At 41.7% G+C, this 72,089-nt stretch overlaps 1 protein-coding gene across 1 annotated transcript; it reads left to right on the plus strand.

Moving 5' to 3' along the window:
* Positions 1 to 17,887: 17,887 nt before the first annotated feature.
* Positions 17,888 to 53,448, plus strand: LOC112232157 (protein phosphatase 1 regulatory subunit 1C-like). Its single transcript, XM_042325000.1, has 6 exons — positions 17,888 to 17,976; positions 18,755 to 18,843; positions 38,282 to 38,288; positions 43,170 to 43,236; positions 51,299 to 51,526; positions 53,396 to 53,448. Exons 1-6 carry the CDS (start codon positions 17,896 to 17,898, stop codon positions 53,446 to 53,448), a joined length of 525 nt encoding a protein of 174 aa, XP_042180934.1. The 5' UTR covers positions 17,888 to 17,895.
* Positions 53,449 to 72,089: the final 18,641 nt, after the last annotated feature.

Consider the following 72,089-nt stretch of genomic DNA (forward strand, 5'->3'; position numbering starts at 1 on the left):
TATCTATGTAAAGACAGCCGAGACTCTCACAAACGTGAACATGGGTTGGTCTATTTCTTCTGCATCGGTAGATACCAACTATCAATCCATGTTTTGCTCTGTGATGCTCACAAGAGTTGTAGAAGGTAAGGGGTTCTTCTACATAGAAGATCATAGCATATCCAAGGACAAGTGTATATAGTACTGTAATAAGCTCCACACAGTTGTCACTGACTAGTTGGATATTATTTTCCCACTGAGCAAACAATTTATGTACTTGCAGCATTCATATAAAGTTACTTTTTATCAGATTTTTGCTTTGACAGACCTTTTTTTAATTGACATTTGTCTGTTTATGTCAAATTGTTTTGTGCTTGTTCTTGTAGCCCTGGTTCTCCTGAAAATAAAATGGTGAAACCTTTCATTGTAAGGCTAAATTTAAGGGCTGGACATCTGGGGTCTCGGGAATGATAGGGTTAACCCTGTGCTGCTGGTAAACGTTTGAGTAGCCAATAGCCTACTAAATAAAAGGGCGCTATTTTTGCAGCCTATAGCCTATTAAAATTGTGGAAATAGTTTATTTAAGTTTCAATGTAACTATTTCAATATCTAAACAATATTGCATGTAAAGGTATTGTTTTGCTATATCGGCTATAGTCTTTCATTAATAAAGCTAATAAAGATTTGTTCGCAATTGCAGTTTGAATCTGTTCTTTTCCTTGCAGTCTGACAAGCCCAAAAAGCACATGGAATTGGATATTTCAAGACACATTTCAAACCACATTCATATGTGATTTGAAATCAGAAACAGATCCTTGCCATGTAACTTGTATTTGAATGGTCAAATCTGATACATTTGTCCTCAAGTGTTTTTAAAAATGTTATCTGGCATATCTTGTTGTTTGCTACTGTTTTGACAGTTTGACAAGAACATGTGGTAGCTAACTAATTTGTTAATTGTTTACAAAGAAATTAGTGAATGTGCTAGAAAGCTAAACGGCTAACCAGCTAGATAGTTGACTGCCTTGGCTAGCCAACAATGACTAGTTTTGAAAGTTGGATCATTATCCTTTGAGGCTTTAAAAGTGTTCTTACACTATGATTTTGAACATTCAAAGCAACTGGGAAACATCCATGGCAGGCATTGTTGTCACCTTAGCTTGCTACATAACTTCTGAGTGCACTAGCACCACCACCAATCAGCCTACACCACTGCACACACACCTGCCATTACTATGACAACTAGCGTAGACATGTCAGCAAATGACTGCTGTCTGAACACACACACAAGTCTGATTTGGTCACTTGTAACTTGCTGTTTGGACAGTCAGTATTCCAAAACTGATTTGAGCATTCAGGCCTGCATTGTGAGCAAGGCTTAGATAGCTCTTTTTTAAAGGATTCAAATTGTCTATGTGCTGCATCGCATTGTGAAAATAAGAAGATAGGCCAATTGTTCTTAATTCATGGTATGGTTACGTTTCATCCAAATGTTGAATAAACATACACACAAATTAATTCTGACAGACTAATAGCCTTATAGCTTACTACTCTGGAGTCATAAAAACAATGAAATACATTGATGTTAGTTGGTGTGTCATGGATGGCTCTTGGAATGATTCTATGTCTGTGCGGTCAGGTTGCGGAGAAAAATCTGTCCTGATGTCAGATATCGGGGTGACTCGTGGGGTGGGTGCAGCTCAAAAAAACTCACCCGGGCAGGACCTCACAAACCGGTACTTCCTCCTCTGATCTGATATGAGACCAATGTGAGGAGTGAAGAGGAGTGGTTCCAGACCCCCCCATCACAATTAAACATTTTGTAACAACTTGAACGCCCCTTGATTGCAGTGGCAGTCAGTGCCGTGTAAAATGAGGGAGGACTATTTTTTTTAATGAGCATGGCCTCATTTCTATTACAGCATATTGGATGACTGTCATTCATATTCCATTCACCCAGCTCATTGTTACATCACTAGATTTAGGCTACTACATTATACTTTAATTTTCGCTATACCCATCAAGAGTTGGCTACAACCTACCCTACGAATAAAAGTTTACAAAGTTGGTGCACAGGTTGAGAGAATAATTTGAGTAATCAAGGTGACAGATCTGTGCACCAACTTTGTAAACTTTTATTCGTAGGGTAGGTTGTAGCAACCTAGTGATGGGTATAGTGTCTGTCAGACAGTGGCACATTCTATGCTGACTTGCACACTTTAGCCTGCATCTAGCTGATTTCCAAACAGTAGCAAAAGAGTTTCTATTTGACAAATTCAGGTCTGTTTATCCCCACTTCATTCCGTTTACATCCATTTAAGAAATATTTTAACAGAATTGGCGGAATGAATACAGCCCTGATCACCCCAAAACACAGTTCACTTTATGGCTGCCACATACAAACAGCGTGATCTCTTTGCTCGCTGTATAATTCCTTCTCGCATCTACACGCTATTCTGTGACCAGAAGCCAAACCGTCATAACATTACTGCTAATCGCTCCACACAGCCTACATCATTGTTGCCATATTAGCTAACCTCATTGTCAACATAGCTACTAGAACTAACACTCGTTACTAAACTCGCTACAATCATGTAGTGTGGTGTACAACAAGCAGTTTAGCAGTTACGTCGGTAGGCACCAGTGGGAATAAACTCCTATCCAGAGCATACTTTTTTCTTCTCATACTGGTCCCCCATGAGAATCGAACCCACAACCCTGGTGTTGTAAGCTGAGCCACATGTGACCATCTGTCTTATGTAACCACACTAAATTCAAGTTCTTTTTTTTGAGTGTTGGATTTATGTTTACTATGTTATGTCTAGTCTATGAGACCAGTGTGTTTGATTGGGTGGACAACATGTCAGTTCATCCTACAAGAGCTCTGGTAGGTTGGAGGACGTCCTCCGGAAGTTGCCATAATTACTGTGTAAGTATGGAAGGGGGTGAGAACCATGAGCCTCATAAGTCAATGTGCCCAGAGGAGGACAGAAACTAGCTGTCCTCTAGCTACACCGTGGTGCTACCCCAGAGAGAACTGATGGGGCTACTGTAGATCTTCATTGCAAAATAGTGTTTTAATCAATTATTTGGTGAAGTAAATATATTTAGTATTGTTTTATCTAAAAAGGATAACTTTTTAATGTTTCACAATTAGTATTTTTATGAAATTCACTGAGGAGGATGGTCCTCGCCTTCCTCCTCTGAGCTTCCACTGCTTGACTTATATTTATATCAGCTCTGCTTGTTGTAATGTACATATTCTATGCTGTACATATTAATATAATTTGTATAACAGTGTGAAAATTGAATGTTTTCTTTTCTTTATTGACTATAGGTTTTTCTTTGCAACAAGCTCTGTCTGATGGCAGAATTAGACGTTCATCCACATTCTACAAACATTGAAGTTGAGGGTTAAATTTAGGCACTCATTCTGAATGGTTACGGTAAGGGTTAAGGTTTGGGATAGAGTTAAAACAAATAAATAAAACCAGTGTCTTCGAATGGGATCGAACACAAAACCTTCTTATCCAGAGCCATGGGTTTTCATCCATCCACAATGCTTTAGCATAACTCAAGCCTACTTGATGGTAATAGTGCTCACTTTTGCCCCTAGTGGTCAGTTCTGAAAGCATTTCCCAATGTCCTCAGGACATGGATAGACGTCCAATTTCGACCTCAATCCTGAACGATCTCCCTGTCCGCTTTAGGACTTTAAGAGTGGAGCCAAGAGCAGCTCCCCTCAACAATCCTGATGTAATTCTCTCCAGATGGACTCGTTCTGTCTGCATGGGGACGCCACATTTCCAGAGCTACCGCCAACTGGAGCTCAACTCGCATTGTCCACTCTCGTCAGATCCATCGCTCTAGCGCTGATAATTTCCCTCTCAGAATTGATGTGTGTGTTTTGTGCTGCTTTTAATGATGTCACACTCACAGCCAGTAAAAGAGTATTGTTGCCAATAAAATGGAGTTGGCTACGGTGGAGTGGGCCAGTGCGTGATTCAGCAATTTGAGGATGGTAATGGTCAAAACATATTTATGAAACTGTAGCTAAGATGGGGTTAGGTCTGTCCTTAATAAAGTGCTGCTTTGCTTTCTTAACGTTATTAACAAGGCAGGTCCTACAGGCCCTAATTTTGTCGCACCTGGACTACTGTCCAGTTGTGTTGGTCTGGTGCCACAAAGAGGGACTTAGTAAAGTTACAATTGGCCCAGAACAGGGCAGCACATCTGGCCCTTGAATGTACCCGAAGAACTAACATTAATCATATGCATGTCAATCTCTCCTGGCTCAAAGTAGAGGAGAGATTGATTTCATCAGTACTTGTTTTTGTGAGAAGTATTGACATGTTGAATGCACTAAGCTGTCTGTTTAAACTACTAGAGCATAACTCAGGCACCCACGAATACCACAAAAGACATGCCACCAGAGGTCTCCTCACAGTCTCCAAGTCCAGAACAGACTATGGGAGGTGCACAGTATTACATAGAGCCATGACTACATGGAACTCTATTCCACATCAAGTAACTCATGCAAGCAGTAGAATCAGGGAAAAAAACAGATAAAAATACACCTTATGGAACAGCGGGGACTGTGAAGAGACACACCCACAGGAACAGAAATGCATACACACATACATGATAACATATGTACTATACACACACGTACACATATTTTGTGTTGTAGATATGTGGTAGTAGACTAGTGGCCCGAGGACACACTTAATGTGTTGTGAAATCTGTTACATTTATTGTAAGTTTTATATAACTGTCTTAATATATATATATTTTTTTTTACATATATATTTTCTTTAAAACAACAATACAATACAATACACAGACAATACAAATAGCCTCTCCCATCAATGGGTGCTCTGGTCAGTGGGTGCGCTCGCCCCTCCTGCCCGAGGTGCCGACAAGGCCCCGCCCCTGGCTCAAGGGGATTTTCCAAGGGCGGGAAGAACCAAGCCCTGCCTGACGCCCGGGTGGGCATGGAGGCGAGTGCACCCATAACTACTAGGACCAGCACACACAATGCTCACAGCATGAAGCAAAACCACAGAACATAAATAGCTAAATGCAAAATACACAATTATTTCATCCCCGCCCTCAGCCCTGATTGGAGGACCTCAAACATTTATACTGTACATTTGTGTATATAATTATTCCAAAACTCATCAATTTTACCCTTCAGACAGTCACAAATCAACCCATCTTTCCCCCAAAAAAATCATCATTATACAATTTCCTCTCACAATTCATCCCTCCATTTTCCGATGGTGTCTCACTAGCAACTTCTGCCAAAATTGCCCTAGAATAACTATTTTACCCAAGTGCACAATGATATTTCATATTGACTGACTGTGGTCCTTCAAATCCCAGAGCAATACAGTTTGCAGGTCCAACCGCACCCTGATATTATAGCATAACGACCATTCCTAGACCTGACTCCAAAAACAGGCCACTGATGGACAGCACCCAAATAAATGCTCTATTGATTCTATTTCCACATGGCAGAGTATGCACTATTCTGACTGTTGAATATAACATATACTGAAACTTCTTTTTTTGCAGAAAGAATTGTATATAAATTGCAAAGAACGAATTGATACATCAACTGCCTTAATTTGGCTGGACCTCAGGAAGAGTAGTTGGTGCTTTGGCAGCAACTAATGTGAATCCTTAATAAATACAAATACAAATCTGACAAGATCAACATTAAGACCCCCTAGAGTCAATTGTTGTACTGATGCGTCAATCTAAGTAACATAATAAAAAAATCACCATCAAAATCCATCAGTTTATAGATAGTTTCAGATATCTACCTATAGCGTTTATGGCGGAATTCCGCATCTGCAGTGGAAGATGGCTGAGCTACAGACGTGTCAGACCATGAGACATCTCGCAAATCTGTAATCTCAAGAAAACATCTGCACGGTTTGGACTACAAACTAATGTGACCCCACTGTATAAAGGGGAGATTCTCACAAACACAATTGTAACGGCTGTCGTGGGTTGAATAAGGTGAAGAGGACCAAAGTGCAGCGTACGTGTTCATGATGTATATTTATTTTAACTCAGAACACTATGACCAAAATAACAAAAATAGACCAACATGAAACAGTTCTGTCTGGTGCAGACACAGAGACAGAAAACAACTACCCACAACTCAAGGGCGAAACCAGGCTGCCTAAGTATGGTTCTTTATTAGAGACAATGATTGACAGCTGCCTCTGATTGGGAACCATACCAGGCCAAACACATAGAAATACAGACAAAGAACAAAACATAGAATACCCACCCACATCACACCCTGACCAAACTAAAAATAGAAACATACAAAGCAATCTATGGTCAGGGCACGACAACCATGATCATTTTGCTTTACTACCCCCACAAATGTCAGGGGACTCGACTGAAGGTAACTGGTGTCAGTTAAAACAATTAAGAGAAGTTTGGAGGTAGATTTGTGCATTCCCAAAAAGCGTTGAATATGTGTAAAAAATATATATATATATATCCTGAGCTTTTCTTATATCTCCTATATATAGGACAGACACTTCAAAACCGTATTCCTTACGATTCATTTTTTGACTGTCTTTTTTGCCATTTATGAATGTGTTATTCAATGCATTTCTATGGGCTATAGTAGTAAAAGCCAAATTCAATATTTTATGCCCCAACATTTTTTTATACCTAAAATAAAAATCTAATAGCTAAATGATCCATGGTATGACAGTCTTATTACATTACATTGGTCTGCTTAGAACCGCCAGCCCCCTCCCCACTAACGGCTTAGACTTAGTGGTTAAATCTAACGAAATCGACATACATGGCATATTTCGACATGCTCTTCAGTTTACTTGTGTCAAACTTTTGTTTAGATTTTTTTGCAGTTTACTAAGCCGAGGAGCACAGACAAAATCCTAGAGGAAATCCTGATTCAGTCTGCTTTCCACCAGACACTGCGAGATGAATTCACAATTTAACAGGACAATAACCTTAAACAACTAGGCCAAATCTACACTGCAGATAACATGGTTTTGTGTAAGGGAAAGGGTTCTACCTATGAACCTTTAACATCCTAAGAACCGCTTTTGGAGGAAAGGATTCTTTCATAATTCTTTGGAAGGCAATAAGGATTCTTTGGAAGACACAACAGGTTCTACATAGAACCATATATCCTATATCCCAGCATTCTCTATTGCAGGGTGATTTTCAGAACGATTTGTTTTAATATCTTTGCTTTTGCATATACATTGATTGGTTGATACATTTTATGCTACATAAAGATATACATCTTACATTTTTCTAAACTAATCCAATCTGTTAGTAGATGGATTTATTGCACCCGGTACTGAGATGGTTGTTCCAGTTTAGATGATTGAGGTAGTCTCAGTACATCATTTTCCCTACCCTGGCAGTCATTCTGAAGGCAGCTTGCAGGTAATTATCATTTCTACTGTACTTATTGGATATCCTAACTGGCTGGATTACAATAGGAATTACGCAATGCCATTGGTGGAAAAAGTACCCATTTGTCATACTTGAGTAAAAGTAAAGATACCTTAATAGAAAATGACTCAAGTGAAAGTCAAATCAAATTTTATTTGTCACATACACATGATTTGTAGATGTTGATGTGAGTGTAGTGAAATGGTTGTAGTCACCCAGTAAACTACTACTTGAGTAAAAGTATAAAAGTATTTGGTTTTAAATATACTTAAGTATCAAAACTCAATGTAATTGCTAGAATATACTTACGTGTCAAAAGTTTAAATCATTTCAAATCCTTATATTAATTAAGCATAGCAGATGGCGACATATTATTGTTATGTACTGAGAGCCAGGGGCACACTCCAACATAATTTACAAATGAACCATGTGTGTTTAGTTAGTCCGCCAGATCAGAGGCAGTAGGGATGTTGTCTTGATAAGCGTATGAGTTGGATTGTTTTTCTGTCCTGCTAAGCATTCAAAATGTAACAAGTACTTTTGGTTGTCTTATTTGTATTATGTGTATTATTTTCTTTAGGAATGTAGTGAAGTAAAAGTAAAAGTTGTCAAAAATATAAATTGTAAAGTACAGATACCGCAAAAAAATGAAGTAGTACTTTAAAGTATTTCTAGGGTTCAATAAAGAACCGTACATACAGTGGGGAGAACAAGTATTTGATACACTGCCGATTTTACAGGTTTTCCTACTTACAAACCATGTAGAGGTCTGTCATTTTTATCATACGTACACTTCAACTGTGAGAGACGGAATCTAAAACAAAAATCCAGACTATGACATTGTAGCTTTTTGGTCTAAACTCCACTCGCCGTGTTTGGAGGAAGAAGAAGGATGAGTACAACCCCAATAACACCATCCCAACCGTGAAGCATGGAGGTGGAAACATCATTCTTTGGGGATGCTTTTCTGCAAAGGGGACAGGACGACTGCACCGTATTGAGGGGAGGACGGATGGGGCCATGTATCGCGAGATCTTGGCCAACAATCTCATTCCCCCATTGAAGATGGGTCGTGGCTGGGTCTTCCAGCATGACAACGACCCGAAACACACAGCCAGGGCAACTAAGGAGTGGCTCCGTAAGAAGCATCTCAAGGTCCTGGAGTGGCCTAGCCAGTCTCCAGACCTGAACCCAATAGAAAATCTTTGGAGGGAGCTGAAAGTCCGTATTGCCCAGCGATAGCCCCGAAACCTGAAGGATCTGGGGAAGGTCTGTATGGAGGAGCGGGCCAAAATCCTTGCTGCAGTGTGTGCAAACCTGGTCAAGAACTACAGGAAACATATGATCTCTGTAATTGCAAACATGCTTTGTAGGTAGGAAAACCTGCAAAATTGGCAGTGTATCAAATACTTGTTCTCCCCACTGTAGCACCTAAAAGGGTTCCCATATGGGGACAATCAATCAAATGCATTTCTAAAGTTATTTTACATCAGCAGATGTCACAAAGTGCTTTACAGAAACCCAGCCTAAAACCCCAAACAGCAAGCATTTCAGATGTAGAAGCACAGTGGCTAGGAAAAACTCCCTTGAAAGTCAGGAACCTAGCAAGAAACCAGGCTCTGAGCGGGTGGACAGTCCTCTTTTGGTTGTACCAGGTGGAGATTATAAGCGTACATGACCAGTAAGGACAGATTGTTCTTCAAGATGTTTAAACATTCATAGATGACCAGCAGGGTCAAATAATAATTACAGTAGTTGTAGCGGGTGCAACAGGGCAGTACCTCAGGAATAAATGTCTGTGGTAACATAATTGCAAAAGGGTTTTCTAATGATCAATTTTAAAATGATAAACTTAGCTAACACTACGTGCCATTGCGAAACAGGAGTGATGGTTACTGATATTTGGCCTCTGTACGCCTATGCAGATATTCCATTAACATGTTGGTAACGGTAGCGTCCCACCTGGCCAACATCCGGTGAAATTGCAGAGCGCGAAATTCAAACTACAGAATTATAAATATTTAACTTTCATAAAATCACAATGTAATACATCAAAATAAAGTTTCACTTCTTGTTAATCCAGCCACTGTGTCAGACTTCAAAAAGGCTTTACGGCGAAAGCACACCATGTGTTTATCTGAGGAGAGCACCCAGCATACAAAACCATGAAAAACATATTTCAACCAGGCAGGTGTGACACGAAAGTCAGAAATAGCGATATAAGAAATGCCTTACCTTTGATCTTCTTCTGTTGGCATTTCTTCTGTTACATCACAAATGGTCCTTTTGTTCGATAATGTCCTTCTTTATATCCATAAAAACTCAGTTTAGCTGGCACGCTTCAGTCAATAATCCACCCAATTTCACTCCATCAAAATGCATACAAAATGAATCCCAAACATTACTAATAAACTTTTCAAAACAAGTCAAACATTGTTTATAATCAAACCTTAGGTACCCTAATATGTAAATAAATGATACAATTTAAGACGGAGAATCGTTATTGTCTTTACCGGAGAAAAATACCAAAGAACGCGCTCTCATTCACTAGCTTGGAAAAAATACAGCCAAAATGGGAGCCACCTAGAAAAACTACAATTGCTGAGTAATTTTTCCAGAAACCAGCTTGAAACTCTTTCTAAAGACTGTTGACATCTAATGGAAGCCCTAGGAACTGCAATCTGGGAGGACTTCCCCTGTAACGGTTTTCGTCCTCCTCTTCTGAGGAGGAGTAGGAAGGATCGGACCAATGCGCAGCGTGGTATGTCCATAATATATTTTAATTAAATATAAATGAACACAGAAAACAAAAGAATAACAGAATAAATGAAAACCGACACAGTCCCGTATGGAGCAAACACTGACACGGAAAATAATCACCCACAACCAAAATGGGGAAAACAGGCTACCTAAGTATGATTCTCAATCAGAGACAACGATTGACAGCTGCCTCTGATTGAGAACCATACCAGGCCAAACACAGAAATACAACATAGAAAAAGGAACATAGACTACCCACCCCAACTCACGCCCTGACCAAACTAACACAAAGACATAATAAAGGAACTAAGGTCAGAACATGACATCGCCTTATAATAAAAGTGACGGCCATTGAAAATAGTGGTTGGCTGAAATATTTTTTTGGGGGGGAATTGTTTGTCCTCAGGGTTTCGTCTGCCATATCAGTTCTCTTATACTCACAGACATTATTTCAATAACAGTTTTAGAAACTTTAGTGTTAGAGTGTTTTCTATCCAAATCTTCCAATTATATGCATATCCTGGCTTCTGGGCCTGAGTAACAGGCAGTTTACTTTGGGTACGCTTTTCATCCGGGCGTGAAAATAATGCCCCCCTACCCAAGAGAGGATAAAAGAATCAGCCGCTTCCAGATGCAATAGTGATTTACAACATTAACAATGTCTACACTGTATTTCTGAGCAAATGTATATTATTTAACTGGACAGGAAATGTGCTTTTCTTTAAAAAAACAAGGACATTTCTTAGTATCCCCAAACGGTAGTGTATGTTTCCCTTACGGATACCCTATAACACATCCAATAGTCAGGAGCTGTGCTGATGTTCTTTACCAGTGTTAACCCTTTGGAGCTGTGAATGACCCAGGGTAGCATTGTGTGAGTGTTCAGAGAGTGCCGACCTGCTCCCCATCACTGAATGCACACAAAATGCACTCCACTCTATATAGCACTAGTGGAAATAACTGCCTGTAATGATTCAATAGAGCACTTCCAGCTCCCTCTCCTGCGAGGTACTAATTACATTAGCAGCTCTCACAGAGATGAGTGCAAATGGCTATATTCACACACACACACGAGCGCACACGGACAGACGCACGCACACATACACACGGAAGCACACACACACACACGACAAGCCTGTTAGTTCTCTTTACTGCACCTTACGTTTAAATGCCAAATTCTTCGACCGACCATTAGTGGAATTAAAAATGGAAGGTTTCTGAATGTTGTTTGGCTTTTTCATATTTGTCTGAGGGTCATCTGGTAGATGTTTCAGGATAATGGAATGAGGCACATAAATATCTCCCATCTCTATACCGTAGGCTTTTGTGTGTTTTTACGTAGGTCATAAGTTTTGTTAATATTCTTGTTTTTTTGCACATTAAATTCAGCTCAGACTATCAAACTACTTGTAAAAATAGAACAGTACCACTTTTTTAAAACCCTACGTAGCACATTGTTTATAGGCTGTTATAATGCATTGTAAGACTTATCATACGTGTGTATGACCCCCTTGCAATGTGCTATTACCAATGCTTAATAACCCTTACTAAATAAAAGCCATTTTGAGTCTGTTGAAAATATTTATATAGAGACATAGCATAGCCTTATAGAGATTATGAAGGTTCACAGTTAGTAAAGTGTTACCGAAATAGCACATTGGATTTGGAGGGAGAAACAGTAAGGTAGATCTGGAGAGGGGACCTACAGACTAAAACATTTGGATTCCTCAAGGGTTCTTTGGGAATTGTGCTGGTTCTACGTGGAACCATACTTACCCAAATAACCCTTTGAGCCCTTCAATGGTTCTTTGCAGTTCAAAAAAGGGTTATTTCCTCTTTTAGTTATAATTAAAATGTAGGGGCACTGGATCATTAGAATATGTTGGGGCGTAGTTTATGCACAGCCCTTTTTGTTTAACCGTGAGTGAGTGTCATTCCAGTTTATTCAACTTTTGTGTTTTCATTTACATATTAAATACAGTATTACCATAGTTGTTAATGGTGTCTTGTGAAAGACTTACTAAGTTAGTAGTTCTCAATTCTCTCCTCTGTGGTCCCCAGCTGTTCCAGAGCAAGCACAATTGATTTAACTTGTTAATAACACATTAATAAACTTCTTAGGGATGGGCCCCTTTTTTCTCCATTTCCCCCTGAATGACGTGCCCAAAGTAAACTGCCTGTAGCTCAGGCCCTGAAGCCAGGATATGCATATAATTGGTACCATTGGAAAGACAACACTTTGATGTTTGTACAAATGTTAAAATAATGTAGGAGAATATAACACAATAGATATGGTAGGAGAAAATACAAAGAAAACCAACCTGAATTCCTTTTTGAGAGACCATGCTCTTATAAATGCAAGAGAAAGGTCATATTGTAAAATAACTCCCTGGATGCAATTCCTATGGCTCCACAGGGTGGCAGCAGTCTATGTTCAAAGTTTCAGCCTTGTAACTTCAAAAAAGAATAAGAAATAACAGTTTATATAAGGACACAGTATTGGAAATCCGTGTCTTGGAAATCGGTTTCCTATTGAACATACTAATTTCTGAAATAAATATTATAGTTTGATTGCATTTTAGGGTATCTGAGGAGTAAATAGAAATGTATTTTGACTTGTTGAAACAAGGTTTAGTGGTAGATTTTCAGATTCCTTTCTCTGCAAGTTGAATCGCCAGCCATCGATTTGGATTTCTCAAATCGATGGCTGGCGCCAACTAAACAGACTTTTGGGGATATAAAGAAGGATTTTATCTAACAAAATGACACTGCATGTTATAGCTGGGACCCTTTGGATGACAAATCAGAGGAAGATTTTCAAAAAGTAAGTGATTGGGAATGTATGAAACCTGTGCTGCTTGAAAAATATTTTGATGTGGGGCGTCGTCCTTAAACAATCGCATGTTTTCGCTGTAATAGCTACTGTAAATCAGACAATGCATTTCGATTAAGAAGAATGTAAGCTTTCAGCCGATTTAAGACACTTATACAGTGGGAGAACAAGTATTTGACACTGCCGATTTGACAGGTTTTCCTACTTACTAAGCATGTAGAGGTCTGTAATTTTTATCATAGGTACACTTCAACTGTGAGAGATGGAATCTAAAACAAAATTCCAGAAAATCACATTGTATGATTTTTAAGTAATTAATTTGCATTTTATTGCATTGACATAAGTATTTGATCACCTACCAACCAGAAAGAATTCTGGCTCTCACAGATCTGTTAGTTTTTCTTTAAGAAGCCCTCCTGTTCTCCACTCATTACCTGTATTAACTGCACTTGTTTGAACTCATTACCTGTATAAAAGACACCTGTCCACCCACTCAATCAAAAAGACTCCAACCTCTCCACAATGGCCAAGAGCAGAGAACTGTGTAAGGACATCAGGGTTAAATTGTAAACCTGCACAAGGCTGGGATGGGCTACAGGACAATAGGCAAGCAGCTTGGTGAGAAGGCAACAACTGTTGGCGCAATTATTAGAAAATGGAAGAAGTTCAAGATGACGGTCAATCACCTCGGTCTGAGGCTCCATGCAAGATCTCACCTCGTGGGGCATCAATGATCATGAGTAAGGTGAGGGATCAGCCCAGAACTACACTGCAGGACCTGGTCAATGACCTGAAGAGAGCTGGGACCACAGTCTCAAAGAAAGCCATTAGTAACACACTACGCCGTCATGGATTAAAGTCCTGCAGCACACGCAAGGTCCCCCTGCTCAAGCCAGCGCATGTACAGGCCTGTCTGAAGTTTGGCAATGACCATCTGGATGATCCAGAGGAGGAATGGTCATGGTCATGAGATGGTCATGTGGTCTGATGAGACAAAAATAGAGCTTTTTGGTCTAAACTCCACTTGCCGTGTTTGGAGGAAGAAGAAGGATGAGTACAACCCCAAGAACACCATCCCAACTGTGAAGCATGGAGGTGGAAACATCATTCTTTGGGGATGCTTTTCTGCAAAGGGGACAGGACGACTGCGCCGTATTGAGGGGAGGATGGATGGGGCCATGTATTGCAAGATCTTGGCCAAAAATCTCCTTCCCTCAGCAAGAGCATTGAAGATGGGTCGTGGCTGGGTCTTCCAGCATGAAAAACGACCCAAAACACACAGCCAGGGCAACTAAGGAGTGTCTCCGTAAGAAGCATCTCAAGGTCCTGGAGTGGCCTAGCCAGTCTCCAGACCTGAACCCAATAGAAAATCTTTGGAGGGAGCTGAAAGTCCGTATTGCCCAGCGACAGCCCCGAAACCTGAAGGATCTGGAGGATCTGTATGTGGGAGTGGGCCAAAATCCCTGCTGCAGTATGTGCAAACCTGGTCAAGACCTACAGGAAACGTATGATCTCTGTAATTGCAAACAAAGGTTTCTGTACCAAATATTAAGTTCTGCTTTTCTGATTATCAAATACTTATGTCATGCAATAAAATGCAAATTAATTACTTAAATATCATCATACAATGTGATTTTCTGGATTTTTGTTTTAGATTCCGTCTCTCACAGTTGAAGTGTACCTATGATAAAAAATTACAGACATCTACGTGCTTTGTAAGTAGGAAAACCTGCAAAATCGGCAGTGTATAAAATACTTGTTCTCCCCACAGTATATTCCTACATTTTTAAAATCCATAATATTGATTAGAATTTATTTGAATTACGAGCCCTCAAGTTCCACCGGAAGTTGTCCTGCTCGCGGGACACCGATCCTTATTAATAAAACCTAAGGAATTTTAACTATAAAATATGGCTTATCCAGAATTTAAAAAACTGCATAGTTTTACAAAGAACCTTTGAGATTGAGAAAGGTTAGTTATTATAGAACCATTCTCCAAAAAGGTTATTTAAAGAACTAGAAAAAGGATTGTAACCATAGCGGTACCCTTTTTGGTGCTATATAGAACCTTTTTTTAATGGTTCTTTATAGAACCTTAGGAAAGCATTCCTTATAGCACCATACAGTATTTAATTTTTTTTTAATTATTTCTTACATTGTTAGCCCAGAAAACCTTAAGTTTTATTACATACAGCCGGGAAGAACTATTGGATATCAGAGCGACATCATCTTACCAGCACTATGACCAGGAATACGACTTTCCCGAAGTGGATCCTTTGTCCACACCACCCAGGGTATTTGAACTGATTCCAGAGGCTGACCCAAAATAACGCTGCCAGAGAAGAGGGAGATGGAGCTGTCTTCGGAGGCACGCACACCACCCAACACTTCTGAGTATATTACTCGCTAATGTCCAGTCCATAGATAACAAGGTTAATGAAATCAGGGCAAGGGTTGTTTCCAGAGACAAATCAGGGATTGTCACATACTATGTTTCGTAGAAACATGGCTCTCTTGGGATATGCTGTCGGAGTCGGTACAGCCACCTGGAATCTCAGTGCGTCGCGCCGACAGGAATAAACATCTCTCTGGGAAGAAGAAGGGAGGGGGGTGTATGTTTCATGATTAACGACTCATGGTGTAATTGTAACAACATATAGTAACTCAAGTCCTTTTGTTCATCTGACCTAGGATTCCTCACAATCAAATGTTGACCATATTATCTCCCAAGAGAATTCTCTATAAGAGCTGTATAAGGCCATAAGCAAAAAATAAAACGGTCATCCAGAAGTGGTGCTCCTAGTGGCCGGGACATTTATGCAGATCATTTTCCTCTCTCATGATGCCATCTATTTTGTGAAGTGCACCAGTCCCTCCTGCAGCAAAGCACCAGCACAACATGATGCTGCCATCCCCGTGGAATGATGTTCTTTGGCTTGCAAGCATCCCATTTTCCCTCCGAACATAACGATGGTCATTATTGCCAAACAGTTCTATTTTTGTTTCATCAGAATAGAGGACATTTTCTCCAAAAAGTATGATCTTTGTCCCCTTGTGCAGTTGCAAACCATAGTCTGGCTTTTTATGGCAGTTTTGGAGCAGTGGCCTCTTCCTTGCTGAGTGGCCTTTCAGGTTATGTCAATATAGGACTCGTTTTTCAGTGGATATAGATACTTTTGTACCTGGTTTCCTCCAGCATCTTCACAAGGTCCTTTGCTGTTGTTCTGGGATTGATTTGCACTTTCGCACCAAAGTACGTTCATCTCTAGGAGACAGAATGTGTCTCCTTCCTGAGCGGTATGATGGCTGCGTGGTCCCATGGTGTTTATACTTGCGTACTATTGTTTGTACAGATGAACGTGGTACCTTCTGGCGTTTGGAAATTGCTCCCAATGATGAACCAGACTTGTGGCGGTCTACAATTTATTTTCTGAGGTCTTGGCTGATTTCATTAGATTTTCCGATGATGTCAAGCAAAGAGACACTGAGTTTGAAGGTAGGCCTTGAAATACATCCACAAGTTCACCTCCAATTGACTCAAATTATGACAATTAGCTTATCAGAAGCTTTTTAAGCCATGACAACATTTTCTGGAATTTTCCAAGCTGTTTAAAGCACAGTCAACTTAGTGTATGTAAACTTTTGACCCACTGGAATTGTGATACAGTGAATGATAAGTGAAATAATCTGTCTGTAAACAATTGTTGGAAAAATGACTTGTGTCATGCACAAAGTAGATGTCCTAACCGACTTGCCAAAACTATAGTTTGTTAACAAGAATTGTGTGGAGTGGTTGAAAAACAAGTTTTAGAGACTCCAACCAACCTTATGTAAACTTCCGACTTAAGCTGTACATGTACAAATTACCTTGACTAATCTGTTCCCCGGCACATTGTCTTGGTACCAGTACCCACTATAGACAGCCTCGTTATTGATATTTTATTGTTACCTTTTTTTAAACTTTAGCTTATTTGTAAATATTTTCTTAACTCTATTTTCTTAAAACTGCTTTGTTGGTTAAGGGTTTGTAAAGTAAGCATTTCACAGTAATGTTGTATTCAGCACAAGTGACAAATAAAATTATATTTTATTTTATTGGCTCATTCATCCTCTCTCCTCTCCCCTGTAATTATTCCCCAGGTCGTTGCTGTAAATGAGAATGTGTTCTCAGTCTGGTAAAAACAGGGTTAAATATAATTAAATATAAGGCTGCCAGTCATACTCAGAGCCCTGTGAACTGGGCCACCCACACATATTCTGTAGGGTGGCTCAGATGCAGCCCTAAAGAGATTTAGAGGCCGTATTTTTTAAAGGAGGGTGGAGATTCACTCTGCTTGCATGTTGTTGTTTTTTACAGAAATATCAGAAACAGAGGTGGCAGGTTAAGAGGAATCAAAGTGTGAGAGGTGGCATCAGGTATTGGATCCCAGTCTCATGCGGGGAATTGTACATGTGCGTAAAGCCGGGAGTGTTATTAACCACTACCATGGCTTATAGGCAGTCCTAAAATATCGGAGGCATACTGCATCATGTACATAGGACACACATGTACAAAGGAGCTCAGCTACATTAGACAGCTACATTCCCCACAGATATCAAATACTGATCACAGCACAGAAGTTCTCTTTCAATCTCTCCCCTTCTCCCGTGTGATGCAACCTTAACTATTTGACTGGAGAAGAGGAGGGAGGGCTATCCACTCCGGGGTAGTTGGAGGGATGGGGAGGAGGAGGAGGAGAGTGACTGCTGCTGTGTGCCTGTCTACACAGCCCCCCTCCCTCTCTCACTCTGTCAGCAATCCCCTCCTCTCTTTCTCCCTCTCCATCTCCCTTGCGCTCTCTCTGTCTGTCTGGTGTGTTAGCAGTATGGAGCCCAACAGTCCTAAGAAGATCCAGTTTGATGTGCCTCCCTTTCAGAGCCAGTTGGACCCTCAGGCAGCTGAACATGTGAGTTCATCCCACTGCACCATTGGCTTGTGGGGGGTGGGTGTGTGGCGGGTAATGTACATGGGTGACAGGGATATTTGATCATTTGGACTTCACTAGAGAGTAGATGGCTAGTTGGGTTTGTTGCTAATTGACAAGCTGGGGACGTATCAAGTGTCTCAGCGCAACAGTGCTGATTTAGGATCAGTCTAACCATTTACATCACAAAAAATAACATTACATGGACAGGGGGAGCTGATCCTAGATCAGCACTCCTGCTCTGAAACACTTGATACATAATTGCCCTAGTCTTTATGAAATAGCTTTTGGTTTTATTCATGGTCATCTTTATAGCTGATTTCAATATTTGTGTGTTAAACTATCTAACAAATATTCTAAAGATGATTTACGAACATCATGCTTGAAGTTGATTGCATTTACACAGTCAGCATTGGATGAACAATATCATATTACTTTAATGGTTGAAGCAAGACCTTCTTCATGCCCCTAAATCCATTACTGCAACCAATATCAGCCTGATGCAACTCTTTTGGCTAGTAATGGCTGGAACACACAGAATTAGAGGATTAGATGCAGTTGAGGATTAGATGTTTCTGTGCATTATACTGTAGGGTGGTTACCCCTAGACTATGATCGTGGGTCAGTTTTTGATTTCCCCCACTAATGGTTATGGTTGGGATTGGGAAAGGGGAAGCTGATCGTAAATCTTTACCGAGGGGAAACTTCACCCCAGAGCTGTATCATAGGCTATACCTAACCCCTTCCTCCCCCATCACAGATTCGTAGGAGAAGACCCACCCCTGCGACGCTGGTCATCTACCAAGAGCCATCTGGGGCAGGTAAGACAGGGGAAACTCTATCCCATCAGTGTGTGTGTGTGTGTGTGTGTGTGTGTCTGTGTGTGTCTGTGTGTGTGTGTGTGTGTGTGTGTGTGTGTGTGTGTGTGTGTGTGTGTGTGTGTGTGTGTGTGTGTGTGTGTGTGTGTGTGTGTGTGTGTGTGTGTGCGCACATCTCTCCCTGTGTGTACTGCAAAACTAAGGTTTACAATGGAGTGGCATACACCACACATCTTGTTCTTAATTGCCTAGTTAAATAAGGTTAAATACATGTATTCACTCTCACACTAGAGACTATATACTTTATCTGCCTTAACATTATTAGCATAACATTTACTGTGACTTTATAGAAGTCAGGAAATTCAGTTATGCTCGCTCATATACTATTGAGAGCCAATTAACTCTTCTGCTATCTTGATCAGGACTCTCTTGAAAAATTTATTTTTATCTTAATGAGACAAAGATGGATAAATAAACATCAAATAAAAGGAGTCAGCTGATAGTTTGTTAGTCATAATAATGTAAGAACCTTTCAGCACTGGCCCAAATACAAAGGTGTCTGTATATAGCGTAGCACAGAGCAGTACACAGTTTACATATACTGTACATATACAGTGTGCGTATACATATTATACAGTATAACAATAAGATTGTTTAGGCAGTGATTGGGTTGACTCCTACTGGAAGGGCCACATTTGCAGAAACATACATTGTCAAACATACTGTGTCATCCAGTAAAATGACAAACATCCCACTGGGCATACACTAGTTGAATCAATGTTGTTTCCATGTCATTTAACCAATGTGGAATAGACTTTGAATTGTCGTCTGTGTCTAGTGGGATTTATCTCATGAAAAGATATTATATAAAATTAACATCTTAAGTAGTGTTTTAACAGGGGTAGTAAAAAAATGTCTCTCCAAAAAGTAAACTATCCCTTTAAAGGCCACTAAAAAGAGGCAAGAAGCAGGAGCCAAGTAATATTTCTCTATTTTGACATTGGACTATGTTGTGCTGATTATCATGTGGTTGTGCACTTCTTAGCGGGACAACTTCCGGTGAAACTGGAGGGCGCACAATTCAAATAAATAATCATTAAAATAATGGATATTAAACATTTAGGTATATACAAGTGCCTTATATCGGTTCAATGGTTAAATTATTGTTAATCTAACTGCATTGTCCGATGTACAATAGGCTTTACAGCGAAAGCATGCCATACAATTGTTTGAGGACGGCGCCCCACATCAAACTATTTTTCCACTGGCACAGGTTTCATATATTAACAAATAACGATTAAATATTCACATACTTTTTGAATATCTTCCTTTGATTTGTCATCCAAAGGGTCCAAGCCTAAATGTGTAGTGTCATTTTGTTAGATAAAATCCTTCTTTATATCCCAAAAAGTCAGTTTAGTTGGAGCCATCAATTTGAGTAATCCCCTTGTTCAACTTGCAGAGAAAGGAATCCAAGTCAAAATACGTTTCTATATAATCCTCAGATACCCTAAAATGTAATTAAACTATAATATTTAATAAGGAAAGAAGTATGTTCAATAGAAAAACAACATCAGCAGGTGCGTGTTCTCCTCGTTGCGTACACACAAATTTCTAAGTCTATGTCCCTGTATCAAAACTCATTATTCTTCCTCATTTTGGAAGAAACGAGCCTGAAACATTGAACGAAGACTACTGACACCCAGTGGAAGCCATAGGAATTGCATACTGGGAGCTAGATAAAAAACATCCCTGTATGTATAATTGGAAGATTATGGGCTCTCAAAAAAATATTGATTTCTTTGGATTTTCTCCTACCATGTCTATTGTGTTATAGGCTCCTACATTATTTTAACATTTCTACAAACTTCAGAGTGTTTTCTTTCCAATGGCATCACATATATTCATATCCTGGCTTCAGGGCCTGAGCAACAGGCAGTTTGCTTTGGGAACCTCAGTCAGGCGGAAATGGAGAAAAATAGACCCTAGAATAAGTTAATAATCCCAAAGGGACAGGCAAATAGACAGGTCAAGGCAGGCAGGGGTCAATAGTCCAGAGAAGTGGGGGAGAGGTACAGGACGGCAGACAGGCTCAGGGTCAGGTCAGGCAGAGTAATACATAGGTAGGGCAAAGGAACAGGACGGCAGGCAGGCTCAGGCAGTGTGGTCAGGCAAGCGGGCTCAGAGACAGGACAGGCAAGGGTCAAAACCAGGAAAACCATCTCCTTTGTCTTGATTATGTTGAGGGAGAGGTTGTTGTCCTGGCACCACACGGCCAGGTCTCTGACCTCCTCCCTATAGACTGTCTCGTCGTTGTTGGTGATCAGGCCTACCACTGTTGTGTCATCGGCAAACTTAATGATGGTGTTGGGGTCGTGCCTGGCCTTGCAGTCATGAGTGAACAGGGAGTACCCCTGAGGGTCCCCCGCGTTGAGGATCAGCGTGGCGGATGTGTTGTTACCGACACTTACCACCTGGGTGCGGCCCGTCAGGAAGTCCAGGATCTAGTTGCAGAGGGAGGTTTTTATTCCCAGGGTCCTTAGCTTAGTGAAGAGCTTTTAGGGCACTATGGTGTTGAACACTGAGCTGTAGTCAATGAATAGCATTCTCACATAGGTGTTCCCTTGTCCAGGTGTGAAAGGGCCGTGTGGAGTCATCTTTGGATCTGTTGGGGCGGTATGCAAATTGGAGTGGGTATAGGGTTTCTGGGATAATGGTGTTGATGTGAGCAGTAACCAGTCTTCCAAAGCACTTCATGGCTACAGACGTGAGTGCTACGGGTCGGTAGTCATTTAGACAGGGTACCTTAGTGTTCTGGGGCACAGGGACTATGGTGATCTGCTTGAAACATGTTGGTATTACAGACTTATACAGGGAGAGGTTGAAAATGTCAGTGAAGAGACTTGCCAGTTGGGCAGCGCATGCTCGGAGTACACGTCCTGGTAATCCGTCTGGCCCTGCGGCCTTATGAATGTTGACCAGTTTAAAGGTCTTAAACACATCGGCTGCAGAGAGCGTGATCACACAGTCATCCAGAACAGCCGATGCTCTCATGCATGTTTCAGTGTTACTTGCCTTGAAACGAGCAGGGAAGTAATTTAGCTCGTCTGGTAGGCTCGTGTCACTGGGCAGCTCTCGGCTGTGCTTTCCTTTGTATTTTGCAAGCCCTGCCACATCTGACAAATGTCGGAGTCGGTGTAGTACGATCCGATCTTAGTCCTGTATTGATGCTTTGTTTGATTGTTCGTCGGAGGGCATAACAGGATTTCTTATAAGCTTCTTGGTTAGAGTCCCGCTCCTTGAAAGCGGTAGGTCTACCGTTCAGCTCAATATGAATGTTGTCTGTAATCCATGACTTCTGGTTGTCTGTAATCCATGACTTCCATGACTTCTGGTACGTACAGTCAATTTGGGGACAATGTCATCAATGCACTTATTGATGAAGCCAGTGATTGATGTGGTGTACTCCTCAGTGCCATCGGAAGAATCCGGGAACATATTCCAGTCTGTGCGAACAAAACTGTCCTGTAGCTTAGCATCTGCTTCATCTTATTATGAAAGCAGAAATCAGGAGGATAGAATTATGGTCAGAATTATGGTCAGCCAAAAAACGTGAACCCGAACCCAGCAAGATCCCTCCACAGTTCCCCAATAGCTGTCCCTCAACCATTCGAGACCCCTCCCAAATCCCCTCCAAGAAGAAAAATTTGGAAAAAAAATACAGTTCATTCCATTCCCCACTCCCAAGAACACCCCAATGCACCACAAACCAAGACAATGAACTAAAGAGAAAAAATGAAAAGACAGAAGAAAACAGCAAACAATGCAAAAATATATATACGTAATAATACATTTAAAACAAAGGATATCAAGGACAACTAAAATCATAACAACAATGCCAACAGTATATGTTTGTGTGCGTGTCTGGCACTTTTACATGTATGTCTGTGTTCTTGTATGCGTTTATTTGAATGAGAGTGTGTGTATATGCATGTGTACAAACACCTGCACTGCATCAGCCTCAGGCAAAGCAGCATTCGTTTTAAAAACACTGCCCCTCAGTGTCATTCAAACCATACCATTTTATTATTTTATTATGCTTTATTATTTAGTTCTTTAAAAACTTTTATCTGACCATCATTTGATCTCCCGCACAGCAACTACACTCCCACTTTCTTCAATTCCACATCCCAACCCTCAGCTTCCCTCAGCCCATCCCATCTATCTCTGCTGGCCACCCACGTCGGGTTTCTACGCAACACATATCTTTCAACTATGCTGTGCTGTTTAACGTACAATTTCAATCTATATAATTGAATAGTATCCACAGATAGTGAGTTGAAGATAAATACTGTTACTAAGAGTATTAGCATATTAGTAATTGACTGACCCGGTCTCTCCAGATCTGCTAACAGTACTATTTCTAGGGTCAATTTTAGATCAATGCTATGCATTTTCAGCCAATCTTGAACCTGAGACCAAAAACAGGCTACCTGAGGGCAATACCAAAATAAATAGTCTATTGATTCTGTATCCTCACAAGCAAATCTGCAGAGCTTCGATGATTTTATGCCCCAAATATTAAAACTTTTGTTGGTGGTGTCAGAGTCGTGTGTATAGGTGGCAGGGAAGTCAGGCGCAGGAGAGTCAAACGGAGTGTAAATGGAGTCTTTTAATAAATGCCCACTTAACATGCTCCAAACACTAATATGTACATACATAAATAAACATGGGTACGAGGACCCGTCGCGCACCTATACAACCAATAAAACAACACTGACATAAAACAATCTCTGACAAAGACATGAAGGGAAACAGAGGGTTAAATACACAACAGGTAATGATTGGGATTGAAACCAGGTGTGTGGGAAGACAAGACAAAACCAATGGAAAATGAAAAATGGATCAATGATGGCTAGAAGACCGGTGACGTCGACCGCCGAGCACCGCCCGAACAAGGAGAGGCAACGACTTCTGGCAGAAGTCGTGACAGGTGGCACAAATTCTATATAATAATTTTAGCTGAAAAGCACAGTCTTGAAACTTGCGTTGTTTTATATATCAACACATACACCCTGCACCATGGAATCGGTACATCAAAAATCTTTTCCCATGTAACGGTTCTCCTCGTCATCTAAGGAAGAGTAGATCGAGATCGGACCAATGCGCAGCGTGGTATGTGTCCATGTTAATATTTAGTAAATCAACTGAACACTGAATAACAAAACAACAAAGAGAGTGAACGAAACAGTCCTGAAAGGTGCAAACACACAAAACAGAAAACAACTACCCACAAATCAAGTGGGAAAAACAGGCTATCTAAGTATGGTTCTCAATCAGAGACAACGATTGACAGCTGCCTCTGATTGAGAACCATACCAGGCCAAACACATAGAAAACCAAAACTAGAACAACACATAGAATGCCCACCCCAACTCACGCCCTGACCAACCTAAACAAGAAACATAACAAAGGAACTAAGGTCAGGACGTGACAGTACCCCCCCAAAGGTGCGGACTCCGGCCGCAAAACCTAAACCCATAGGGGAGGGTCTGGGTTGGCATCTGTCCACGGTGGCGGCTCTGGCACGGGACGTGGACCCCACTCCGCCATAGTCTTGGCCCCCTTTACATGTAGCCTTAGGAGCGGCGACCCTCACCGCCGACCTCGGACTGGGGACCTTTGCAGCGGGCCCCGAATAGAAGGACGGCTCTGGCACCGCCGGAGTGAAGGGCGGCTCTGGCAGCACCGGACAAGCGAGATGCTCTGGAAGCGCTGGACAGGCGAGAGGCTCTGGCAGCGCTTGACAGGCGGGAGGCTCTGGCCTCGCCGGACAGGCGGGAGGCTCTGGCAGCACCGAACTGGCGGGAGACTCTGGAGGGAGGAGACGGAGAGACAGCTTGGTCCTTGGAGGAGGCACAGGATAGACAGGGCCGTGGAGGCGCACTGGAGGTCTCGAACTAAGGGTCTGCACAACTCGTCCTGGCTGGATGGTGATTTTACCCCGGCACGTGTGGGGCGCAGGCACAGGACGCACTGGGCTGTGCAGACGCACTGGAGACACAGTGCGCAGGACTGGCGCAGGATATCCTGGCCCGAGGAGACGCACTGGAGGTCTGGAGAGCAGGGCTGGCACCATCCGTCCTGGCTGGATCCTCACCCTAGTCCGGCAGATGTGGGGAGCTGGGATGTAGCGCACCGGGCTAAGAATGCGTACTGGAGACACCATGCGCTCCACCGCATAACATGGTGCCTGACCAGTACGATGCCCTACATGGTAAGCACGTCTTGGAGAGCTGTAGCGCCGAGCTGGCACAGGACGTGCAGGGCTAGGGAGTTGGACAGGGGGCCTGGTGCGTGGGGCTGGCACAGTCTTCACCAGACGGCTAGGACGCACCTCAGGACGAGTATGGAGAGCTGACTCAGGTGACATCAAATCCCAGACACGCTCCGGCAGATGTCGTGCCTCATGCACCAACACAGCAACTCCCTCATTACTCTCTCCTCCAATCTCCCCATTAACTCCTTCACTGTCTCTGCTTCGCTGCCTTCGCTCACCTCCAATTCCGCCCTGACCGGCTCTGGTTCCATCCTTGGCTCCTTACGGTAAGCACGGGGAGTTGGCTCAGGTCTGACTCCTGACTCTGCCACACTCCCTGTGTTCCCCCCCCAATACATTTTTGGGGCTGCTTCTCGGGCTTCCTTGCCAGCCGTGCCAAGCCCTCGTATTGTCTCCGCTCAGCCTTAGCTGCCTCCAATTCCTCCTGTGGATGGCGATACTCCCCAGCCTGTGCCCAGGGTCCCTTACCGTCCAGTATCTCCTCCCATGTCCATTTCACCAGATAGCTCTGCTGCTCCTGGTTTCCACGCTGCTTGGTCCTTTTGTGGTGGGTAGTTCTGTAATGATTGACCTCCTCCTCTTCTTACAAAGAGTAGTACGAAGGATCGGAGGACCAATGAGCAGCGTGGTATGTGTCCATGTTAATATTTAATAAATCAACCGAACACTGAATAACAAAACAACAAAGAGAGTGAACGAAACAGTCCTGTAAGGTGCTAACACACAAAATAGACAACAATTACCCACAAATCAAGTGGGAAAACAGGCTACAGCTGCCTCTGATTGAGAACCATACCAGGCCAAACACATAGAAAACCAAAACTAGAACAGCACATAGAATGCCCACCCCAACTCACACCCTGACCAACCTAAACAATAAACATAACAAAGGAACTAAGGTCAGGCCCATCTCCTTATTGGTTTATAGAAGCAGGTACAAACGCGCCATCTCCTCATTGGTTATACCCACGTGGGTGACTGAAAGTCGAACGAGGTCAGTGGCAGTAATGCACCTAATTTATGAAAGTTCCAATCGCAATATAAAGTCAAGCGAAGAAAATGCCTCGAAGGAGGAGAGATGACTAGAAACTAATCGGTTGACTGTTATTTGTGTGGATTAATTATCAGAGTAGAGGACCTTGTGCATTTCAGGTAAAATAACAACTCAATGTTTATATCCCAGGACAAATTAGCTAGCAACAGCAAGGTGCCAGCAGCATACCAGCCTGCATACCACTGCTGGGTTGCTTCTGAAGCTAAACAGGGTTGGTCCTGGTCAGTCCCTGGATGAGAGACCAGATGCTGCTGGAAGTTGTGTTGGAGGGCCAATATGAGGCACTCTTTCCTCTGGTCTAAAAAATATCCCAATGCCCCAGGACAGTGATTGGAGACACTGCCCTGTGTAGGCTGCTGTCTTTCGGATGGGACGTTAAACGGGTGTCCTGACTCTCTGAGGTCATTAAAGATCCCACGGCACTTATTGTAAGAGTAGGGGTGTTAACCCCGGTGTCCTGGCTAAACTCCCAATCTGGCCCTCAAACCATCACAGTCACCTAATAATCCCCAGTTTTACAATTGGCTCATTCATCCCCCTCCTCTCCCCTGTAACTATTCACCCAGGTCGTTGCTGTAAATGAGAATGTGTTCTCAGTCAACATACCCGGTAAAATGAATGATAAATGAAAAATTTTAAAATAGGACAAATTATATTTGACAACAGCCAGTGAAATTGCAGGGCGCCAAATTCAAAACAACAGAAATCCTATAACTAAAACTCCTCCAAAATACAAGTATTATCCACCATTTTAAAGATAAACTTCTTGTAAATCCAACCACAATGTCTGATTTCAAAAGGGCTTTACTTCGAAAGCACACCATGCGATTATGTTAGGTCAGCACCTAGTCACAGAAAACCATACAGCCATTTTTCCAGCCAAAGAGAGGAGTCACAAAAAGCAGAAATAGAGATACAATTAATCACTAAGCTTTGATGATCTTCATCAGATGGCACTCATAGGACTTCATGTTACACAATACATGTATGTTTTGTTTGATAAAGTTCATATTTATATCCAAAAATCTCAGTTTACATTGACGCGTTATGGTCAGAAATCCATTGTCTCAAACAAACATCCGGTGAAAGTGCAGAGAGCCACATCAAATTACAGAAATACTCATCATAAACATTGATAAACGATACAAGTGTTAAACATACGAAAAAAGATAAACTTCTCCTTAATGCAACCGCTGTGTCAGATTTCAAAAAGGCTTTACAGAGAAAGCACACTTTGCAATTATGTTAGGTCTTCACCTAGCCACAGAAACACATACAGCCATTTTCCAGCCAAGGAGAGTGTCACAAAAGTCAGAAATAGCATTAAAATTAATCACTTACCTTTGATCTTCATCTGGTGGCACTCCTAGGTTTCCATGTTAGAAAACAAAAGTTTGTTTTGTTCGATAATGTCCCTCTTTATGACCAAATACCTAATTTTTGTTCGCACGTTTTGTCCAGTAATCCAAATGCTTAAGGCGCGTGCACTAAGTTCAGATGAAAAGTTTTAAAAAGTACAATAAAAGTTAATAAAAACATGCCAAACAATGTTTAAAATCAATCCTCCGGTTGTTTGTGTGATAAATAATCAATCATATTTCAACCGGATAAAAGCTTCGTCAATAGGAAAGGAGAAACAAGAAAGGTGCGTTCCCGATCAGGCGCATGGCTGATGAATGGAAATTTCCACTGGCCACTAATTGAAAGTGCTATATCTCCCTCATTTTTCAGAGTAAAAGCCTGAAACAATGCCTAAAGACTGGCCACATGTAGAGGAAGCAATATAGACCATGAACTGGGTCCTACGTCTTTGTATGGTGGATAGGCTTTCAATGGAAAAACAGCCATTCAAAATAATAGCACTTCCTGGTTGGATTTTCCTCAGGTTTTCGCCTGCCATATCAGTTCTGTTATACTCACAGACATTGTGTTAACAGTTTTGGAAACGTTAAAGTGTTTTTATCCAAATCTACTAATTATATGCATATCCTATCTTCTGGGCCTGAGTAGCAGGCAGTTTAATTTGAGCACGCTTTTCATCTAACATTCTAAATGCTGCCCTCTACCCTAGTGAAGTTAATGCTTTTTGACCTGTCCCCAAAATAATGTAATTGGTTCAGAGTTTGTTTTGATATTTTAAACTTTGTGTCGTGATCGCGTTTGGTGTGGGGGGACAAAATACATTTATGCACGATGGCATACGCACGCAGCCAGTTTGGGTTCCGTGTAACAATGTAGGTTTTAATATATCAAAAAAGTCTTGATATACCTATGCCATCAAGCCCTGGGGTTTTTCCAGATTGAAAGGATTTAATAGCCTGAAAAAGTTATTCCTCTGTAATTTGGCCTTCACACTGATCTTTCTGTACATTTGCTAATTTTCCATTTTTTATATTATATTCGAAAGAATTCCTTACCGTAATCTTCATTCAGCGGGAGAGGATGAGACGGAAAAGAGAACAACTGCTAAAATTATTAGCTTCCTCTTAAAATGTAATTCGGAGAATCATTCGGAGAATCCGTCTTCAGTAACAAGTTTCTGCAAATTATTTTTGTTAGCGTTCCTGTATTGGAGAATTTTGTGCATTTTTCTAAAAATATTCCATTCAGTTTGCTTTATTTTTGTAATATATTACATTAGATTGTTCTTGAATAAGTTCCTCAAGTTCATTTTGTTTTTACTAACTTATTTTGTATCTCTGTGGTATCGTTTTTATTGCTATCTACCTGTACTATTTGTTCATGGATTTCCCTTGTTAGTCTTGTCTTTTTACCAGAAACTATTGATGAATATTGAATTTAATGACCCCTGAAGGTACATTTAAAGGTATCCCAAACAATTAGGGGATTTGCTGAACCTATATTATACTGGAAAAAATTGGTTGTAAATAATATTGTCTTAGTTAAAAATAAATTGTCCTCCAGTAAACTTTGAATACATTTCCAATATTCCCGTCCACTTGGAAAATCTATAAGTGTTATGTGAATGCCAATTAGATGATGATCCGATCACATTCTGTCTTCTATTAAAACTTTTTTAACCTTTTTGATGCAAGAGAAAAAGACACAAGAAAGTGGTCAAGACTTCTAGCTTGATTAAGTCTCCTCCATGTATATCTCACTAGGTCAGGGTTTTTTAGTTTCCAAATATCCACTATTTTTAATGTGTCCATAATATTTGTGATTTCCTTAAGGGCACGGTGATGATAGTTTGTAGAGTGAATACCTTTACGGTCCGTTGAGGTAATTAACGCTGTGTTATAGTATAGTAATGATCATTTGTTGCCTGTAAGTTCAATACATTTGAATAAATGTTTTCGAAGAAGCATGGATCATCCTGATTTTGACCATATAGATTAATGAGCCAAATCTCTTTTTCGTCCACTTTAATATTCAAAAGGATCCATCTTCCTTGCGAATTATTCCCGACTGTTTGCATATTCAGATCGAAATTTTTGTTAATTAATATCATCACACCTTTTGAGTTCCTTTGTCCATGACAGAAAATTATTTCACTACCCCCTTCCTTTTTTCCATGCAACTTCATCTAAGGATGTGGAGTGAGTTTCCTGTAAACTGTATATGTTATATTCCTTTTCTTTTAGCCATGTAAAGACTGATATTATGTTTTGTAATCTGCTAAACAGTTACAATTATAACTGGCTATACTTATTTCACCCCTTAACATAACTAGATACTATACTCAGTCTAAATTGTCCATACTTAGTGTTTGTAAAGTTACTTCCCTCAGAGGTATTATGACGGTCAAAACTAGAGCTTTCAAATGTCTGATATTTAGAATTCAAGAAATAGGTTCTGGCAATAATTGTTTTATTCCCTTGCCTGTTTGCCTGTGAGCCAATGCCACAGATGTTAGCAAATTGAGACAAGATATTATGTGTTTTGTAAATCTGAGTAGGTTGATGTGTATGATATTGGATGTGTGAGTGTGTGTACGATGCCTGTATAAGAGTAAGACTATAATGTGTGATGTCCAAATAAATAATAACTATGCCAATTTGCATGGTTGAGTGTCTGTGTGTAATATGTAGTGGGTATAGCCTTAAAACTTTATTGGGATTGATGTCCTTTCCATGGGATGGTTGAGCTAACGTAGGCTAATGCGATTAGCATGAGGCTGTAAGTAACAAGACAATTTCCCAGTACATAGACTTATCTGATTTTGGCTATTGTTTGATTTTGGCTATTGTTTGAGGAAAGTGCACAATTTTTAACATGAAAAGTTATTAACAAAGAAATTAGGCACATTTGTCTTGATTAAAAAATTTGACCAGAAATGCAATGGTTAGTTGGATCAGTCAAAAACTTTGCACAACTTTGCACATACACTACAACATCTAAATTGCACCTGGGCTAGAATAATACATTTTGGGCTTTCTCTTGCATTTAGCTGGCTAGTCAGTTCAAATAATGACCATATCATATTATCTTCACTTTAGCTCATTTGTCTTCATTATTAAAGGAAAATAAACTCACATCAAGATCATTATTTTAAAGTTAATGGTGAGCCAATTACAGAAATTATCTTATGGTTGTGAGTCTGACAAAATAAAAACATGGCATTCTACCGGAGAATTTTAGAACGTGGACACTTTCTCAGTGGCCCAATGTTATATCCTAATTTCACTTTGGTGCAGATAATGTTCTTCACATTACCGTCTCTGGTAAACACATATTATAACAAATAATATCAAAGTGTATTTGTCACATGCACAAGATACAGAAGGTGTAGTGAAATCTTCACTTGCAAAGACAAGTATTTTGTTTAGGCATGTAGCTAGCTAGGTAAACAATAACCATAATCCCAACTCATAACGTTACTACTTTGCATGAATCTGCAGGTAGCTAACCAACCAGGTTCAATGTTAGTTAGTTAGCTAAGATTAGGTTATAACTAGCAATGCAAATGGCTCTGAGATACAAATAATATTACTATACAGATCATACAAGTAAAGTTAGCTAGTTAGCTAACAGTACACTTTAACATGAAATGAAAATTACTTTCTGACAAAATTAGAAATGCATAATATTTGAAAATGTAGCCGTATACATGGATGAACGCTTCTCTCTCTCTGTCACAGATGCCTGGTTGCCCTTAGTTTGAAGATGTAATCCGGAGGCAGGTGTTTTAGGCAACAGCCTTTTGCATGTTCTCTTTTCGACTCTGTCTGCATATTTGCAATCAAACGCCAGAATTATCTCCATCTCCTTAGCTATCATACTCTAATTCCGCCGGCATTCCACTGATTTCAAAACTCAGTGCTCCAGAAAGTGGAGAACAACACTTTTGCAATTCTAATACATGATTAATTTAAAAAAAGACATGTTGGAAAGGATTACCTACACATACTGAACATCTCATGTTATTGACAGAAGTGTGCTACATGGCAGACCAATCCGAACTCATCTCTCGACATTGATCCATTAAATCAAATCAAAATGTATTTGTCATGTGCGCCGAATACAACACCTTACTGTGAAAAAGGTATCAGGTTTCATTATCTCAGTCAATCATAGCTAGCGGGAAGGTTCCTGTCTTTTCCCGTGGCTAAACCAACTAGGCTCGTAATTTAAAAATGTAACTCGTATTTACAGATGGCATGCAAGTTATTAAGGTACATGAATGTTCACATGTTCCAGAATTAATTTCTCCCACATTTTCCCAGTTCAGTTTCTGTTACTTAGTTTCTTTTTCCAGAACTGGTTCCAACCCCCTGTCTTATTTATTTTACAATTTAACTAAGAACAAATTCTTATTTTCAATGATGGCCTAGGAACAGTGGGCTAACTGCCTGTTCAGGGGCAGAACAACAGATTTGTACCTTGTCAGCTCGGGGGTTTGAACTTGCAACCTTCCGTTTACTAGCCCAACCACTAGGCTACCCTGCCGCCCGTCTTATCCAAAGCTGTTTTCAAATAGAGTAGCTCTTTGTCAGGTTGCTGATTCTCTTCTGCCAGATGACGTCACTGTTAATTCCAGAAATACCAGGGTGGATTCTTAACCGTCATGTGTTTCCTGGACTTACAGTAGTAGACCTGTATCCCTTTCGAGATGGTAAAGATCATTGTGCCCTAGCATGAATTTGTTAATGACAAATCTTGCATGAAAATTTCAGGTTTTTAGTCAAATGTTTGCAAATGTATTACACCAAAAAGCAATTTCCAGCCCACTGCAAAAAGATCAATCACAGTTGGTTTAACGTAATTTAGTTGAAATTCAGTCCCTTTACTCAGTACTTAAAAATAAAATTAAGGGGTGGATCAGTTTAATATTGCGAAAAGAATATTGGTTCCATCAATGTAATTGTCTGCATCATTTCCAATCCCCCATATATTTTTTGGGTAAATATATATATCCATACACACATGCATACATATACACATATATACATACACATACCTATATAGAAATACATACTTTTTTAAAGAATATACCTTTATTATTATTCCCCCTCAAACCCTACCACCGATCCCCCAAATGGACTAAACTAATAAACACTTCGGCTTTTACCTTCAATTTATACATCTTATACACATTTTACATACACAGTCTATTTTACAATAGTTATTTTTTGTTTGTTTTTAGTCCTCCCTCTATTTCTGATGTCCATCTAGTTTGATTTCTATTTGGAACTGTGCTATTTCACAAAAGTTCTGAACATATATACATTTTACAGACCCCGTATGTTTTCCATGTTTTATCTTGCTATTAGTCCCACCCTTCAGCTCCATTCAACCTCTCCCATCTATCTCTCAACATCATCCATTTTGGATTTCTATTTGCCATATATTTTTCAACTGTGCTGTGATGCTTCACAAACGAATTGAACCTTTCTATTCTCATAGCTTCTTCAGATTGTAAATTTTCTGCAGAGCTGGGAAGATTGTATCCCCCATATATATAACATTCTATTAGTTGCAAGAATTTTGTATAGTAATTTAAGTTGAAAAATTAGACGTTTTGCATCCGGCGCTGTATTGCGTATCAATTAATAAACCATGTGCCATGGAATGGGTACATCAAAAATCTCTTCCCAGCTATTTTGCAATTTATATGGCACAGCTGTCAGTTTTTGGTCCTTAAATGAAATTGGTGTATGTTTTTATTTATCACACTTTTCTTTAACCATTTATGTTCTTTAATACAGGGCCGACATACAAGTTCCTTACTTTTTCCCTTTCTACTTGCCTCTTCCATTTTTGTGGTAATGCTGCAATTAATTGTTTGTAATTTTGGGTAGAGCAGACATTTCCATATGTCTGTGTTAGCTGCATGTGTGACATAACTCAACCAGTCCAATTTATGATATCATTCACAAAAGTTATACCGTTTTTTAAAATGTATTTGAAAAAAAACAGTTTTTTCTTATCAATTAGTATATTTGAATTTAACCACAATATTTGTTGTATAATTCATTCTGTCTTTTCAGGTGGATTAAACTGAAATTGCAACCAACTTTCTAAGGCTTATTTAAAAAATAAAGATATTTTGGAGATTATTTCCTTTTCAAACAATTGAAAGTGGGCCGGTGTAATTTGAATAAAGGGAAAAAGGCCCTTCTTGAACATAGGATGAGACATTCTTACCAATTTACTAGAGAACCAGTTTGGATTTAAGTTTAACTTTTGTATGACTGATGCCTTTAGTGAGAGGTCTAATGCTTTAATATTTAATCATTTCTGCCCTCCGAATTCATATTCGTTATATAAATAGGCCCTTTTAATTTTATCTGGCTTGCCATTCCAAATCAAATTGAACATTTTATGTTCATATAATTTAAAAAGCAGGCCACTAGGTGTAGGCAAAACCATAAGCAAATAGGTAAACTGTGATATGACTAAAGAGTTAATCAGGGTGATTTTTCCACAAATAGACTGGTATTTTCCTTTCCATGGTAGCAAGATTTTATCTATTTTTGATAACTTTCTATAAATATTTATTGGAGTGAGATCATTTCTTTCTTTTGGAATTTGTATACCGAGTATGTCCACATCTCCATCAGACCATTTTATTGGTAAACTACATGTTAATGTAAAATTTGCGTTTTTGTGATCCAATACATTATCATAATTTGGTTTTAATCCAGAGAGAATAGAAAAAGTATCTAGATCACATATGAGGCCGTGGAGAGACTCTAATTGTGGTTTTAAAAGAAAACATTAATCATCTGCGTACAATGACACCTTAGTTTTTAAACGACGGATTTCTAATCCCTTAATATTATTGTTTGATCTAATCTTAACAGCTAACATTTCGATGGCAATAATAAATAGATTTGCCGTTAGTGGACAACCTTGTTTTACTCCTCTAGAGAGTTTAAAACTTTCTGAGATGTAGCCATTATTTACTATTTTACACCTAGGGTTACTATACATAACTTTAACCCATGTTATAAGAGATTCCCCAAATTTGAAATATTCTAGGCATTTATATATAAACTCCAGTCGTACTTTATCAAAAGCCTTTTCAAAATCAGCAATGAAAACCAGGCCTGGTGTCCCCGATATTTCATAGTATTCTATTGTTTCCAGTACTTGTCTTATATTATCTCCAATGTATCGTCCATGTAAAAAACCTGTCTGATTAGGATGAATAATATCTGACAATACTTCTTTAAATCTATGCACCAAGCATTTTGCTAGGATTTTTGCATCACAACACTGAAGTGTAAGAGGTCTCCAATGTTTTAAATGGACTGGATCTTTAAAAATACCACTTGGGTCCTGTTTCAGTAATAATAATATCAGACCTTATTGTTGCGTGTCTGATAATCTACCATTTATATAGAAGTGGTTAAAACCTGCTAATAATGGTTTTGTATACTTCCACTGGTATGCCATCCAGCCCTGGAGTTTTCCCATCCTTAAAGGCCCCAATTGCATCAAGCAGTTCCTCTGTAATTTGGCCTTCACATGAGTCTTTCTGTACAGATGTTAATTTTACAATATTATTAGGAAAAAAATCCATACAATTAGTTTCAGTTAGTGGACATGGAGGAGCCTGAAATGAAAACATATTCTTAAAGTACTTTACTTCTTCTTTCAAAATATAATTTGGTGAATCATGCATGACTCCATCATTTGTAACAAAATTGGTAGCATTTCTATATTGAAGATTGAAAAAGAATTTGGTGCATTTTTCCCCATATTCCATCCAGTTCGCTTCATATTCCATCCAGTTCGCTTTATTATAATAATATATTACCCTAGATCTTTCTTGAATAAATTCCTCCATTTCTTTTTGTTTTTCCTCTATCTTATTCCGTGCCTCTGTGGTACCATTTTTATTGCTATCTAACTGTACTGTCAGTCCTTCAATTTCCTTTGTTGATATGGACTCTTTTGATCTAAATTGCTTTTGTTTTATTGATGAGTACTGAATTGCATGACCTCTAAAGACATACTTAAAAGTGTCCCATACAATAAGGGGATCTGCTGTACCTATGTTATGTCTGAAAAAGTCTGTCATAAATTGTTCTGTCCTAGATCTAAACAATTTATCATCTAGTAGGCTTTGATTACATTTCCAATATCCTTGCCCACGTGAAAATTCAGTAAGAGTAATATACAGCGGGGAGAACAAGTATTTGATACACTGCCGATTTTGCCGTTTCCCGTTTAACAAAAATCGAGAAAATCACATTGTATGATTTTTAAATAATTAATTTGCATACAGACCTCTAAGTAGGAAAACCTGCAAAATCGGCAGTATATCAAATACATATGCCTTTACTCAGTACTTTGTTGAAGCACCTTGGCAGCGATAACAGCCTCGGTTCTTCTTGGTTATGACACTACAAGCTTGGCAGACCTGTGTTTGGGGAGTATCTCTGCTGATCCTCTCAAGCTCTGTCAGGTTGGATAGGGCACGTTGCTGCACAGCTATTTTCAGGTTTCTCCAGACATGTTAGATCGGGTTCAAGTCTGGGCTCTGGCTGGGCCACTTAAGGATATTCAGGGACTTGTCCCGAAGCCACTCCTGCGTTGTCTTGGCTGTGTGCTTAGGGTTGTTGTCCTGTTGGAAGATGAACCTTCGCCCAGGCTGAGGTCCTGAGCGCTCCGGTGCAGGTTTTCATTTCTCGCTCGATCCTGACTACTCTCTCAGTTCCTGCCGCTGAAAAACATCCCCTCAGGATGATGCTGCCACCACCATGCTTCACCGTAGGGATGGTGCCAGGTTTCCTCCAGATGTGACGCTTAGCATTCCAGCCAAAGAGTTCAATCTTGGTTTCATCAGACCAGGGAATCTTGTCTTTTAGGTGCCTGTATGTGTGCCTTATATGTGCATTTTACTGAGGAGTGGCTTCTGTCTGGCCACTCTACCATAAAGGCCTGATTGGTGGAGTGCTGCAGTGATGATTGACCTTCTGAAAGGTTCTCCCATCTTCACAGAGGAATTCTTGAGCTCTGTCAGAGTGACCATCGGGTTTTTGGTCACCTCCCTGACCAAGGCCCTTCTAAATCAAATCAAATCAAATTTTATTTGTCACATACACATGGTTAGCAGATGTTAATGCGAGTGTAGCGAAATGCTTGTGCTTCTAGTTCCGACAATGCAGTAATGACCAACAAGTAATCTAACTAACAATTCCAAAACTACTGTCTTATACACAGTGTAAGGGGATAAAGAATATGTACATAAGGATATATGAATGAGTGATGGTACAGAGCAGCATAGGCAAGATACAGTAGATGGTATCGAGTACAGTATATACATATGAGATGAGTATGTAAACAAAGTGGCATAGTTAAAGTGGCTAGTGATACATGTATTACATAAGGATGCAGTCGATGATATAGAGTACAGTATATACGTATGCATATGAGATGAATAATGTAGGGTAAATAACATTATATAAGGTAGCATTGTTTAAAGTGGCTAGTGATATATTTACATCATTTCCCATCATTAAAGTGGCTGGAGTTGAGTCAGTGTCAGTGTCAGTGTGTTGGCAGCAGCCACTCAATGTTAGTGGTGGCTGTTTAACAGTCTGATGGCCTTGAGATAGAAGCTGTTTTTCAGTCTCTCGGTCCCAGCTTTGATGCACCTGTACTGACCTCGCCTTCTGGATGATAGCGGGGTGAACAGGCAGTGGCTCGGGTGGTTGATGTCCTTGATGATCTTTATGGCCTTCCTGTAACATCGGGTGGTGTAGGTGTCCTGGAGGGCAGGTAGTTTGCCCCCGGTGATGCGTTGTGCAGACCTCACTACCCTCTGGAGAGCCTTACAGTTGAGGGCGGAGCAGTTGCCGTACCAGGCGGTGATACAGCCCGCCAGGATGCTCTCGATTGTGCATCTGTAGAAGTTTGTGAGTGCTTTTGGTGACAAGCCAAATTTCTTCAGCCTCCTGAGGTTGAAGAGGCGCTGCTGCGCCTTCTTCACGATGCTGTCTGTGTGAGTGGACCAATTCAGTTTGTCTGTGATGTGTATGCCGAGGAACTTAAAACTTGCTACCCTCTCCACTACTGTTCCATCGATGTGGATAGGGGGTGTTCCCTCTGCTGTTTCCTGAAGTCCACAATCATCTCCTTAGTTTTGTTGACGTTGAGTGTGAGGTTATTTTCCTGACACCACACTCCGAGGGCCCTCACCTCCTCCCTGTAGGCCGTCTCGTCGTTGTTGGTAATCAAGCCTACCACTGTTGTGTCGTCCGCAAACTTGATGATTGAGTTGGAGGCGTGCGTGGCCACGCAGTCGTGGGTGAACAGGGAGTACAGGAGAGGGCTCAGAACGCACCCTTGTGGGGCCCCAGTGTTGAGGATCAGCGGGGAGGAGATGTTGTTGCCTACCCTCACCACCTGGGGGTGGCCCGTCAGGAAGTCCAGTACCCAGTTGCACAGGGCGGGGTCGAGACCCAGGGTCTCGAGCTTGATGACGAGCTTGGAGGGTACTATGGTGTTGAATGCCGAGCTGTAGTCGATGAACAGCATTCTCACATAGGTATTCCTCTTGTCCAGATGGGTTAGGGCAGTGTGCAGTGTGGTTGAGATTGCATCGTCTGTGGACCTATTTGGGCGGTAAGCAAATTGGAGTGGGTCTAGGGTGTCAGGTAGGGTGGAGGTGATATGGTCCTTGACTAGTCTCTCAAAGCACTTCATGATGACGGTAGTCGTTTAGCTCAGTTACCTTAGCTTTCTTGGGAACAGGAACAATGGTGGCCCTCTTGAAGCATGTGGGAACAGCAGACTGGTATAGGGATTGATTGAATATGTCCGTAAACACACCGGCCAGCTGGTCTGCGCATGCTCTGAGGGCGCGGCTGGGGATGCCGTCTGGGCCTGCAGCCTTGCGAGGTTTAACACGTTTAAATGTCTTACTCACCTCGGCTGCAGTGAAGGAGAGATCGCATGTTTTCGTTGCAGGCCGTGTCAGTGGCACTGTATTGTCCTCAAAGCGGGCAAAAAAGTAATTTAGTCTGCCTTGGAGCAAGACATCCTGGTCCGTGACTGGGCTGGATTTCTTCCTGTAGTCCGTGATTGACTGTAGACCCTGCCACATGCCTCTTGTGTCTGAGCCGTTGAATTGAGATTCTACTTTGTCTCTGTACTGACGCTTAGCTTGTTTGATAGCCTTGCGGAGGGAATAGCTGCACTGTTTGTATTCGGTCATGTTACCAGACACCTTGCCCTGATTAAAAGCAGTGATTCGCGCTTTCAGTTTCACGCGAATGCTGCCATCAATCCACGGTTTCTGGTTAGGGAATGTTTTAATCGTTGCTATGGGAACGACATCTTCAACGCACGTTCTAATGAACTCGCACACCGAATCAGCGTATTCGTCAATGTTGTTATCTGACGCAATACGAAACATATCCCAGTCCACGTGATGGAAGCAGTCTTGGAGTGTGGAGTCAGCTTGGTCGGACCAGCGTTGGACAGACCTCAGCGTGGGAGCCTCTTGTTTTAGTTTCTGTCTGTAGGCAGGGATCAACAAAATGGAGTCGTGGTCAGCTTTTCCGAAAGGGGGGCGGGGCTGGGCCTTATATGCGTCTCGGAAGTTAGAGTAACAATGATCCAAGGTCTTTCCACCCCTGGTTGCGCAATCGATATGCTGATAAAATTTAGGCAGTCTTGTTTTCAGATTAGCCTTGTAAAATCCCCAGCTACAATGAATGCAGCCTCCGGATAAATGGTTTCCAGTTTGCAAAGAGTTAAATAAAGTTTTTCAGAGCCATCGATGTGTCTGCTTGGGGGGGGGGGATATATACGGCTGTGATTATAATCGAAGAGAATTCTCTTGGTAGATAATGCGGTCTACATTTGATTGTGAGGAATTCTAAATCAGGTGAACAGAAGGATTTGAGTTCCTGTATGAAACCCGTTGGCTGCACCGCCTCGGATAGCGTCTCTCCAGTGAGCCATGTTTCCATGAAGCAAAGAACGTTACAGTCTCTGATGTCCCTCTGGAATGCTACTCTTGCTCGGATTTCATCAACCTTGTTGTCAAGAGACTGGACATTGGCAAGAAGAATGCTAGGGAGTGGTGCACGGTGTGCCCGTCTCCGGAGTCTGACCAGAAGACCGCCTCGTTTCCCTCTTTTTCAGAGTCGTTTTTTTGGGTCACTGCATGGAATCCACTCCGTTGTCCTGTTTGTAAGGCAGAACACAGGATCCGCGTCGCAAAAAACATATTCTTGGTCGTACTGATGGTGAGTTGACGCTGATCTTATATTCAGTAGTTCTTCTCGACTGTATGTAATGAAACCTAAGATGACCTGGGGTACTAATGTAAGAAATAACACGTAAAAAAAAACAAAAAACTGCATAGTTTCCTAGGAACGCGAAGCGAGGCGGCCATCTCTGTCGGCGCCATTAATGCTAATTTTGGCTGGGCAGCCAGCTCTAGAAAGAGTCTTGGTGGTTCTAAACTTCTTCCATTTCAGAATGAAGAATTGTGATGTTTGGGACCTTCAATGCTGCAAACATTTGTTGGTATCCTTCCTCAGATCGGTGCGTCGACACAATCCTGTCTCTGAGCTCCATGGACAATTCCTTCGACCTCATGGTTTGGTTTTTGCTCTGACATACACTTTCAGCTTTGGGACCTTGTATAGACAGGTGTGTGCCTTCCCTGTCCGGTCAATTTAATTTAACACAGGTGGACTCCACTCAAGTTGTAGGATTATCTCAAGGAGGATCAATGGAAACAGGATGCACCTGAGCTCAATTTCGAGTCTCATAGCAAAGGGTTTCATATCATCATATGTAAATAAGGTATTTCTGTTTTTTATTTTTAATACATTTGCAAACATTCTGAAATCCTGTTTTCGCTTTGTCATTATGGGGTATTGTGTGTAGATAGATGAGGTTTTTTTTGAATGAGGCTGTAACTTAACAAAATGTGGAACAAGTCAAGGGATCTGAATACTTTCTGAATGCACTGTGTATATTATATGATGTTATATTGTATACTTCTTGATCAAGGGTGTCAATAATTTTGTAGGTGATTGGATGTGCAAAAATGTTATTGTCAATGCTGTAGACATTTCTAGAAGTCAGTTATGCTTCATGCATGTTTAGAATGAAATGGAATCTATTTGTGACCTCTGGGCTGGAATACAACTTACATTGGTAAGATTCCCTTTTCAAATATATGTAATTGAAAACTGTATGCCCACCTCCTTTTCCAAATCAGTGTGCTTGTTTCCCTTTTTCTTCTAGAAGCAGATGAGAAGCTGACAACAAGCAGCAGTATGGAACATGTAAGTAAAGATATATGTACAACTCTATTTGGTGTAGGGTGAAGTTGGCCCTAGTTCAGTCAGTTCTTCATTTTTGCCACTGGTGGTTAAGGTTAGGATTCGGAGAGGGGAAGCTGATCCTAGATAAACTCAGCAAAAAAATAAATGTCCTCTTACTGTCAACTGCGTTTATTTTCAGCAAACTTAACATGTGTAAATATTTGTATGAACATAACAAGATTCAACAACTGAGACATAAACTGAACAAGTTCCACAGACATGTGACTAATAGAAATGGAATAATGGGTCCCTGAACAAAGGGGGGATCAAAATCAGAAGTAACAGTCAGTATCTGGTGTGGCCACTTGCTGCATTAAGTACTGCAGTGCATCTCATCCTCACAGACTGCACCAGATTTGCCAGTTCTTGCTGTGAGATGTTACTCAACTCTTCCACCAAGGCACTTGCAAGTTCCCGGACATTTCTGGGGGGAATGGCCCTACTAGCCCTCACCCTCCGATCCAGCAGGTCCCAGATGTGCTCAATGGGATTGAGATCCGGGCTCTTCGCTAGCCATGGCAGAACACTGACATTCCTGTCTTTCAGCAAATCATGCACAGAACGAGCAGAATGGCTGGTGGCATTGTCATGCTGGAGGGTCATGTCAGGATGAGCATGCAGGAAAGGTACCACATGAGGGAGGAGGATGTTTACCCTATAACGCACAACGTAAAGATTTCCTACAATGACAACAAGCTCAGTCCGATGATGCTGTGACACACTGTGACGGACCCTCCACATCCAAATCGTTCCCACTCCAGAGTACAGGCCTCGGTGTAACACTCATTCCTTTGACCATGAACACGAATCTGACCATCACCCCTGGTGAGCGACTCGTCAGTGAAGAGCTCTTTTTGCCAGTCCTGTCTGGTCCAGCTACAGTGGGTTTGTGCCCATAGGCAACGTTGTTGCCGGTGATGTCTGGTGAGGACCTGCCTTACAACAGGCCTACCAGCCCTCAGTCCAGCCTCTCTCAGCCTATTGCGGACAGTCTGAGCACTGATGGAGGGATTGTGGTTTCCTGGTGTAACTTGGGCAGTTGTTGTTGCCATCCTGTACCTGTCCCGCAGGTGTGATGTTCGGATATACCGATCCTGTACAGGTGTTGTTACACGTGGTCTGCCACTGCGAGGATGATCAGCTGTCCGCCCTGTCTCCCTGTAGTGCTGTCTTAGGCATCTCACAGTACAGACGTGGCAGTTTATTGCCCTGGACACATCTGCAGTCCTCATGCCTCCTTGCAGCATGCCTAAGGCACATTCATGCAGATGAGCAGGGACTCTGGGCATCTTTCTTTTGGTATTTTTCAGAGTCAGTAGAAAAGCCTCTTTAGTGTCCTAAGTTTTCATAACTGTGACCTTAAAATTGCCTACCTTCTGTAAGCTGTTGGTGTCTTATCAACCGTTCCACAGGTGCATGTTCATTAACTGTTTATGGTTCATTGAACAAGCATGGGAAACAGTGTTTAAACCATTTATAATGAAGATCTGCAAAGTTATATGGATTTTTACTGATTATCTTTGAAAGACAGGGTCCTGAAAAATGGACGTTTCTTTTTTTGATGAGTTTATGTACCTTGGGGAACTTCACCCTGGACTATTGTCTGAATATAGGGGGAGGACTCTGACTTTTACCATCATCTACGACATTCACACCCAATCCCAAACTGATTTCTAACAACTAGCCCCTAACCCCCTAGGTACTTGTTTATATCTTTCAGGATTGGAGAGGTGTAAACATAAACAACATGGCCAAAATTTCAAGACTATCATGGCAGCAAAGTTTAACAATTACCATATTACCATAATCCTTCTAGATCTACATGCAACGCAGAGGGGTAAGGCCTATGGGTTAGATTGGGATTGGAGGCTATCGTCAGGCGCCAGGGCTCCCTTTTTGCAGGTTTTTACCAATGTGACATGCTGTGGAATATTGCCATGAGAAACCTTCTGATTCATGAACAATCATTGTTGACCATTGTGTTATTGTTTATGTTGTGTAATATTAGAGTCTGATAGACTTCCTTCTCCTAGACATAATTTCAGTAGTCCTCTGGGAGGTTCTTTTATGGAGGCACATGGTTTCTTGAGAGGTTATTTTATGGAAGCACGTCTCACCCGGTACCTTTGATTCTTGTCATCTTGAAATAGCTGGAGTGAAACTAGATCTGTTTATTTGGTTTACTCCTCTCTTCCCATAAGCTCCAGGGTGCAGATTTGTCCCCAGCACAGAGGAAGCAGAGCGCCTTCATTCCGCCAACTGTGAAAGGTACCACCATAATGCCCACCTCCCATCAGCCATTTCATGAGTACTCTAATATTTTCTACTAGATACACACCAGAACAGGAGTATGAGGGTATTCATTCTAAAAATGCAATATATTTTCATATGATTTGCCTTTTTTTTAGGGGGGAGGGCAATTGCAGCAATTCGACCATGAAGGCCTGATTCACGCAGTCTCCTCTGTTCAATTAATGTTGAGATGTGTCTTTTACTTGAACTCTGTGACGCATTGATCTGTGTTGCAATCTGAGGTGCAGTTAACACTAATGAACTCATCCTCTGCAGCAGAGGTAACTCTGGGTCTTCCTTTCCTGTGGCGGTCCTCATGAGAGCCAGTTTCATCATAGCGCTTGATGGGTTTTGCGACTGCTTTCAGTCGTATTGACTGACCTTCATGTCTTTAAGTATATAATAGACTGTAATTTCTCTTTGCTTATTTGAGCTGTTCTTGCCATAATATGGACTTGGTATTTTACCAAATAGGGCAATCCTCTGTATACCACCCCTACCTTGTCACAACACAACTGATTGGCTCAAATGTATTAAGAAGGAAAGAAATTAAAACAAATGAACTTTTAACAAGGCCCACCTGTTAATTGAAATGCATTCCAGGTAACTACCTCATGGAGCTGGTTGAGGGAATGCCAAGAGTGTACAAAGCTGTCATCTAAGGCAAAGGGTGGCTACTTTGAAGAATCTCAAATATAAAATATATTTAGATTTTTTAACACTTTTTTGGTTACTACATGATTCCATAAGTGTTATTTCATAGTTTTGATGTCTTCACTATTACTCTACAATGTTGAAAATAGTAAAAAATAAAGAAAAATACCTGAATGAGTAGGTGTGTCCAAACTTTTGACTGGTACTGTATATATTATTACTATTACTATTATGTTACACACACACACACACACACACACACACATGCAATACCTATAATTTACTTGATGTTGGAGGTCAGGCTGATTACCCTTTACATTTTACATAATTGTAACAGAATACAATAAATCATCTTTATAATAAATCATGCTCTATACTCTAGAACTGATGAATTTAAACTACATGGATTGGACCATAGTCTCTTGCAAGTCCCACAAATGTGGAGGCAGTGTGTGAAATAACACAATTCATATAAATTGGACAGAAATACCATTGGACTCAAATGAACCATCTTCTGCAGAGCCATTACCTCAGCTGGGAAGCAAAGAGAAATGTGGGTGTTTTTTCAAAGAGGTAGGGGGTGAGCGCTAGGATCTCCATGCTGACTCACTTTAACAGAGCAGCTCATTCCTGGAATAGTTGTGCTGCTTAACGCTAAATGCGTCTTTATCTCTGTTATTGATCCAGCCAGAGTGGGCATGCAGTAAATGGCTGCAAATGGACTGGTGGTGCACGCCCAAGGCTGAGTTGTGTGCAGGCACTTAGCTAGCTACCTTGAGCCGCTCTGTAACAGAGCTGTAATGGACTTCCAGTTGCTCTGCTACTGCGGGCATATCAAGTGTTTGAGCATCAGTTAATTACAAATACTTTTCTGTGCAATGCAATGCACACAGTTTGAAATGGTTCATGATGAGTATTGTAGCAATGTGTCAGGGAATGTGGTGTCTTGGGTGATTAGTTAGTTGAACCAAATAGTGGAATAGGTTAATATGTTGTATTTTAATTATTTCACCTTTATTTAAATAGGTAGGCCAGTTGAGAACAAGTTCTCATTTACAACTGCGACCTGGCCAGGATGAAGCAAAGCGGTGCGACGAAAAACAACAACACAGAGTTTCACATGAGATAAACAAAAGTACAGTCAATAACAATAGAAAAAGCTATATATAGTGTGTGCAAATGAAGTAAGGAGGTAAGGCAATAAATAGGCCATAGTAGCGAAGTAATTACTATTTAGAAAATTAACACTGGAGTGATAGATGTGCAGATGATGATGTGCAAGTAGAAATACTGGTGTGCAAAAGAGCAAAATAAAGTCAATAAAAACAATATGTGGATTGAGGTAGGTCGTTGGATGGGCTGTTTACAGATGAGCTATGTACAGATGCAGTGATCGGTGAGCTGCTCAGATATCTGATGCTTAAAGTTAGTGAGGGAGATATAAGTCTCCAACTTCAGCGATTTTTGCAATTAGTTCAGGTCATTGGCAGCAGAGAACTGGAAGAAAAGGCGGCCAAAGAGGTGTTGGCTTTGGGGATGACCAGTGAGATATACCTGCTAGAGCGGTTGCTATGGGTGGGTGTTGTTATGGTGACCAGTAAACTGAAATAAGGTAGAGCTTTACCTAGCAAAGACTTATAGATGACCTGGAGCGAGTGGGTCTGGCAACGAATATGTAGCGAGGGCCAGCTGACGAGAGCATACAGGTCGCAGTGGTGGGTGGTATATGGGGCTTTGGTGACAAAACGGATGGCACTGTGATGGACTGCATCCAGTTTTCTGAGTAGAGTGTTGGAGGCTATTTTGTAAATGACATCGCCGAAGTCGAGGATCGGTAGGATAGTCAGTTTTACGAGGGTATGTTTGGCATCATGAGTGAAGGAGGCTTTGTTGCGAAATAGGACGCCGATTCTAGATTTAATTTTGGATTGAAGATACTTAATACGAGTCTGGAAGGAGAGTTTACAGTCTAACCAGACACCTAGGTATTTGTAGTTGTCCACATAGTCAGAACTGTCCAGAGTAGTGATGCTAGTCGGGTGGGCGGGTGCGGGAAGCGATCGGTTGAAGAGCATGCATTTAGTTTTACTAGCATTTAAGAGCAGTTGGAGGCGACGGAATGAGTGTTGTATGGGAATGAAGCTCATTTAGAGGTTTGTTAACACAGTGTCCAAAGAAGGGCCAGATGTATACAGAATGGTGTCGTCTGTGTAGAGGTGGATCAAGGAATCACCCACCCACCCGCACCCGCAGCAAGAGCGACATCATTGATATGTACAGAGAAAAGAGTCAGCCTGAGAATTGAACCCTGTGGTACCCCTATAGAGACTGCCAGAGGTCCGGACAACAGGCCCTCCAATTTGACATACTGAGAAGTATTTGGTGAACCAAGCGAGGCAGTCATTTGAGAAACCAAGGCTGTTGAGTCAGCCGATAAGAATACGGTGATTGACAGAGTCAAAAGCCTCGGCCCAGTCGATGAAGAGGGCTGCACAGTACTGTCTTTTATTGATGGCAGTTATGATATCGTTTAGTACCTTGAGCGTGGCTGGTGTGCACCCGTGACCAGCTCGGAATCCGGATTGCAGAACGGAGAAGGTACAGTGCGATTCGAAATGGCCAATGATCTGTTTGTTAACTTGGCTTTCGAATGGCAGGGCAGGATGGATATAGGTCTGTAACAGTTTGGGTCTACAGTGTCTCCCCCTTTGAAGAGGGGGATGACCGCGGCAGCTTTCCAATCTTTAGGAATCTTGGACGATACGAAAGAGAGTTTGAACAGACTAGTAATAGGGGTTGCAACAATGGCGGCCGATAATTTTAGAAAGAGAGGGTCCAGAATGTCTAGCCCAGCTGATTTGTACGTGTCCAGGTTTTGTAGCTCTTTCAGAACATCTGCTATCTGGATTTGGGTGAAGGAGAAGCTGTGGAGGCTTGGGCAAGAAGTTGCGGGGGGTGCGGATCTGTTGGCCACTGTCACGTTCTGACCATCGTTCGTACGTATGTGTTTACCTTGTTTTAGTGTAGGTCAGGACGTGAGCTGGGTAGGCATTCTATGTTTCATGTCTAGTTTGTCTATTTCTATGTCTGGCCTGATATGGTTCTCAATCAGAGGCAGGTGTTAGTCATTGTCTCTGATTGGGAACCATATTTAGGTAGCCTGGGTTTCACTGTGTGTTTGTGGGTGATTGTTCCTGTCTCTGTGTTTGCACCAGATAGGACTGTTTCGGTTTTCGTTACGTTCATTTACGTTCTTTGTTTTGTAGTGTTTGTATTGATTTGTGTTTTTACGTTTGTTTATTAAACATGGATCGCAATCTACACGCCGCATTTTGGTCCGACTCTCCTTCACCACAAGAGAACCGTTACAGAATCACCCACCACAACCGGACCAAGCAGCGTGTCAACAGGCAGGAGCAGCAGGAGAGGCAACAGGTGCAGCAGGAGAGGAGGCAACAGGAGCAGCCCAAAGAGGAGTACAGTATGGACTATACTTCTTGGGAGGAGATAGACAGGTGGGCGGTCGACCCAGGGAGAGTGCCGGAGCCAGCCTGGGATTCGATGGAGCAGTGCGCGGAAGGTTATCGGAGAATGAGGTTGGCGAAGCAAGCACGGCGGCGCGGACGGAAGCCCGAGAGTCAGCCCCCAAAATTTCTTGGGGGGGGGGCTCACAGGGAGTATGGCTACGCCAGGTAGGAGACCTGCGCAAACTCCTGTGTTTACCGGGGGGCTAGAAAGACCGGGCAGGCACCGTGTTATGCTGTGGTGCGCACGGTGTCTCCAGTGCGGGTGCATAGCCCGGTGCGGTATATTCCAGCTCCGCGTATCGGCCGGGCTAGATTGAGTGTCGAGCCAAATGCCATGAAGCCGGCTCTACGCATCTGGTCCCCAGTGCGTCTCCATGGAGCAGCCAGAGCTGTTAGTCTGCATGAAGCAGCCAGAGCTGTCAGTCTGCATGGAGCAGCCGGATATGCCAGTCTGCAAGGAGCAGCCAGTCTGCAAGGAGCTGCCAGTCTGCAAGGAGCTGCCAGTCTGCACGGAGCTGTCAGTCTGCAAGGAGCTGTCAGTCTGCAAGGAGCTGCCAGTCTGCACGGAGCTGCCAGTCTGCACGGAGCTGCCAGTCTGCAAGGAGCTGTCAGTCTGCAAGGAGCTGCCAGTCTGCAAGGAGCTGCCAGTCTGCACGGAGCTGCCAGTCTGCACGGAGCTGTCAGTCTGCATGGAGCTGCCAGTCTGCACGGAGCTGCCAGTCTGCACGGAGCTGCCAGTCTGCAAGGAGCTGCCAGTCTGCAAGGAGCTGCCAGTCTGCACGGAGCCGCCAGAGCTGCCAGTCTGTAAGAAGCCGCCAGAGCTGTCAGCCTATATGGAGCAGCCAGAGCCGCCAGTCAGCTTGGATCAGCCAGAGCCGCCAGTCAGCATGGAGCAGCCTGATCAGTCAGTCTGCCATGATCCGCCAGTCAACCAGACTCTTCCAGATCCGCCAGTCAGCCAGACTCTTCCAGATCTGCCAGTCAGCCAGACTCTTCCAGATCCGCCAGTCAGCCAGACTCTTCCAGATCCGCTAGTCAGCCAGACTCTTCCAGATCTGCCAGTCAACCAGACTCTTCCAGATATGCCAGTCAACCAGACTCTTCCAGATCCGCCAGTCAGCCAGACTCTTCCAGATCCGCCAGTCAGCCAGACTCTTCCAGATCCGCCAGTCAGCCAGACTCTTCCAGATCTGCCAGTCAACCTGACTCTTCCAGATCTGCCAGTCAACCGGACTCTTCCAGATCTGCCAGTCAACCGGACTCTTCCAGATCCGCCAGTCAACCAGACTCTTCCAGTGCCGCCAGTCTGCCCAGCGCCGTCAGTGCCGCCAGTCTGCCCAGCGCCGTCAGTGCCGCCAGTCTGCCCAGTGCCGCCAGTCTGCCCAGTGCCGCTAGTCTGCCCAGCGCCACCAGTGCCGTCAGTCTGCCCAGCGCCGCCAGTGCCGTCAGTCTGCCCAGCGCCGCCAGTGCCGTCAGTCTGCCCAGCGCCGCCAGTGCAGTGCCGTCAGTCTGCCCAGCGCCGCCAGTGCCGTCAGTCTGCCCAGCGCCGCCAGTGCCGTCAGTCTGCCCAGCGCCGCCAGTGCCGTCAGTCTGCCCAGCGCCGCCAGTGCCGCCAGTCTGCCCAGTGCCGCCAGTGCCGCCAGTCTGTCCAGCGCCGCAAGTGCCGCCAGTCTGCCAGGATCAGTTAGATCCGCCAGCCAGCCAGGATCCACCAGTCTGCCAGGATCCACCAGTCTGCCAGGATCCGCCAGTCTGCCAGGATCCGCCAGTCAGCCAGGATCCGCCAGAACTGCCAGTCAGCCAGGATCCGCCAGTCTGCCAGGATTCGCCATTCAGCCAGGATCTGCCGGAACCACCAGCCAGCCAGGATCTGCTAGATCCATCAACCTGCCGGAGCTTCCTCTCAGTCCTGAGCTTCCTCTCAGTCCTGAGCTTCCTCTTGAGCTTCCCCTCAGTCCTGAGCTTCCCCTCAGTCCCAAGCTATCCCTCAGTCCTGAGCTACCTCAGTCCGGAGCTGCCCCTCAGTCCAGTGGGGTCCGTTGTTATTTTTCCTAGGCCAAGGTTAGCGGCGAGGGTCGCTACTCAAGGGACGCTAAGGAGGTGGGCTAAGACAATTATGGAGTGGGGTCCACGTCCAGCGCCAGAGCCGCCACCGCGGACAGAGGCCCACCCAGACCCTCCCCTATAGGTTTAGGTTGTGTGTTCGGAGTCCGCACCTTGGGGGGGGTACTGTCACGTTCTGACCATCGTTCGTATGTGTTTTCCTTGTTTTAGTGTTGGTCAGTACGTGAGCTGGGTGGGCATTCTATGTTTCATGTCTAGTTTGTCTATTTCTATGTCTGGCCTGATATGGTTCTCAATCAGAGGCAGGTGTTAGTCATTGTCTCTGATTGGGACCCATATCTAGGTAGCCTGGGTTTCACTGTGTGTTTGTGGGTGATTGTTCCTGTCTCTGTGTTTGCACCAGAAGGGACTGTTTCGGTTTTCGTTACGTTCATTTACGTTCTTTGTTTTGTAGTGTTTGTATTGATTCGTGTTTTTACGTTTGTTTATTAAACATGGATCGCAATCTACACGCCGCATTTTGGTCCAACTCTCCTTCACCACAAGAGAACCGTTACAGCCAGGGTTGGGGTAGCCAGGAGGAAAGCATGGCCAGCTGTAGAGAAATGCTTATTGAAATTCTTGATTATCGTGGTGGTGACAGTGTTTCCTAGCCTCAGTGAAGTGGGCAGCTGAGAGGAGGTGCTCTTACTCTCCATGGACTTTACAGTGTCCAAAAACGTTTTGGAGTTAGAGCTACAGGATGCAAATTACTGTTTGAAAAAGCCTTTGCTTTCCTAACTGACTGTGTGTATTGGTTCCTGACTTCCCTGAAAAGTTGCATATCGCGGGGACTATTCGATGCTAGTGCAGTTCTACACAGAATGTTTTTATGCTGGTCGAGGGAAGTCAGGTCTGGAGTGAACAAAGGGCTATATCTGTTTTTAGTTCTACATTTTTTGAAAGGGGCATGCTTATTTAAGATGGTGAGGAAATTACTTTTAAAGAACAACCGGGCATCCTCTGCTGACAGAATAAGGTCAATATCCTTCCAGGATACCCGGGCCAAGTTGATTAGAAAGGCCTGTTCGCAGAAGTGTTTTAGGGAGCGTTTGACAGTGATGAGGGGTGTCGTTTGACCGTGGACCCATAAAGGATGCAGGCAATGAGGAAGTGATCGCTGAGATCCTGATTGAAAACAGCAGAGGTGTGTTTGGAGGGCAAGTTGGTCAGGATAATATCTATGAGGGTGCCCGTGTTTACGGATTTAGGGTTGAACCTGGTGGGTTCCTTGATAATTTGTGAGATTGAGGATATCTAGTTTAGATTGTTGGACTGCCGGGGTGTTAAGCATATCCCAGTTTAGGTCACCTAGCAGAACGAACTCTGAAGATAGATGGGGGGAAATCAATTCACATATGATGTCCAGGGAAGAGCTGGGAGCTGAGCGGGGTCTATAACAGGCTGCAACAGTGAGCAACTTATTTCTGGAGACATTCATTATTTCAATTAGAAGTTTGAACGTTTTGGGCATAGATCTGGAAAGTATCATGTAATGGTGTGTGCGTTTCTCATATGGCCCATTCCTCTGATACTTCTCTGTTGCCATCACACTCTTAATTATGCTTTTATTTGCGACCCTTATTTCCCCCCTTATTTTCAACCAAACTATAATTTATCTCCTTGGTTCAGTTTCAAAGACCCCTCAAAGATCCACATTAGCAGATTATTATTAATGAATGTTTAAAATGTATTAGCTCAGCTGTCAGCTTCCCACCATAGGCGATGCTTCTGTCTTCCCCTGTCGAGTTCAGAGCTACAGATGGTGATGGACCAAAACCTTCAGAAACCGGAACATCTGGAAGAGGGCCTCTGTGAAAACACTGACCAGCTCAGCCCAATCACAGCCCAGCACTATGGCAATACTGTCCAACAGGCTAATCATAACGGGCCTGATGAGCCAAATGGCAATGAGCTGTATGCCAATCATCTACTGCTAGCCAATGGGGGCCTCCCAGTCGCAGTCAGCAACTGTACTGGGGGTAAGTGTGGCTCAGTGTTTTCCGCTGTCCCACCTCACCTTAAAAACGAGGAAACTATTTGAAATATCCATGTTTTCACAAAGGACACTAAGTTGCTTATCACCTGCACCATCATCCACAAAACAGCAGTTTTAATCTTCTCTATACAAAATATCATAAACACATAATGAAAATATAATAAGGATCAAGATGGAAGATGTAAAGTTTGTGCTGTACTCTCTATTCCTCTTCAGATTTTGGGGGAAGGGATGAATTTTCCAACATGTTACTAATATATCTCTTTTCTCTTTCTCTCCCTCTTTTGTTTTCATTATTACCATTATTATTGTCATTATCATATTTGTGTTATTATTAGAGACTTCTACAAGTCAGCAGAGCAATCTCTCCAGTCCCACGTCTATCTCTCGATAGCGTCACTCTGTTTTGTCTTTCTGTCTATCGCTTGTTCCTGGGTTGTGTTCATTAGGGCATAAAATGTCGCAAAACGTTTTGTAATGGAAAACGACAAGTTGACATAGTACCTCCCCATCTCTTTAAGCTTCAAAAGTTTTATTCTGTTTTGTGCCTACTGAACAAAACCCTGGTCCTCTGTTTCCTCTTCCAATTATACAATGGTTGTTATCCCTGGAAGTTATGTTTCCATAAACAATACAGCTCCAGCTCTCCTGATGTATGAAGTGTCTCGGAAGTGTATGATTTGATTATTTTCATTGCTTATCCAACTGGATGTTACATCATTTATGTAATTATTGAGGTCTAAGACATCATTCAAATTACATTTTTGTTCAGAAAGCTTTCTGGTTTGTTTGTTAGTTTTTAGTCAATTTATACTGTAGTTGGTCTCTTGGTATTAATATGTTGGTATGTACTGTTCTTAAGATTTATCTTGCAAAAATGAATGGAACTTGTTAAAATAAAATGTGTTTTATGAAATGCCACAATTCTCTGGTACATTGAAATAACACAAGGATTCACAGTACAGTAAATGGATAGGGGCCCGACTAGCACAGCAACACCATGAAAATACCAAGGTCTGGCTTTGGTGCGCATGAGTCAGCATTCCCATAGCTGTAAAAGCACAAACAAAACTTCTAGCACCTGACACAAGCATAAAACATGTCATATAGATTCCAATTAGAGGAGCGAGAGAGAGACAGAGACAGAGACAGAGAGACAGAGACAGAGACAGAGACAGAGACTGACTGACTGACTGACTGACCAACCAACGGACTGACCGACCGACCGACTTACATATGGGACCATGACATACTTTTACGCACCTCTGACCCTCACCAGTTGGGACACTCTGTGGGAAGGCAAAAAACCTGACCTCTGATCTCAGAGTAGTAGGGTTAGACACATTCTTCTCCTTATTGGGCCAATAATGGCTCAGTTCTTTGAGAGCACTACGTCAGCTCTGACACTAAGTAGAGAACAGGGGTTTAGGTTTCTCTAAAGAGGGCAGTGTATACCATAAGTACTCCAGAAGGGTGGTGGGTGACCTCATGGAACAATTAGATGATTCCCAACAGGAGGGTTATTATAAGTATGCTTCTGTCCGTCTTAGGCCTTGATTCAATCAGATCAAGCACTAACCAGCGATAGCCGACACCCGCATAGCTGATGTTTTGCTGTCGGAGGTATAACTGCGTTGGAGCTGTCAAATATGAGAGCAGCTGCTCATGGTCGTTGTCACAAAGCCACACCCATCCCACTTGTGTTAGAAGTTCAGAACAAGAAAGTGTAGAATATATAGAAATAATGAGAATTTCTATTAGCCTATTTGAGGTCTAGATTACATCTGAAATTCCAGTGTTTTCCCTTGTAAACATGGTTGTGTGGTATTTCTCTTAATGTGACTCTGTGCAGTTAATAGCAATGTCCACTTTAAGTATAATGCCAAGAGCTGCTTCAGTATTTGACAGAACTAATGCAGTTCCACCTCCGACACTGCCATAACATTGGATCTGACTGAATAGTATGCGGTATCTGTCGTATATACAGTGCCAGTCAAAACTTTGGACACCTACTTTTTCAAGGGTTTTTATTTATTTTTACTATTTCCTACATTGTAGAATAATAGTGAAGACATCAAAACTATGAAATAACACATATGGAATCATGTATTAACCAAAATCCTGATGACAGCTTTGCACACTCTCTGCATTCTCTCAACCAGCTTCATGAGGAATGCATTTCCAACAGTCTTGAAGGAGTTTCCACATATGCTAAGCACTTGTTGGCTGTTTTTCCTTCACTCTGCAGTCCAACTCATCCCAAACCATCTCAATTGGGTTAAGGAAGGGTGATTGTGGAGGCCAGGTCATTTGATGCAGCATATTCACTCTCATTGGTAAAATAGCCCTTACACAGCCTGGAGGTGTGTTTTGGGTCATTGTCCTGTTGAAAAACAAATGATAGTCCCGCTAAGCGCAAACCAGATTGGATTGCGTATCGCTGCAGGATGTTGTCGTATCCATGTTGGTTAAGTGTGCCTTGAAGTCACCAACAGTGAAACCAGCAAAGCAACCCCACACCATCACACCTCCTCCTCCATGCTTCACGGCGGAAACCACACATGCGGAGATCATCCGTTCACTCACACCGCGTCTCACAAAGACACGTCGGTTGGAACCAAAAATCTCCAATTTGAACTCCAGACCAAAGGACAGATTTCCACCGGTCTAATGTCCACTGCTCGTGTTTCTTGGCCCAAGCAAGTCTCTTCTTATTATTGGTGTCCGTAAGTAGTGGTTTCTTTGCAGTAAATCAACAATGAAGGTCTGATTCACGCAGTCGACCCTGAACAGTTGTTCTTGAGATGTGTCTGTTACTTGAACTCTGTGAAGCATTTATTTTGGCTGCAATTTCGGAGGCTGGAAACTCTAATGAACTTACCTCTGCAGCAGAGGTAACTCTGGGTCTTTCATTGCTGTGGTGGTCCTCATGAGAGCAAGTCCTTAAAATGTTCCGTATTGACTGACCTTCATGTCTTAAGGTAATGATGGACTGTCATTTCTCTTTGCACATTTGAGCTGTACTTGCCATAATATGACTTGGTCTTTTACCAAGTAGGGCTATCTTCTGTATACCACCCCTACCTTGTCACAACACAACTAATTGGTTCAAATGGATTAAGATGGAAAGAAATTCCACAAATTAACTTTTAACAAGGCACATCTGTTAATTGAAATGCAATTCCAGGGGACTCACTCATTAAGCTGTTTTTTTGGTTACTACATGATGCTATATGTGTTTTTCCATAGTTTTGTCTTCACTATTATTCTACAATGTAGAAAATAGTCAAAAGAAGAAAAACCGTTGAATGAGTAGGTGTGTCCAGTCTTTTGATTGGTACTGTATGTTGGTTTATAAACAGTGTATGCACGTTATAGGGGAAGTTCAGGATTTTACAACTTGGCCCACTGACTACCCTGAAAGCGTAAGAAAAACTGTGAACTGTGTTTTTTTTTCTTTACAACCATTACATACATCAGCTAACTTTAACGTCCGATAGCTGACAATCAATGACAGTGATAAAGGGATATTGTGAGAAAGAAAAAAATGGAAAAACCTTTCACTAACATCAAACCAAATAAGTTGATTTGGCCATGAGATTTTGTCAATTGGACAAGTGACCGTATCACTCCCAGGGTGTTTCTCACACATCAGTCAGAGTATGAGTCTAAATCAATGTATGCAAATGGAGCATGGAGGGCACTTCTCTGATTTGTACTCGGCTTGTACACATTTCGAAGTATGCATCGATGCAAGCCTCAATGAAAAGTATGAACAGAAATACGATGCATGAATATGCATGAAATATGAAATATGATATAAAACTCAAACAAAAAATATAGTGAAATCCATGGTGCCCATTATTTGGGCTGAAATGAAAGAAAATAAATTCAGGCTTTGGAATAAAATGTTATATATATATAAAATATATCTCACATGTTGCCTGACTACAATATTTTTTCTTGATACATTAATAAATATATTGTTTTCATTTTTCATTTTTCATGTTTACCTTCCTACAATACTCACAGTAATGTGAGTATATCGCAATCCCGTAGTCCTGTAAGTCAATAGGGCTAACTTGCTACAGTTGAAGTGGGAAGTTTACATGCACTTAGGTTGGAGTCATTAAAACTTGTTTTTCAACCACTCCACAAATTTCTTGTTAACAAACTATATTTTTGGCAAGTCGGTTACGACATGTACTTTGTGCCTGACACAAGTAATTTTTCCAACAATTGCTTACAGACAGATTATTTCACTTATCTTATCACTGTATCACAATTCCAGTGGGTCAGAAGTTTACATACACTCAGTTGACTGTGCCTTTAAACAGCTTGAAACATTCCAGAAAATGATGTCATGGCTTTATAAGTAGCTAATTGACATAATTTGAGTCAATTGGAGGTGTACCTGTGAATGTATTTCAAGGCCTAACTTCAAACTCAGTGCCTCTTTACTTGACATCAGCCAAGACCTCAGGAAAGAATTGTACACTTCCACAAGTCTGGTTCATCCTTGGGAGCAATTTCCAAATGCCTGAAGGTACCACTTTCATCTGTACAAACAATAGTACAGAAGTATAAACACCATGGGACCTCGCAGCCGTCATACCGCTCAGGAAGGAGACGCATTCTGTCTCCTGGAGATGAACGTACTTTGGTGCGAAAAGTGCAAATCAATCCCAGAACAACAGCAAAGGACCTTGTGAAGATGCTAGGGGAAATAGGTACACAAGTATATATATCCACAGAAAAATTTGTCCTATATCGACATAACTTGAAAGGCGGCTCAGCAAGGAAGATGCCACTGCTTCAAAACTGCCATAAAAATAATTTTTAACTTCAGTTTGCAACTGCACATGGGGACAAAGATTGTACTTTTTAGAGACATGTCCTCTGGTCTGATGAAAAAAAATAGAACTGTTTGACCATAATGACCATCGTTATGTTTGGAGGAAAAAGTGAACCACGGGAGTGTCAGCATCATGTTGTGGGGGTGCTTTGCTGCAGGAGGGAGTGGTGCACTTCATAAAATAGATGGCATCATGAGGACGGAAAATTATACGGATATATTGAAGCAACATTTCAAGACATCAGTAAGGAAGTTAAAGCTTGCTCGCAAATGGGTCTTCCAAATGGACAATGACCGCAAGCATACTTTCAAAGTTGTGGCAAAATGGCTTAAGGACAACAAAGTCAAGGTATTGGAGTGGCCATCACAAAGCCCTGACCTCAATCCTATAGAACATTTGTGGACAAAACTGAAAAAGCGTGTGCGAGCAAGGATGCCTACAAACTTGACTCAGTTACACCAGCTCTGTCAGGAGGAATGGGCCAAAATTCATCCAACTTATTGTGGGACGCTTGTGGAAGGCTACCCGAAACGTTTGACCAAAATTAAGCAGTTTAAAGGCAATGCTACCAAGTACTACTAGAGTGTATGTAAACTTCTAACCCAATGGGAATGTGAGGAAAGAAATAAAAGCTGAAATAAATCATTCTCTCTACTATTATTCTGACATTTCACATTCTTAAAATAAAGTGGTGATCCTAACTGACCTAAAACAGGGAATTTTTACGAGGATTAAATGTCAGGAATCGTGAAAAACTGAGTTTAAATGTATTTGGCTAAGGTGTATGTAAAATTCATACTTCAACTGTAGCTATCCACAAGAATGTGTAGCTAATGTTAGTTATCCATGAATAATTGACAGCTAGCTAGTCATCTACCTAGCATTCCATTAGTTTTGGTTTGCCAGTTAAACTAGCTGCCTAGCTCGATTGTTATGATTCACCTATAGTTAGCTGATAATTATGAACTTAAAACTTTTCTTTATGTAGTTATCTTGTTTCATCTGTATTACCATTAGCCTGGATGTCTGGCAGGCAGCAGATTAAGAGAATAGGCAGTAACATTACAGGCCATAGTTGTGCCCTGTAATGTTACAGGGCACTCACAGGCACTCACTCTTCTCATCTGCCGACTCTCACCCTCTCACTTAAAAAATACAATCGGACGCAGAAGATGGCGACCAGTGCTGACTGCCTGATGATATCAGCAAACCACAGCTCATCACCTGTAATCATTGGGAAGACCACAAGAGATACCTACACTCACAGACATCGCCACGACAGCAGCTCTCAGTGCTTTCTTCCACTGCCGCCCTCTAGCTGCCCTCCTCTGGATGGATATTCTCCTAGCTGTCGGGTCCGTATTGTCCGGATGTTTATTTGTAGTGTAGCTAGTACCAGGTTTAGTACCAGGTTTAGTACCAGGTTTTTATATTGGCATGTTTTCCCAGGGTTGACAGAGTCCTTGCAGGCTGTGTAGTAGCCCATGTAGTCATGGATTATGATGATTGATAGCTTAGCTAGCCAGCTAACTTGGGCTGCTTGCTAAAAAACCATGGATCATGATGAGGGGTAACATCTAGCTACTGCACTAGCAAGTTTCCCTTTGTATTAGACAAGTAGGGTCGTTGCCTATGCTAATGTTCTATGTTAACGTTTTGTTAAATATGTTGCAAAATAATTTATATAATGTCTCTTGCAAGCTACTTTCTTTAACCACATTTCTATGTAGCTATATAACACAAAATAACAACAGATTAACCGTCTCAATTTCTTTACTAACAATAATGCAATATTAAACTAAATCTGATCAGATCTACAAATGTTTGACAAACAGTGTTGGAGAAGCTAAACTGAAAAGATAGTTTACCAAGCTACCATTTACTTACACTGGAAGAGCTACAGCCATGCTACCGTTAAGTAAAATATAGTTTACTTAACTAAAGTAGTTCAATACATCCAAACTACTTTGTGAAACAATTTCATATGTAAATCTGAAATGTCAGAATACAAATCGCAAGAACAGATCCCTCTGTATTAAACAAAAAAATATGTTTCGAGTGATAATTAGGCAAGTCTGACACCAAAAAATAAAGGATATTCTCGCCTTCACCTATACTTTCTTTTTACCAAAAAAATAGTGTGTAGTTTCAGAAGTTAGATGGGAAAAAGTAACTAACTACTGAATACACGACCAAGATTGTGATTTACTTCAACTACCACCAAGCTCGTGCAAAATGCAGCTGAATTACTGACTGCACTACATGTAGTTCACTACTCCCCAACACTGGATATAACATTAGTTACAGAGGGTGATCCAGGAAAGTCCAGCATAGATAAGCAGCCGACATGTTGCTGACACATTTTACTCAATTTACTTACTAAAATATCAAAGGTAATGCAGTAGCAACGGAGCGTTCTCCACACTCTCATCCTAATAAGAACATACTCAAGAGAATGCTCTCAAGGAACGCATTCGGAGCATGCGAGTGTGGAGCACGGTAGTATGCATTTTCAGAAACACCCCTAGTCTCTCTAAACAGACCTTCCATAATGTACCAACGCTCCTGCTTACACGGCTGTTGAAGTTGGGACAGAGAGGGTGAGACAGAAATGGGACTCCCTAAACATGAGAACAATTCATGCCCTTATTTTTAACCATGCCTACCCAAACTTGTGATTTGTTGTGTGCATTTTAAAGAGGACCCTCCCAGTAAAATGTTTTTTTCCCCTTTCGAAATGTCCAAGAGAATCCGACATCCTCGCCAGACAAGGTGCTCTTGCTCCTACGTCTGACACTGCGAGACTATATCATTCCCATTGATTCCTATTGGTGGCTAAAGTTAGCTGAACTTTATAGTAGCTGTTTAGTGAAAACGGCAGGTAGCCTAGTGGTTGGAGCGTTGGACTTATAACCGAAAGGTTGCAAGATTGAATCCCGAAGCTGACAAGGTAACAAACTGTCGTTCTACCCCTGAACAAGGTTATTAACCCATTGTTCCTAGGCGTCATTGAAAATAAGAATTTGTTCTTAACTGAAATGCCTAGTTAAATAAAGGTACAAATAAAAAAACATGGATTATAGTTTCTCCTGGCTCATAGACTATTTTCAGGGTGAGGAACCATTTAACATCAAGTTGTAAAATCCTGAACTTCCCCTTTAACTGTTGTGAGTGCGTATGAATTTGTATGCATGATTTAATGTGGTTGAAGAGGGAGGGGTGCAATGTCAGCCTGGTTACCATGATAGTTCTTTAAATGTTTGTGTTTTCACACTAGGGGAACACCCAAAACCCAGAAGACAGAGGCCTCTGCTCCCCATTCACAGCCCAGAGGGAGGGAGGGATGAGCACTGAAGGACAGAGCCTTGTTGGAGCCAAAAACTCAGCCTTCTCTTTTCGTACCTGGATAAGATATGATCTGTCATCATGTTCATGTCTTTCCTGAGTTTGCTTTCGTGCACATACATTATTTGCATTCCCTCAGACAGGCTACAGTGTAAAAGTCTTATTCAACTCAGCAGTGAGGGGGGCAATAATAGCTGACAATGTACAATTGTATTCAACCTGATAGAGGACAAACTTTAAACCATAAGCAATAATTGTATCGTAGATACAATGTAATTTACTTAATTTACTTAATTTACTTAATTTATTATTAGGTTTGACGTACTGCCAAATTCTCAAAAACAACGTTCTCTGGCACAAGCTCTGCAGTCAGCATGCCAATTGCATGCTCCCTCAAAATTTGAGACATTTGTGGCATTGTGTTGTGTGACAAAATTCACATTTTAGAGTGGCCTTTTATTGCCCCCGGCACAAGGTGCACCTGTGTAATGATAATTTTGTTTAACCCTCCAGCTGTGTTCCGGTTGAATTGGACCAATTTACAAGTTTCCTCTCTGAAAAATGTAGTTAATTTAATCTGATTGTCATAAGGTTCCATGACATTGTCCACACAGGGCATCTGAATAAACAAAATACATTTTGATGATTTTCATAAAATATGGGGTGTTTTGTTAAACTTTTGTACACCTGTGGTGTTCCCGGTTATCAGGAATCAAGGTAAGACCCAAGTGCAGACTGTGTGGAGTAACAATGTTTATTGTAACCACAGAGGCAGGTAATTGACAGGTCAAGGCAGGCAGGGGTTGATAATCCAGAGCAGAGGCCAAGGTACAGGATGGCAGGCAGGCTCAGGGTCAGGTCAGGCAGAGGTCAGTAATCCAGAGATGGAGTAAAGGTACAGGACGACAGGTAGACTCAGGGTCAGAGACAGGCAGTGGTCAGGCAGGTGTGTACAGGGTCAGGACAGGCAAAGGTAAAATAAAAAAAACAGGAGGAAGAGAAAAAGAGAGACTAGGGACAAACAGGAGCTGCGACAACACGCTGGTAGGCTTGAACAAACAAGACAAACTAGCAACAGACAGACAGAAACACAGGTATAAATACACAGGGGATAATGTGGAAGATCGGCGACACCTGGAGTGGGGTGGAGACAAGCACAAAGGACAGATCAGGGCATGACACCGGTCAAAAATGACCGGTCATTAGAAATGAATGAGTGAGACTACAATTAGTGTATAAAATTGAGTTCAGGCACATGCCCATTCATAAGATGGACACAGTTCCTCTCCCAGACCCCCACATGCATGTGTGTTTGAGCACACACACACCTCACTCCCCTTCTTGGCTTCTATGTCAACCCCCACGGGATCCTTTCCCCAATAGAATCTTTCCCACATGGGAACCACAACTATTAGCATTCTCACAAACAATCGCAACATTGTTTCAATAATATATATGTCTTTTCTTGTGGCTCTGGTATATAAAGCTTTTTTGAGGCCTTACTCACAATTAATTCTGTGGCAGCACAATGACCAAACGATATACTTTATGCGAGGCTCTTGATCATATCTTTGATCATGACACTGGTGAGGACGAGAGAATCTTTGTTAAACTTTGACACAAAGTAGTCTGTGATAAATTATAAATTTATGAAACCAACACAACAGGAAGGTTAATGAGCTTCTTGATATGCCACACCTTTTCAGGTGGATGGATTATCTTAAATTAACAAATTTGTGCACAACATTTTAGAGAAATAAGCATTTTTTGGGCATATGGAACATTTCTGGGATCTTTTAGTTCAGCTCATGAAACATGGGACCAAAAATGAATATGTTGCGTTTATATTTTTGTTCAGTATATATGGTGGAATTGGTTTGCTGCAAAGGCTATATCAAATAATGCATCTGTCCAAGCCATAACTACCCAAGCCAGAACTACCCATACCTTTAAGCGAATGCTTTTAGCATGGCCCCTAATGGCCATCAAAAGGAAATTGAATCAAACTGAGTGCTGTGCTCCTCTTCATTAGACAAGACTAGAGCGTTAGGTTTCAGCTGACACATCCATGATTGGTCCATATTTCCAGAGGGAAACCTGCCAATCCTCCATCTGTCTTTGACTCTTCTTGTCTATTATTTTGTAGCCAACATGTACTACAGGCCTAACATTATGTTCAAGGTACAAACATTTATGTTAACCATATGCGTTGGCACTATTTCTTGTTTGGATAGTTTTGGAGAAAATAAACATATTTGTCCTTGTACATGTTTATCCTTGCATGTTACAGAGCACAGTGCTAGATGATTCATTATTAAATTCCATAATCCAATGTATGAGGGTGGGGGGGGTGGACACCTGATTTAATTATTTAAATAATTAATTTAACGATGTGTGATATAAGGGAGCACATACAGTATTTACTGTAAACAGAGTTTTGAAAAACTGAGAAATGCATAATGTCGCCTCCGTTTATTTTTTAAGAAAAGTTTCAAATCAAATCAGTAATTTTGCACAGATCTGTTCTCTTTAGCGCCCCGGAAATGGTGCCAATACAGCATAAGAATGTAGCCTATGCAGAACTGATTGTTGAAAATAAAACATTGTGCTGCAGTAAGTACCCTACCTTTAATAAATAGCTGAAAATAATGCATTTACAAAAAACAATAGTACTGATATTGAACATGAGAGACACATTTGCAAACTTAGATCAAGGGCTCTGGGGCTCCTCTTCCTCTTCATTTATCACTGTACTCTCTCCTGTGAAGACATATCACACACCAGTCACAATAACGTCCTTTACACACGCCTGTCACCAAGGTAACATGCCATTTGTCTTAAGGGAAGAAGGATGTACAATATAATTTCAACATTTGTCTGCATTAGAATACTATGAATGTAAAAATCCAGCTGAATCCAAATGAAGCAAAAGGTTGGAATCCTAACGCACTGTGATCTTCTTGTTAAAAATATATACACTCAACACACCTGTGCACACAGTGTGTGTGTGTGTGTGTGTGTGTGTGTGTGTGTGTGTGTGTGTGTGTGTGTGTGTGTGTGTGTGTGTGTGTGTGTGTGTGTGTGTGTGTGTGTGTGTGTGTGTGTGTGTGTGTGTGTGTGTTCGCAAGTGCACATGGCATTTGTCTGTCTGTGTGTCCTTGTGGTCAAACTCGAGATGGGTGTTTCTGGGGTGCGTCCACCCCTTTGTCTACTGAGGAGGGCCAGCAGTCCTGTGGTAGGGCATTATGGGTATCATCCAGTTCATTTAGACCCTCTGTATCTTCTGTATGGTCTATATCATCACTCCTCTCCAAAGCTGTCTGTGTCAGTGAAACCTTTGACCCCTCTGTGACTGTGCTCGACTGTTCTCGTCCATGCTCCTTTCTTTGACACAACCTCTCTTTGCTGGCGAACTCTGGTTATCAACAAAACAACAGAAGACCATGACACTAAGACAGCTCACTAGATATTATTGTGTTATTATTACACATAAATTAAAAGTGTAGTACACACTTTGTACACAATTCTGGATGAATAGACTTGAGTTGTGTGAAACACATGGTTAGACAGTTTTGTGCTGGCTAGGCATAGACAGTTTTAGGGTTAGACCATTTAGTCATGCGGTAATACTGTGAGAGCTGGGAATATTATAGTGTACAATGTTCTTTACTTTTTCTATGTTTATAAACAGTTAGTCTGCATTCTGTTGGCTTTATGGATGTGCCTCCTAAGCTTCTACTCTAGAAGACGCTAAACAAGACTGGTCTGTTTGTTTGCTAAATCAATACAATACTGAGTTAGGTTGGGCTACCTTGCTCAGCTAGCTCGTTCCATCTTTCCTTGTTGTGCTGGATAGTGTCAGCTATCTTGCAGTGTACCCGTCTGAGGTCTATGCTGGACAGGGAGTAGTCAAATGGAGCTCCACAGCCAATATGTCTCTGAACCAACTCCATCACTGTCCCCGCGTCTGTGCCAGTCATGCTAAAAGAAAGACCGACACGTACAAACGCAAACACCAAAACATGCACGTGCAGGCTCGCACACATGTAAGCAAACACCCTCACGTATAAGCACACACACGCATGCTTTTAATTTACTTATACCAGAACACACGGAAGTAAATGCCATTGTTTAATACATCTGCTCTAGTGTCAGATAAACATAATACACGTAAATACGGAACACTATAATTATGTTGCGTTTTGTTTGGTATGGTTCCATAATTGGAAAGGAAAAGGCGCAACGCTCACCATAAAAAATGTGTACAGTGGTTCCTCTTTTAACTTCTTGGTGACAGGGGGACAGTATTGAGTAGCTTGGATGAATAAGGTGCCCAGAGTAAACTGCCTGCTACTCTGTCCCAGATGCTAATATATGCATATTAGTAATAGTATAGGATAGAAAATAGTCTGAAGTTTCTAAAACTGTTTGAATTATGTCTGTGAGTATAACAGAACTCATATGGCAGGGGAAAACCTGAGCGAAATCTGATGCTTGTAGTTTTTTAACTCAGCCCCTATTGTAGATACAGTGGGATATTGGTTATGTTGCACTTCCTAAGGCTTCCACTAGATGTCAATAGTCTTTAAGAAGGTTGTTTCAGGATTCTACTGTGAAGTGGGACCGAATGAGAGAGGAATGAGTCAGGTGTCTGGCAGATTGCCAAAGGCTCTGAGGCGCGGTCATGAGAGAGTTAGCTCTCGTTCCATTGCTTTTCTACAGACATAGGAATTCTCCGGTTGGAACATTATTGAAGATTTATGATAAAAACATCCTAAAGATTGATTCTTTACTTAGTTTGACAAGTTTCTACGGGCTGTAATATAACTTTTTGAACTTTTCGTCGACATTCGGCTGGACCTGAACTCGCTTTTGGATTTGTTTACCAAACGCCCTAACAAAAGATTCTATTTGGACATAAATGATGGACATTATCGAACAAAACAAACATTTATTGTGGAACTACGATTCCTGGGAGTGCATTCTGATGAAGATCATCAAAGGTAAGTGAATATTTATAATACTATTTTTGACTAATGTTGACTGCGCAACATGGCGGATATTTCTTTTGCCTGGTTTGGGCTCTGAGCGCCGTACTCAGATTATGCTTTTTCTGTTAAAAAATTAAAATCTGACACAGCGGTTGCATTAAGGAGAACTGTATCTAAAGTTCAATGCATAACACTTGAATTTTCATCAACATTTATACTGAGTATTTCTCTGAATTCATGTAGCTCTCTGCACAATGTTTTAGAACTACTGAACGTAACATTATCTCTATTTGTGCTTTTTCTGACTCCTCTCTTTGGCTGGAAAAATGGCTGTGTTTTTCTGTGAGTTGGAGGTGACCTAACATAATAGTTTGTGGTGCTTTCACTGTGAAGCATTTTTTAAATCAGACACTGTGGCTGGATTAACGAGAATTTTATCTTTAAATGGTGTAAAATACTTGCATGCTTGAGGAATTTTAATTATGAGATTTTTGTTGTTTTGAGTTTGGCGTCCTGCACTTTCACTGGCTGTTGGTGAGGACGCTACCGTCACACATATCCCAGAGGTTAAAAGTTGCAAGTTTGCACCGCGGGACTTAGAGGTACGCAGCATCACGGCTTCATTGCTCCAGACCACCACAAGGGGGAGTTATAACACTCATTATGCATTTGGGTCCCAAGATTCTATATTACCAATCATATTGAGTGTGGACACCAGTGACGAATTTGATGCCCGTCCCTGGAATTTGACGCCCGTCCTTGTCACCCGTCCCTGGTGACTTTCTTCAGCAAAGATGTCTGACAAAACATTACGGGGGAAGCAATTATAAAGTCAAAACGAGTCAAGCAAAACATTTACCATTGAGAAGAATATATTAGTTAATGTAGAGACTAACAATTGTCCATATTCTTTTGTCATAAAGTTCATTTATGAAAATCTCGATTTAGCTCGTGTTATGACATGAGTACAGTATGACATTGTAATTTGTGTTGTTTAATGTTTTAGGGACTAATGAGAAAGCCAGCAAGCCAGGCTGTCATCTTGTGAACATTGTAGCCTGTACATTGAATATATTCACTGATCATGTACTCTTCATTGACAAATAAAGGTGTGGTTCAGGTATGAATCTCTGTGAGACATTCTTTTTCAGTCATATCCAATACCAGGTGTATCAAACTCCATTCTTTGAATGATGCTGTGTCTGGATGTATGTATTACAATTATACACTTAAACAGTGTTTACCACTGCTGCTCCTGGGACATCAATGATTACACATTGTAACTATGCAATAGACTAGAAACATGATTTCAGTAAAAGCTTATTTGTAATTCATGAATACAGGAAAAAAAACGTTGCATATCTTAACTCCCTTCATCTGCATTAATCTGAGGACACAGGATAGTATTTCAATGAGATACTTAATTTCAACAAGTGGAGAATGTGAAAGTTTTATTGAAAGAAGTTCATTATCCAGGTGTCATGAATACATAATACATGCATTATAATTATGATAATTTAAATATTATATTATAAATACAAGTTCGATCTGTACTTCAATGCACACATGGAGTGCATTATAAAACGTGGAAGAAATACGAGTTGGGGAGAGAGGTGTAGAAGACAGAAAGGGAAAGAGGTAAGAACAGAAGCAGACAGCATATGATTAAATGAATTACAGTGCTACCCTAATATTCTCTCAGTTCATCACAATTACAGTGTCTCTAACAGTGTCTCCTAACCAGCCTTGGGCCCCCAGTTGGCCCAAAGCTTATCTTAAGAGCGGGTGAGGTGGCGATGACGGGACTGGCTTCCTCTCTCACATAAAAACATACCTGGAGATGAGAGACAGATGGATAGAGAAAGAGCATGATTAAGCCTTGTTTTTTTTTATTCTAACACGGTCAGTCATCAGAATCATCAGGTGAAATGCAAATCTGACCTTGGATCATTAACTCTGGGACTACTACATCTCTGTCTGTATTTCAATGGAAAGCATCTCTTTAATAATACATCCTGTTGACCCGACCATGTCATCAGTGGGTGTAGCTGGTGCATAGAAGTCAAGCGCAGGAGAGCAGAGATGAGTGGACAAAGCACTTTACTGAGGCAATCATTATAACAGAACACAAACGCGTCACAAAAAGAAATGCCCAAAGAACAAGTGAGGCAGCACAAAGTACCACAACCATGTACAAAGTACCGTCTGCCACAAAGCACGGGTATAAAACAGAACCCGGCGCAAACCAGCCGGAAGTGTGCCAACCTGACAATAAACAATTACACACAAAGGCATGGGAGGAACAGAGGGTTAAATACAGGACAAGTAATGAGGGAAATGTAAACAAGGTGTGTGGGAAAACAAGACAAAGCAAATAGAAAATGAAAGGTGGATGGCTAGAAGATCGGTGACGTCAACCATTGAACGCCACCCGAACAAGGAGAGGAACCCGACTTTGGCGGAAGTCGTGACAGACCAAGTGACCTCTCAGCTATGATCATGCTGTGCTCTCTGTGTCAGCCAGTTCAGATGCGGGAGGGGTTCACCAACACTGCTGATATAACCTAGAGGATTTAGGGAGAAGGGGGAGAGGGATGAAGTTGTTACGGAGAGAGAATGTTATTGTGTGTGTGTGTGGTCTCACCTGGTGTCCACAGTAAGTGCCTACAGAGTACTTTATGCTGAATAACAGACACATGAAGACAAACAATAGAAGATAATTCATTATTAGACATAAATACCACTTGAAGCTTGATGATGACTTGATCATTTCAATCAGCTGTGTAGTCCTAAGGCAAAAACCAAAATGTGCACAGGTGTTTGGAGCATTCCGATATTCCACAGCTGGTGAGGTGTCAGTTTCACCTCTGTACTTAAAGGGTGATTATTCCAACTCTCTGTGAAATGCTGCAGATCTGCCTACAGACGAGGTAGGAACACATATCCCACACAGAAGAGGTGGATATTCTTCTTCCCCCAAACTGTGCATGTGAGACAGGTTCCATGTACAACAAGACAGGCAGAGAGGAAGAGAGAAAAATAACTAAGAACAGTTTAATTACCTCTGGTCATGGACACTTTTGCCAGCAATAAAGCTCCACTGCCTGTTCCTCGGACAGTGAACATCTGACAATGTCTACATTTTCGACCCCTTGATCAACTCGCACTCTGAAAGTAAAGAAAATAGCTTATTTTTTGTATATATGAAAACAATAACTGAGATATGACCGCTCTAAAGCAGCAGATGTCATTTTCAGGATGCGTCAATACAGCACAGAAAGCTTAACACCAGACTGGTATTGTGGTTGTTCATTAGGTGATGGGAAATATGCAATATGTATACAAAATAATATACTTACCTGTTGTATCTAGAAAAAAAGCATTGGAACTAAAAGTGAAATGTTTAACCTATTAACCTGCTTCCTTATTTATGTATTACCAGTTGATGAAGAACAACTCTAATTTCATACATCATTTAAAATTTTTCTAGGAATAAGAAATAATTAAATTTAAAAAATAACTTCTTAGATTTGATGGAGACATTATATATCTTAATACCTCATCAATTTATGATTTGTATCAATGTGGACGCAAGACAGGGGGTGCAGGAACAGAGTATTTTTGCCGAGCAATGCAACAAAGCTTGATCATTCTGGCAATGATACCTCCACCATCTACATGCTAACTCTTCACCATTGTACACGATGGCCCATTGCTCTGAGACATCCTTTGACCATTCTAAAGCCAGCATGGGGAATCCTTGTCTTAATGGTGCTGACTTTCTGGTCTAACTCTTTATATGACATATCAGAATAGCATTCCCTGACAAACATATTGTGTTCTTTCATCCTTCTGTAAAAAGAAAGGTAACTGTTACACTGTCATGAAATATGATTATAATGTAAACTCACCCCATTCCGTACAAATGTGCGCAACCGCAACATTGAAACGAGGCTACAAAGAAAACTAACGGGACTGTAGCGACTGTGTTGACTTGAAAATCTGGGGTGTGAACTACGTTTCTATTCAAGCGTTGATCGACATGGTAATGGCTATATAGTATTGGAGAAAAGTTGAAAAAAACAGACCCTCCGTTACATCATGACGTGTCATGCTGTAATGTACAGCATGCATAAAGCAATTATTTCTGTCTTACAATCTCTCAACACCAGGTGTAGCACTTCTCTCATTGTTTAAAAACAAGAGATGGACAGTGACGGGGGTAAGGGGGGATCCCTAGTCATTTTTTTGTGTCATCACTGCATGCGATCATGACTCTCAAAGCCGCTGTTTACTTCTGAAGATCACTTTAGCACCGCCCTAAAAACCCGATTCAAATTCGACACAAACCTTCAAATAGGTATGTAATGACACATTATATAAACTCTTTATAGTGTTTTCTTTACATTTTAGAGGCGATAAGGTGATAAGTTGGACAGATCGAGTGAAAAAAAAGCAATTTTCCCACACAACACCACACGCATTAGTTTCGCTACCCACCCGCCATTTTTAAAAAGAGCTGACGGGGCTCATCATTGCCTTCTTGAATCATGCAGAAACGGGCAGCGTGGGTCATGTAATTGACTCTGTTGGAAAGGGGAGAAATTGTGCTTTACAATAGTATTGACATTACAGTTGATCTGGAAGTATTACGTTTTTGCGGCGCTAAAATAAGGTCAATTGTACGGACCAAGGCGATGTACAAAAGTGAGTGAGTTTAAGTTATATTGACAATGAAATAAATAGGACATGGCCTGCTTATGAGTTGCTATGAAAGAAAGATTAATTCAAAAGATTAATTAGATTAATTAAACTGAAAATGGTGAGAACAGGCTAAATGATTTTGGTTAGCTTGAGAATAATAATTGCATGATTTATCATTTTACGGTATGTATGTATGTATGTATGTATGTATGTATGTATGTATGTATGTATGTATGTATGTATGTATGTATGTATGTATGTATGTATGTATGTATGTATGTATGTATGTATGTATGTATGTATGTAATATAGTACAATGTTATGAACCGACACTGAATCATAGGAGCTAACTACTAGAAATGTAAAAGTTGGAAGGAAGAATGCCCAGTGCTGCTTACCTGAGATGCCATCATCACACAGTCCTTCTTCGTAGTTTTCCGCTATTCCTTTCTGTCGGAAAGAAAGCCTGAACAGTATTGGTTGTGGCCAAACTGACAATAAATGGTCAAATGGAGGGTGGTTGATAGCAAAAGAAAAATTATTTGGGGGGAATAAAATGCAAAATGCATGCAACGTTTTGCACTCTATCACAAATTATTTGCCTCGTTTTTGCTGTCAGAACAATTATTTTTGTATTGAAAATAAAAACGTTTTGCTCTAGGCCAGAGCCCCTCTGCCCAGAGCTTCCGCCCCAGAGCTTCCCGTCTGCCCAGTGCCATCAGAGTCGCCAGTCTGCCCAGGGGCGGACTGGCGACTCTGAAAACCGTTACACCGAGATTACAAAAGAAAGAAACCGTTACACCGAGATTACTTAGCCCCTCTGAACAGAGTGCCAGACGCATTTTGCAAACTGAGTCCAACACGATTTTACATGTAGAATCATGTGAAAATGTAAGCAGTCTATGGACAATGTATGAGAGCAATCAATGCTTTGGTTTTATTTCCCTAGCACTGTTACCAAATGCTAACATTTTAACATTTGGGACACAAATCCCATTCAAGTCATGATACCGATAGCATTTTTCATGCATCATGTCCAAATCATCCGAAAGTATCTAAAAATGATTGTGAAGCTCAACAAAGTAACTTATATAAGTTTTGAACATGTGATAAAAATGCTAATATTGGTATCATGACTTGACATGACTTCAAATTTTAGCATTGGGAAACCGTGACAGAATCAGACATTTTGTAATTTGGGTGTACTGTCACATTAATAACTGATGTCAGTCTCAGAGAGTAATTGCTAGTCATTATTGGAACTTCACTGTTGCTTTGATTACAGCATCATACTAATCGGGTCCCAGATTTCAGTTTCTGTTTGGCCAATTACCATAGGAGTTGGCAAGAGGTCTGGGACCAGGATATATCATTGTTCCTGTAACCAAGAAAGTAAAGGTATCTGAACTAAATTACTATCACCCCATAGCACTCACTTTGGTCATCATTAAGTTATTTGAGAGACTAGTCAAGGATCTTATCACCTCTACCTTAGCTATCACCCTAGGCCCACTTCAATTTGCTCACCGCCCCAATAGATCAACAGATGATGCAATCGCCATCACAGGTGCGCAAGAGGAATACATATGTAAGGATGCTGTTCATTGACTATAGCTCAGCACCATAGTACCCTCCAAGCTCATCATTAAGCTTGAGGCCCTGGGTTTGAACGCTGCCATGTGCAATTGGGTCCTGGACTTCCTGAAGGCCACCCCCAGGTGGTGAAGGTGGGAAACAACACCTCCCCTTCACTGATCCTCAACACTGGGGTCCCACAAGAGTGTGTGGTCAGCCCCCTCCAGTACTTCCTGTTCACACAAGACTGCATGGCTAAACATGCCTCCAACTCAATCATCAAGTCCGCAGACGACACAACAGTAGTAGGCTTGTTTACCAACAATGACGAGACAGCCTACAGGGAGGGCTCTGGGAGTGTGGTGCCAGGGAAATAATCGTGGCCTTCAGGAAACAGCAGAGGGAGCACCACATCGACAGGACCGCAGTGGAGAAGGTGGAAAGCTTCAAGTTCCTCGGCGTACACATCATAGACAAACTCAAATGGTCCACCCACACAGACAGTGTGGTGAAGAAGGAGCAACAGTGCCTCTTAAACCTAAGGAGGCTGAATAAATGTGGCTTGGCACCTAAAACCCTCACAACATTTTACAGATGCACAATTGAGGGCATCCTGTCAGACTGTATCACCTCTTGGTACGGCAACTGCACCACCTACAACCGCAGGGCATCACCGCATCAGGGAAATAACCTCTCACCGGGGGGCATACTACCTGCCTTCCAGGACACCTACAGCAACTGATGTCACAGGAAGGCCAAAATATCATCAAGGACAACAACCACCCGAGCCCCTGCCTGTTCACCCCGTTATTATCTAGACAGCGAGGTCAGTACAGGTGCATCAAAGCTGGGACAGAGAGCCTGAAAAACAGCTTCTATCTCAAGGCCATCAGACTGGCCCATTTCTCCTGACAGAGCTGGTGTAACTGAGTCAGGTTTGTAGACCTCCTTGATCACACACGCTTTTTCAGTTCTGCCCAAACATTTTTTTATAGGATTGAGGTCGGGGCTTTGTGATGGCCACTCCAATACCTTGACTTTGTTGTCCTAAAGCCATTTTGACACAACTTTGGAA

The sequence above is a fragment of the Oncorhynchus tshawytscha genome, linkage group LG07, assembly GCF_018296145.1.
Source record: "Oncorhynchus tshawytscha isolate Ot180627B linkage group LG07, Otsh_v2.0, whole genome shotgun sequence".
Taxonomy (NCBI): Eukaryota; Metazoa; Chordata; class Actinopteri; order Salmoniformes; family Salmonidae; genus Oncorhynchus; species Oncorhynchus tshawytscha.

Bases quoted from the DNA above. Each gene is read 5' to 3' on its own strand.
- LOC112232157 (XM_042325000.1), top strand. From the start codon at position 17,896: ATGGAGCCCAACAGTCCTAAGAAGATCCAGTTTGATGTGCCTCCCTTT. The intron at 17,977-18,754 runs GTGAGTTCATCC...CCCCCATCACAG, and splicing joins ACCCTCAGGCAGCTGAACAT to ATTCGTAGGAGAAGACCCAC. The intron at 43,237-51,298 runs GTACCACCATAA...TGTCGAGTTCAG, and splicing joins CATTCCGCCAACTGTGAAAG to AGCTACAGATGGTGATGGAC.